Raw genomic sequence first — 72,089 nt, 5'->3', positions numbered from 1 at the left:
GCAGCATATTCACATCTTCTTTACTACTTGCAATTTTCATATCTCAAAAAATGATACAACAGACCTGAACAATATTAGTAGTGTGATGAGATATGGAACAGCTACCATATGATGAGGCTAGGAAAGCCAGTATTCACATGCCTTGTAAAGAATATGAAATACAAAAAAAAAAAAAAAAAAAAAAAAAAAAGTAAATTAGGAAATTAGGATTATTTACTAGTTTACTAATTAGAATTATTTACCAGTCCTTTCACCATAAGCAGATTAGGTGTAATTTCTAAATTGCAAAATCCAATTGTCTAACTCAGTGCCACAAGGTGTTCTACATGCAAAAACATAAACGGGCTCAAAGTTAGATACACAAGTAAGAATATGTTTAAATATAACTATTAATACGATCATCCAGATGAAATTTCTGTCTCAGAAGTTCTCTAAATTTGGCCAGAGGCTGGGAGCTTATACGTGTGAAAACAACAAAATAAAGTTGTTTACTCCTTCACTGTGCATCAGTTTAGCAACAGATGGCCCTTTCGTCTGAGCCAGACTCACCATTCTTCTCTTCTCACTATTGTATAAATTCCCACAGCAGAACTAGTATTAGTTGCTGGTTTATTATTTTCCTAATATTTTTTTTAGCTTTCATAATCTTGTTGTCATAGTCAATTGCAAACACATCCATGGCATGGTAGAGTTAAATCACAAGTGTTCTTAATTTAAAAATTATTAGCATACTACATAATTAATTAGACTTTTACACTTCACTGAGTTTTGGTTCCCCAAAGAAAATTGAGCATACAGAATTTAATTTGATTTAACGTTTTGTCAAGGTTTAATCTACCTGAAACATAGTTATATTTCAGGGGAAGCATAAGCTGCTTAGATCTTGTCAGAATTTCCTTAGTGGGAACAGAATTTATTTATTTTAATGTTAAAATATAACAGAGTTGTTTAAAAAGACCACTTTATCCATTACCAGTGAGAAAAATGAAAACAAGCAAGGAGTACATACATGCTGTATCCATGGAATATTAATAATCTTTTCAGTATGTGAAAACTTATGACAAAAGTGGTAATCCTAGCAGACATAATTAAACACTTAAAATAAAATACAAAATTAAAAAGAATAGGTGAAAGGAGTGAAGAAAATAAATGCTTTAATAACCGCTGAGTAGGTTAAGAGGACTTAGATAACTTACTAAGGATATTTAATAGCATGGATTGTTCACTTAACACTGGACGTTTGAGGAGTCTGTGCAGCTGACAAATGATGCTTCCTATTTAAAGAGTTGGTGAAAAGAGCTAATAGCAAAAATCTCCTCCAGTCTTTGATATTACAAAGACTAAGTAGCTGTAGTGAGCTCCCCATTAACCATGATAAACGGAGACTGAGAAACCCAGATGATTCAAAAGTTCTGATCCTATTCTACTTCTAGGTTTGACATGACTGTAAAATGTTTCTCTGAATTGTCCTCTCAAGTATTCTCAGGTCCGAGCAGAATTAGTTATAGAGACAACACTGTAGATATCACAGAATCACAGAATCACTGAACTGTAGGGGTTGGAAGGGACCTCGAAAGATCATCGGGTCCAACCCCCCTGCCAAAGCAGATTCCTAAGAGCAGGCTGCCCAGGTAGGTGTCCAGGTGGGCCTTGAATATCTCCAGAGAAGGAGACTCTGCAACCTCCCCGGGCAGCCTGTTCCAGTGCTCCGTCACCCTCACCGCGAAGTTCTTTCTCATGTTAGTGCAGAACTTCCTGTGCTCCATCTTGTGGCCATTACCCCTTGTATATGGGAATATTTCAGAACCTAAAGCAATACACTTATGTTCACGTTATGCTAAGCCTGAGCTGATAAACTCTCTTAACCTAGATACACTAGGAAAAGTAATGCAGAAACACTTCCCTGCAGAGCAGTCCTGGGCTGTGAGAGCAAGTGCTGAGCCTGAGCTAATAAGGCCTACCAGACACACTTAGACTCTGTGTAGAACCGTTCTGAGTGTGCTCACATTGCTCTTCTAGTATCAGGAACACAGGACACTCTACCCTGCCCTTCTGCATGATATAGTTGAGACCTGCTACAGCTTGTCAGCCTGACTAAGCAGCTTGTTTTGTAAAACTAGGACTTGATACTTCCCTTTTCTGTAAGGAGTTTTAAGGCAAAGAGCATCCCTTAAGTGAAAGCCAAATTTTCTCATGTTCCATGGTCTACTGTAACAGATAGGCTGTCCAACCAGAGAAAATGTCTGAATGGAATAAAATTCCCATTTCATGTGCACTTAATGAGATATTATGAAGAGCAGAATTATATGTCATAGTCATACAGCAGGTGTGCTGTATGACTTCATGACTTCAATGTTGCTCTTCATGAGTGCAACTCATGAAGAGCAACAGAAATCATGCTCCTGCCCTGCTATCAAAAGTGTTGCCTATACAACTTTGGAAGAAGCGCTGATTATTCCTCTCCTCTGTTTTTGTTCCCTTCTTTTGCTTTGGTATTTACAATTTTTTTTTCAACCGCCAGAAGACTCAGAGTACTAAGGAGTGTAGCTAACAAAGACTGCTTCTAATTTAAACAGTTGAAGGGGAGGGCTGAAAATAATAAAACAATTCTTCCAGTCTTCGATGCTACAAAGACTGAGTAGCAAAATATCAGTCCCAAATGTGTTGGATGGGATAAACTATTCATTTTGTGAATGTACAAGCAATTCAGAGTCTTGATCTGGTGTGATTAAATCTGAGAAAAATTCTATAATTAATCAGTTCAACAGAAGGTATATTTTTAAATGACTGTCAAGTAAATTGTATTTTTTCACAACCTCAGCAAATGAGTAAAAATGTTCCTGTCTTATAATGTCATTTATAACCATTATGCCTCCAGAGGACCTCTCATTCCAAATGAATGGTTTGTTGTTAATTCTCAATTTTGTATCCTGCCATAAGGAGGTTTGGGAAGAGAGAATTTTACAGCCTTAAATATGTGGACAAAGCATTGTCTTAGGCCATGTCCATAACTCCCTGCAGCCCAGTTTATCTTAATCTGACTAGAATAAAAAAATATTAGAGGAGGAACCAAATATGTATCTTGAACACAGATTATTAAATGACAACAGTGATCAGAAAACACATTTTCTATCTTGGAAAATCGTATTTTTGATTCTCATATTCACTAATTTTTCAACACGAAAATCACAGAATTGGATTCCATAGCAGCAACCAGAAAAAGTGTATTTTTTTAGCTGCTAAAAGCTAGCCCTTATTTTTATTTTTATTTTTATTTTTATTTTTATTTTTATTTTTATTTTTATTTTTATTTTTATTTTTATTCCTTGATGTGCTTTTTATAGAGTGGATCAACTTTAGTAAAACAGGTGAGAGGTTCCCCACTTTTTCTGCTTCCTCTTTCCACATATGGCAGTTTGAGGATTCTTGGGATACAAGAAGTATTTGTTGTATAAAACATCTGGTGTGTAAAAAGGGGTGAGATTATGTGTGATACCTGATCTTCCAGGTGTGTGCTAGGTGTGCTCAGAACACGTCTACTAGATTCATACTCTCAAGGTAAAGAGGCAAGGAAATGCCTGGTTCTTTGAATGGATGAAGCTGAAGCATGATCTAAGTATAGATATTTTAGCCATCAAGATAAGACAGCTATACCTCTGAAAAAAAGGTCTCTAGAAAAGTGTACAGGAAAAATATCCAGAGGTGTCATGCTGGTTGGTATGGGACCAGCTGGAAGCAGATGGGTGTAACTTTATAGGAACATAAGTTTGTGGTGTGGTCTCCTAATTCCATTCAAGTCTCACTAAACATTTACTTTCTTCTTCAACTTGAACTCCTGCCGCAGTTAGCCATCAAGACATTTTTGAAAATACCACCAATACTACTTAAAGACACTTAAAAAATCCACCCTGAAAGCTTCCACCAAGCCTTTAAGAGTCGGCACCAGAGAAAAAAAAGCTTGTTCTAAGCAAGATACCTAAGTTCTGAGCTGGGTTTAGGTATCTGATAGTCCAGGTTGGCATCCAGTTTCCAGAAATCTGTCCCTAATAAAATCAGCTAAGCCTTTCTATGTCACCATTGCCCTGTTCTTTGCTGAGCCAGCCAAAAAGTTGTTAAAAAACAATCACACATTTGAACAGAAAGCTAGACAGGACTTAATTTGGCCTACTTTCAGTGACACGCTGTAACAAAGATTGTAGCTGTATTATAATGTTATTTCAGGTCATGATAGCTTTGAAATCATTTGTCATTAATAAAAACACTATGAAAAGTTGCCACTGTGTGTGCCTAGCAGCCCTTTTATAAAGTTAATGTCTTCGTTCTGTCAAAGACACTTATAAAATACAGCAAATGATATCGTCTACGTGACCGACTAGATCCTGCAAAATTTCTTCATTTTAGATTAGATGAAGCTGGTTTAAAATCAGGAAGACAGTTTATTCTTTGTCTTTATTGCAGTCAATTGTTTAGCTATTTAACTCTATTCTGAAATAAAATGAGTTTTCAGTCAGCATGTCAAACAGCATACTGAATGTCAGCAATAGTTATTATCAAGGAATTATTAAGCATACAATATGTAGGTTTATGCTGGAAACCTCATGAACCCATGTCGGATGAACTTTGCTCAAACCAGAATGCCATTACATCCAGAATGCCAGGCTTCATCTGAATGCATAGAAAAGCAAGATAATTTGTACACGTTCTCATATTCACTTTGTATTTGGTGTTATTGTTTCCCTGGTTCCAATATACTTTAGAGGAGCTACCCTTAGACTCACAGGAATTCTGAAAGGGTGATTTCCATGTGTGTTAGCAATCGGACAGCTTCTTTGAAATTAAGGGAGACAGCAGGCTTGTATACACACGGTAATTTTTATCATTTCCAAATTTTTATCTAGCAGTGTGTGAGGTCCCATGTTTTGGTGCAGCGGCCATAAGAAAGGGGAACTGGACACCTCCCATTTTCCAGATCCTAATAGATGCCCAATCCATAGGTAGCAAACAATATATCACCTTTGTTCTGTGTGACTCTGGAGTTGGGGAACCATCTGTGTTAACAGAAGACAAAAAAGCCTTAGTAGAGGCTAGCTTACTAATGATTATTCTGTACTACATCTTATCAAAAACATTTTAAGGATCAGCAGCTTAGTTACAGATCTATTAAAGAATCACAAAAAGTAGAGGTGAAAAGGCTTAGTACATCATTTAGGTTTGCTAATGCAGGAATTTCTCTCGAGCATATTTATTCTTCATTCAATTCTCAGGCCCATTTTATAATGTGCATAGATGGGGTTTTGGTAATGCAGAATTTCCTCTGGAGCTTATTTATTCTTCATTTGTTTCTCATGTCCATCTCAAAATAAAGACCTCAGTGCATTAATTTTGATGGTGCAGAAACATACATAGCAGGGGACTCTATGTCTTTTGAAATATAATTTCAGTTTTCAGGTTATTTTGCTGCACATGTTGTATCTACTTACCCTCAATGTACTTAGTTCTAACTTACACTAGTACTCAGAGTGTAAAGCCTTCATATACTACTACAAGCAATATCACTTCTCTTTTTTATTAGTAACCTTCATGTGTTTGATGATGGTTGTACAATTTTTCTCATTGAACACCTTCTTAATCAATTAATAAGACTAGAGTAAAATATTTTTTCAAAACCCTTCAGACTCCAAGTGATCAGAGATGCACAAAAATAACAACAGGAGCAGGTATGGAGTAAAGTATTATTCAGAAGTATGACTGACCAAATTCTGCCCTAAGAAGTGTCTGCTTTATTGATTATTTCAGTTTATTTCTCTTTCAGAGAAACATTAATATGTCCAACGCTTTGATAATGACAAATGAGATCAAAGATAGACTAATCAAGAAATAAGTGTTAAACCAACATGGAATAGGAAACCAGTGTGTGAACTAATTTTAATAGACACCAGTTGTCTGTTTTGGGTTATTTCTTTTCTTTCAGTTGCAAGGTTGTTCTACCAAAATGATTTTCCATGAAGCTGGTGACAGTCTCATTTTTCACTATCAAGTAAGTCTGCATTATCAATTACATTCTATCTTATTATAAAGCTGTCTGTTCCAACACTCTGCTATGATATTGTTAAGGGGAAACAGCATCATAGAAAACTTTCAGCAATGAAAGATTCACTTCTTTAATAACATTTCTATAAATATACTTTCAGAATGCAGCATGTCAAAGGCAAATAATTTTGAATAATAAAAGCTGATACACCTGGGAGTGTGGGACAGACAAAAATATAGATATAATAGGCCAGTTTTCAGCTCCTCTCTAGCTACTTTGACTGCAGAAGGCAGAAAAAGATGCAGCCTGGGGGGTTAAATGACTCCTAGGGAGCACAGGACCTCTAATTTTTGACAGTCCCCAAATAACAAAATAGACCTTGAGGCTGTTTATATCAGCTCTTAGACACACTCAGACCTTGATTTATCCCAAGGTTGAGGTCTGATGTCAGAGCCTGAGAGACTAAATACGTAAACCAAATATAATACTTAAGAATTTCACTGTTCTTAATTCAATTGTTTATATAAATCATATCTCCTTTACTTTCTGCACTATAACTAATCACGTTCTCATGCTATGATTTCCGCATTTCCAGATTCCATGTTTCCATATTTCCATGTTTCTAGATTTCTCTCCTGTGAAAATGGGCTGAAGGAGTTGAGGTTGTTCAGCTTGGAGAAGAGAAGGCTCTGGGGAGACCTTATAGCGACTTTCCAATATATAGCGACTTTTTCCCCAAAAGAGGCCTGCTGGAAAGCTGGGGAGGGACTGTCAGGGGGCTTAATGATAGGACAAGGGGGAATGGCTTTAAGCTAAAAAAGGGTAGATTTAGATTAGACATTAAAAAGAAGTCCTTTACTTAGAAGGTGGTGAGGCACTGGCACAGGTTGCACAGAGAAGCTGTGGATGCCCCATGCCTGGAAGCATTCAAAGCCAGGATGGATGCAACATTGAGCAACCTGGTCTGGTGGGAGGTGTCCCTGTCCTTGGCAGGGAACTTGGAATAAGATGGTCCTTAAGGTCCCTTCCAACACAAGCCATTATGTGATTCTATGATTTTGTTTCTTACCATTGAAATTAACTCTTAAAGGAAGAGTTATCTAGTCTCCCACATTCACCTATGTTTGGAGGTTGAGGACCTTCTAAGAATGCTGATTTTCACTTCACTATGAAGATTATATCTTCTATCTGCTTTTGTCTGGGAGCAGTTTTAGCTGGCAAACACCCAAGTGCATAATCTGAACCAGTGCTTCCAGGGTAGGAGGAGTTTACAAAGGAAAAATGGTTGCTGTTACGCAGCTGTTCATAAATCTGTCTGATTTTGTATCTCATAGAGAACCATGGCTTTTTATTTTAAAAGATCAGTTCTGGGTATCTATTCAAATGATCTTTTTGTTTGTTTGTTTGTTTGTTGTTTTTTTTTTCCCCTTAAAGTTCAAAAAGCACTGCTACCATTTAGAACTACTGACTTCTCTAGTTCTGCTGACCCACCTGTGCAGTGCAGTCTAGCTCATGCAAGACAATGTGAGTATCAAGCACCTACATCATATTTCCATGAGATTCTTTACTGTCATATCAAATCAGTTTAGATTTTGCTTTTTGACTGAAATATGTGGTTTCATTTTTTACAAGGTATTGACATTTTCGTAAGACACAACCATTTGTGTGCCTAATTTCATTTCTCCAGAAACCCAGCTTTCAACCAGCCATGTTATATCACTGTAAGTGACACATTTGGAAGATTTTCAATCTTTGAAAGATTTAATAGCATGCTGTTTTCAGAAAGGCTTCCATTTTTGTAACCATTACTCTATTGTGCTAAGAATATTTAATGTATTGTGGTCAAGTTTGATAGAAATTACAAATAATTGTTAAAAATTACTGATAGCACTAACGAAGGAATATGAATTTTATAACTCAATGTATGCTTTCATATGTATGACTCCCATTAATGTCAATGAAAACTCCTCAGGCTTGTAGCACTGAGACTTAAATTAGATTCTCACATATTTCAGTATTCCTGATTACGTATCCTATACAACATATGTTATGATGTTAATGAGGCCCATCATTGCAAACATGCTAAACGGACAGAAGAAACATAATTTATATCAAACTCACATAAGGCAAATTGCTATATATACAGTGAAGGACCTATAAAACTCATTATGCATGAAAAGACCAGTGTGCTCAACCGGTGCCCCAGAAAAGACGATAAGGATTGAAATAACCTCTTGCCAAAAGCTGCAGCGCATACATTTATCATTTAAAAATGCATATAGGTATTAACTTGACAGATCCAATTGCAAGGTAATAAAGTTATCCTTCAACTTAAAATTAGAATAAAAAGAATGAAAGGCAAGAACAATTTGTGTTTATTTGATGAAACTTTGTGTTTAAATTACCTCAGTATTATCTGTCAAAATGCATAAAACGACACTATTTGATAGGACGAATCCCTTGTACCTGATGGATCCTGCTTGAGCAAGCTGGGTGCATTATTATAACTATTCATTTGATGACACATAACTTGATGAAAGTCATCTTGAGAGATGATGACAAAGAGGCTTTTTACTAAGCCTGGTAATTCCTTAAAGCTAGTATGAAAAGCATCTTACTTTGGGGCTTCTGAATACTGAACAGTGAGTAATAATAGCTATATTATCAGCAGTGATCATTTTGTTCACTGCTTTTAAGTTTATGTGTTGAAATTAAAAAGTAAGCAATATCAGATATCTTAACAGTATTTGCACATTCTCTGGAAAACTAAAAACTTCCTAAGTACTTTCGTGCAACAAACAGAGACAATGTGGATCTCACTAGTTACCAACTATTTAACTAACATACCTCTTTATATAGTATCCACTGAGATAACCTGCATATCTGGAGAGATAATTACTAATGTGAAGAGTAATGGAATTAAAACAATGAAGAAGACAGGTTCCTGAAACAAAGTATTGGATCTGGATCTGGTAAGCATGGAGGATTAAGTATTTCAAATGCAAAGCTGTAGTTTTGTATCAAAGAATTTAGGCCATACTTAAAGGAAACGAAACTTGTCTACCCTAGGAAGCAATGATTCTGTTACGAACATAGAAAGCTGGTAATTAAAAAAACATGAGTTTGTAGTGAAACAGCAAGCACCAAGGAGATTTACAAGATCCTTAAATGTAATAAGCAAGAAAATATCAAATAGCAAGAAACAGGTCGTATTGCCTCAGTACTGTCAATTCAGTAAACCACTCTGGAATACTGTGTGTGTTTCTAGTATCTGCAGAAGTACACTGAAGAATAGGACAGGCTTCAAAGAGGAACAACAAAAATAATTAAGAGGTTATCTAAGAGAAAAGCTCTAATTACACAGCTGCTATGGGACTAAAGGCAACAATTAATTCCAGGGAATCCTAGGGCCTGTGCTATGAAGTATTGAAGACAAAAGGATTGCAACTGTCTCTCCTACTCTTGGAATTTTCCAAAAGCTGCTTTTATTTCTACATAGCAGTAGAAAAGCATCTAGTCTGGGGAAAGTGTTGGAAATCCATAATCTTCAAAAATAGTTAAAAAAAAACAAAAACACTCTGTGATCTGCAAGTAATGAAGCAGTTGATCCATACAGTTTCTAAGAGTCAAATACATGTGCAAGATGAAGACTGGATTGCTGTTGTTTCCTTTTCAGCAAAGTTAGCCAGTCTTTTCTGGAGCAGGTGCCCAAAAGGATGGTGAACTTTACCATTGAAATGAAGATACTTCTACAGTTTGTTTGAGAACATTCTGAAAAAGGTCTCTCCTATTGATTGATCTTTCCTATTACAAATTCATTGGAGTTTTTCTGGTAGTGTTACTCTAAGAAGAATCCTCAGCTAAACTGAATTATATAGAACAAATGGTTCCATTGCCTCCAGAGAGTTTCTGCTCAGAGACCTAGTGGGTTTTGTTGTTGTTGTTGTTGTGTTTGTTTGTTTGTTTGTTTTCCCCCTCAAGAAGAGTTTTGTTATTCTTTTAGGAATTCTACTGCCTAAAAAATGTTTGATTAAATAAATAAATAAATAAATAAAAGGAAAGGAAAGTTCTTCTCATTCTGAGCTTCAAAAGCAGAAAAAAAATTATTTCTGAAGTTCTCATGTATGTTCTTTGATACACAGACTTCAACAAAATTAGTGTTCTTTTGCAGATAGCAAATCTACCTACTGAGCTGCAAAGCTTGGGATTCTGCAATTTTATCTTTCCTCCAGTTCTGCATACCTTAACTTTCGGCAGTTCTCCCACATTACTGATGCTATCTGGAATCTTGCCCAGTATTCAATTGGCACCAAACTTGGAATTCAGCTCTACAATTCTTTATGCGGTCTCCCATCCCATATATAATGACCTGATTCCCAGTGTCATTGCTGTAGGAATAGAAAACACTTGTTTGTTTGTTTTCTAAATACCCTTTATCTTTTGATTTTGATCATTCAAATATACATTTTAAGCCATAGCTTGTATTCAACACATTTTGTTAATATATTTAACATATGTTTATATGTAATGATTAAAGATTTCTTTATTCTTAAGTCAATGTTTTTTATACTAATTGGTGAAATGTGATCTGAGGTTTATATATATATATATATAATCTGTACAAAAAGCAGCAAAATATGAAAAATATATCACAAGTAAATGAAATATTAACTAGAAATCAGGTTTACTATTCCTGATAAAAATCTTTCCCTTGCTAGAGAATACATGTATGTATGCAGATCTCCACATTACCTAAAATGCACAGCGTGTTTACTCTGCAAGTTTTTATTGGGAAGAAATCATGAAGATCATGGAGATAAAATAAACACAAGAAATAGATATAAAAGCCTGGTATCACTAAGGCTAGAAGAAAAACACTTTTTTGACTCCAGTGAGGTTAACTTATACATTTATTATACAATGACATTCTTACTTTCCTGCTGCCTCTGCTACCTGGAGATTTGGGAGCAAAATATTTTTCTGGAACAACTGTTTTCAGGTATATCCACTATGCAGAACAACTTTTTTATTTAATTTATATATATATATAAACATACATTATATATAAATTTATTTATTTATTTATTTATTTTAATGGTGTTACACTGGACTCTCCATACTTCTCACTACAAAGAAGAACTTTCATAGACTAATATTTCATAGACTAAACACTTTCTTTTTAAGTTACTGGCCACCACTGACTTTGCTGTTCACCTCATCTAAGAATTAACTTTCTCTCTTTAAAGTGAAAATTTGATACTGATATTTTAAATCCCACATTTTCCTGTTTGGACTGCTACTATCTTTAGCTATAAGAAACTGTTTGATATTCATTTTTTTGATTCAAAAGGTAGAATTCTCAACCTCATCTTTATTCAGGTCCCAGAAGTGATAGACCCCTTACATCTGCAAAGCGAATATGAGAGAAAGTGAATTACTGATATAGGAGAAAGTAGAAGGCTTAGAAGAAAAAAAATAAAAAAATTAAATGAGGTTCACAGACAACTTACCTTTTCTTTATATTAAGTAACATTTATCTATTCATTTTCCCTGAGCTTTACTGTATTTTGATTAGTCCCTGAAGCACTGAAAATATATGAAGGATATTGGTCCCAAAACACAAAGTCATACCCAAATAAAATAATAATAGAAAAAGAAAAAAAAAAAAAAAAAAAAAAGGAAAGAGAAAAAAACACCAGACTGGGGACTGATAAAATTATCAGAGATAACTTTAAATTATTAATTCAATAATGAACCATTAATAATGAATGCAGGAAGTATTACAAAAGCTATCACAGCATGATACCATCCAAATTTTACTTACCAAATGTGTTTTATTGATTTCCAGAATTGATAACTCAAATCTAAGGGAGGTATACTGGGGAAACCATGCATACATAAATAAATGATTGCATGTGGAATGAGCAATGCTGCTGAGGAAAGCTTTGGGCACCACAGTCATTTTATTCCCTCTTTTGAAACATGTAGACTTAGGGAGGAGTCATGCAGATAAATGGCAGAAATTGTATTGGGCTTGTTTGTATAGACACCCAGTTCTATTCCAGGCATCCATCTCAGGAGGAATAGTTTATATAGATATTCCAAGGGGCTCAGTTTACTCTTCAGTAACTTCATTAAGTATTACGCTTCTGTACTCACATAAATCCATTAAGGGATTTATCTAAGTGGCCTAACATTCAAACATAGTTTGCTTATAGATCTTGTTACAATCTAACTTGGTGCCATGAGAGGTCTACAGCCAGACATTGCAGGTCAGAATTGTGGTCAAGATTTTACCACAGTCAACCTCAGATACAATTGCAATGGTCTACTAGCATGTAGCTCAAAGCTGTAAAGTTCTTCTGGCTTGAAGACATGGAAACCATGTCAGCTGAGGATCTGTCTAATGTTGCAGGTTCCTTAACTAAAAGATGGCTCATCTGCTATTTTGTACAAATCATTTAGATATTGGAAAATAAGGTAGCATCTACTGGCAGAGGAAGAAAACTTAAAAAGATCAAAGTTTTAAAACCAGATCTTCTCAGACATTCTCTGTTACCAGCATACTTCTCAGATCTTCTCAGACATACTGTGTTACATTCTCTGTTACTCTTTTTATCTCCTCTATCCACAGCCCCAAAGAACAGCAGAATGTAACCCTTCTGTCTGAAACAGTACCCAAAATATTGTAGGTCAGATAGTGAGGGCTCCCAAAAACTACTAAAAAAAAATATGGTCTGGATCTGAATAATGTTTCATCTCATCAGTATTCAGCAATGCTGTCTTGTCATAAAGAAGACTAAAATAGAATGAAACCACGAGAACAGAAGTGAGCAGTGACAAACATTCAGAAGACATTAAGATTTTTTTTAGCCCAGAGAGCTGCAGATTTTCTCTGTAACTACTGAATCTCCTTTCCAGTTGAGGACTGTTAGAGTTCCTTCTCCAAACAGAAGTGTGACTGTTATGTGTGACATATGAGAAAGGCTTCCACATGAGAGTTAGGCAGCTATCAGGCACACTCACTATATGCACATATATTTTAAAAAGAAGGGCAGCTGTTACACAGCAAATGAGAGAGGTGTAAATAATCCCTGGCACTAGCCATAGTAATGCTTCTTCACAACCAACTCAGTGATTCAGACTCACATCACTCCTTTGTTTCTCCCTCTCAACTGCCAAATACTGCATTTGTATTTTTCTTCATTAATGGAAAGTAGATTGTTTGGAACTGAATAATGCTGGAAGAATAGCAACATCTGCTGTGATGTTTACTATTGTTATTATTCTTTACACAAGTGCTACAGGAGCAATTATATTTGCCTTCTGTAGCCAGTTCATTAAATCAAGCAGGAATAAAGGGCTACAGATACTCATCCTATTGATAAGAGGGAGAGGCCAGGAACTGGAGAAGTGAAGCAGAAATACAAAGGCACTGGAATAACATACTTCATAGGAATTTCAGATTCATGGCTCAAGCTCATGCTTAGTTCTTGACTACTCGGAGACTGTATGTTCTGGAGGGAAAACTGAAAGGTGTTTCTCCGAGGCAATAGACTCAAGTTGTGCCATGGGAGGTTCAGATTAAAAATCAGGAAGAATTTTTTCATGGAAAGGATGGTTAAGCATTGGAACAGGCTGCCCAGGGAGGTGGTAGACTCCCCATCTCTGGAGGTATTTAAGAGATGTGTGGATGTTGTGTTTAGGGACATGGTTTAGTGGTGGACTTGTAATGTTACATGGATGGATGGCCAGACTTGATGACCTTAAATTTTTTTTCCAAACTTAATGATTCTATGATTCCTTTGGTTGACTCTGAATTTCTCTTTTGCAGACTGCTTTGGAAGCATGAAGCATTTCATTCATACTATGATGTCTTTAGGTGGGATAAAAAGAGCTATGACAGGATTCCTAGACCTCCACTACTCTCCCTTCTGCCCCCTAAAAAGATCAAAGAAAGCAGGGTTTAAATGCATCTCTCCTATGTCCTTTCCCTTTGTATTAGGTGATAAGCCACTTAATAATCAACTGGCAAAAGCTGGAGGGCACTAACTTTTCTGCCTCATGAAAAATCTATTATTAAAAAAAAATTAAATGTAACACAGCTGCATCGCCTAGAGAGTCAGAAATTCCATGGTAGTGGGACACTGTCTCAACCCAGGAGTTTTTAAAAGTGTGTTGGTGAGGGTACATGATCAGTGCAGCTATGTGAAGAATAGTCTAATAATGCGACCTTTTGCCACCTTTTTCTATTCAGCAGCTCTGTTCACTTTCCAATCATATTGAAGTAAATATAACCTCCCTCCCTCCCCTTTCTTTCATTTACAGTGGTTCCATAACCCCATGTTGAGGGCATTCAAATATTTCTGATCCACGTCAGTGTATCTTTCCATAGGATGGCTTTGTACAGCTATTAGTTCATTAGCAGAGTGAGCATTAGCCCATGAGTGTGAAAGAAGTAATATATTAGTACTCTTTTTTTTTTTTTTTTTTTTTCCACTGGGACTTACTCGTCGAGAGAATCTGAGGAGGAAAAGGTTAGATATTTCCCTCTGTTGCACCGCTAAGTAAAGAAGGGAAAATATGACTGGGAATCAATATCCATCTTTAAACATAAATAAGATAGAAGGACCAGTTATGGAAGGAATTCAACTGCAGCAACTCAAAAGGAATATGCTCCCCTTCCTCGAGGGGGCGGAGGGATAGTTATGCCTACAAACTAGCTAGGGAACATATGTGTCAGTATCAGTAATATTTACAGTTGAAACTTCATGAACAGCGAGAAAGGGCACAGACATACACATTCTTACAGATTGTGTTAAAGTGGCTTAAAGAGATGCTTTCAGTTTAGACTAACATGTTCTAATTTGTATTGAAAGAGACTGGAAGTGTCAACAAGGTCATTTACCACATCCCAGCAATTGAGAAGGGAAGCTCCACTTTTGTAGAAGGATGCTTACAGTCACAGTCATTCTTGAATATTTCCTACCCAGTTTGCAAGCGCCTGTCTTTGTCCAGACTGCATAATACTAACACCTATCATGGCTAGCACAAGTCTGAAACATTAACCAATTTCAACAATTTCCTGCTTTCATCTGCATTTATAACACAGGTTGGGCAGAACAGGCTTCCAAGGAACTGTCCCGTTAAGGATATATCTGAGGCTTTACAAAGTGGGAAAAACGCTATGTGGAAGGGACATGAAATTAAGGCAGATTCTCTGTACCTTTTTACTGTATGGTGACCAGGGCATGGTGTCCAGATAAGTGCAGCAATTATTCTGTAATCTCAGAAGCGCTCTCCAAAGCTACACAGATTCCACTAAGGACAAATGGCTTTGGTGGCCCGTGTCATTGTTCCTGGCAGTTCCTAATGCCACTGGATTGATATGAACTAATCCTGTATTCTAGGACCAAAGCCATTTTTGATCCAGACTGCAAACATTGCAAATCTCTTGCATTTGCCTGAAGGCTGAGAAGGCAACCCCGAGGTGATCCACTTGCGCTGGCAGTGATAAATCTTTGGGCAATTTTTCCCAAGCTAATGCAGAAAGCTTTGGAAAACAACTGTGGAAATGCTTCTCTCTTGTCTTTCTGAGGAAAGTCAGAAATGGTGACACATGGACTCTCGGCAGAACAATTGCAGACACTTTCCTGCCTATTTATATACATGTCAGGTCCTGTCGTGTGTTTGTTGTGTAGAAACAGAAAGCACACACAAAGGACTGGAACAGTTTGAAACCCAGAAAAATAATGTAGCTTTTTGTGTCTGCCTTTTATTGGTCAGCACTGCTTCACTCTTCTGGGGACAGACATTGTCCTTCTTGCTAACCTGTTTTCTTAAGTCACAGTCAAACTCTGCTATTTATTTTCAAAAAAAAATCACTTTTAAGGCAGAGAAAACAGGCTAATGCTCAGAGCAGAAAAACCAAGATAGTAAACCCACTGAACTGTTGTTTTAGAACAATCTTCCTATCTATTCCAATGTTTTGCCAAAATTGGGAAGTCTTATGGCATTATTTGCTTATGTAGTATTGTTCAGAGAGAGAAAACATTGGAATTAGTGTATACTGTTTTAGGAAAACATACAAGAAAGAAGATGGTTGATGGATAAATGGAAACAGATAGATGTATCCCTAAGTCATTTTTGCCATTTTACTATCTCAGCTACAAAGAGATGGGGTGGAACAAGATATGGAGTGAGCTTTAAAAATATCCTTCAGTTACAGATTGTTCACTTGCACTGTGGCATACCTGCCACAACTTTACCATAAATATCTTAACAATTATTTCAAGAGACATTTTTCTTCCATTTAAGTACATGTTATACATGAATGATGTTATCTGTAAAGGCAATAAATTCAGTCACAGCAGTAAAATGTAATTAGAGTATTTTTCTGTGACAGAATTGATTTTGGGTAGGTACATTAAACTCATTTGTAAGAAAAAGACACTGATGTTGCACAGCCAAAATTCTTACAGTTGAAGTTTGCAAATAAAGATTTCTCCTCATTTATGGTAGATTAAATTATTTAATATTATTCTGAGACGTATAGGAACCAATGAATAGCAGAGCAAAGTGATGAGAACATTTTTAATTGGTGGAAAGAGAGGAGAGAGGCAAAGATTTGCAGGCTGCCTGTCACCAGTCAGCATTAATTTCCCACCATGACCATGAATCTACTTCAGTCAAGGATGGCAGAGCAATAGCAGAGATGAGTGAGTCAAGAACCATGCTTATAATTTTAGTGACCTACTTTGCAACTTTATTTGATGTACAAGGCCTTGCAGAGATCATCATTTATTTTACATCGTAGAGTATAACTAATAGTCATGTTTCAGTGTCTTCTCTGAGAGTGTAATATAACTCCATATAACTGCATTATACATATACATATAACTCAATATAACTGCATTGAAATCTGCATCTGAGGGGGCATGGGCACTTCTTATTGCACAGGCTATCAACACCTTTTCAAACGAATTCCACAAGAGGAGGCCCTCAATTACACAGCATCCATAATTGCAGCAGGTTGCCAGAAAATATTTGCTTCTACTTACATGTATAAATAAGGATCTGTTACTAAAAAATACTTCTGAAATTCTAATATTTTATTTGAAATATTTTAGTACGCTTTTACTGTGTTTTTGCCCACTGACACACTTCAAAACTAAAAACAAAAAAAAAGCCTCAATATAGGAACACATGAATTTAGATTTATTTTTTTTTCCTTTGAAAAATAGCATCTTAGCACACAAAAAAATAAATGGTTTGGAAGAAGTTTGAAAATAAGTGATTAAATTTAAAAAGAAGCCTTTTCAGGAATTATTGTACAATTGATTACTTACCCCATTAATTTTTTACAACAGTAGAAACCACAGAACTTTCAGAATTTAACTGGAGAGGAAAATAACAACTAGTTTCTTCACTTCTTCAACACTAATCTGGTACCATTTTGCCTACACAGGACAATTGTGCCATGTAAAATAAGAGTCCTCTAGCATCATTTCCCAAAATCTATCTGTTCTATTCTGCTCCCTTTAGATTTTTGAACTGTGTTAATTCCTGCTGTATTGTCCAATAGCACGTTAAGCAATGTGACTAACATCTGTTGATGCATTGTTTATTTTCTCATATTTTCTCTAGGGAGAAAAGTGCTGTTTGTTTTAGTTGTGGTTTTCTTTGTTTTCCTTTGCTTGCCTTTTTTTTTTTTTTTTTTTTAATAAGTAATTGTAGTATTTCCAACCTGGAGAAGGCAAGGTCACTAAAACGTCCCCGGTATACAGAGCTGTTGGTGGAGAAATGGCACTGATCTTTGGCTTCTGGGGGCATTTATTCCACATGACTCCTGAACAGGTAAGACTTAACCCTTTAGAAATTTCCACAGGACAGAAACATGAAACTTTCTGCCAGAGACTTTGTTTTTAAAAATTTAGGATGAATATCATAATCATATCATGATTGCATATCATGATGAATATCATGAATAGCATAATGGAAGAAAGGACTGGAATACAGCACTTAATTCAATTTTGTGACTACGTGGCCAGCCAGCATAGGAAAAAAAAAAAAAAAAGGAGAGATTTCAAGTAATAAGATAGTCACCTTTTGCTGAAGAGGTATATCAGATTTTTTTTTTTTTTAATTACATATTTTCCTAAGCACAGTAAGATTCACACCCTGCTAGCTCTTAGTGCATATTGTAGAGAAGAGGTGACAAATGCATGGGTAACTGAGTCACACCATTGTTATTCTGGTGTATAGGTCTTTGAAGACAACAAAAAACAATTGAATTAAATACTATAGATACTGCTATGCCATAGGTGTTCAACCACAGAAACAGAGCTTTGGAAAACTAGAATTAGTAGTCTGGTCTGAAGACAAGCAGAAAACAAACTGAGATAAGTCAGACAGTGCCTGAAGCTTGATAAACTCTAGCATTAATGTTCTTGGTTTTGTAAGCTGAAGAGCTGGCCCATATATCATAATGGTAGTTAAACCTTAAAATTACTCTGTTCTGGGTTTTTGCACCCTAATCAAAGTTAAGTAGAGGGAGTAGTTTGGTTAGTCAATAATACAGTATAGCACAGAAACTGACTTGTGACAGGTGGGTGAAGTAAAAGCGTGAGGAAGCAAAGGAAGCTGGCTCCAAAGAGAGATTAAGCATAGGCCTGCTAAACATGTGCAAAGAGAAGCAAAAAGATGTGACCTTTTCATAAAATACATGGGCTAAACAGAAAGTAAAGGGTTAGGCAGCTTGTTGGAGAGCACTTGTGCAGTCAGCCAGCATTACTGCAAAAGCTACAGAGACTCATTGAAGCCAGTTTTTTGGATAGTGCTGCCTTCCTTTGACATAACCCTTTCTAGGTGTCTCTGAAAGAGACCTTGATGGAAAGGAATGGTCTAATGCAAATTAGCTACATTGTTCAATACACCATGCTGAGACACTTCAGGGAGAGTGATGAGAGAGCTGACACACATTCTTGCATAAAGTATATATACAGGTATATAACTGCATCTATCTGCTTCTCTGCAGTTTATTCCCCTTATCCAAAGATCCCCTTTTCCTCCTTTTACCGTGCAATAGCAACCCTGAGTCTGGTTCAGGAAAACCGGATTTTTTATTTTTTTAAGAGATCCCTATTAATAGAGATTGAGTATTATTATAGCTAAACCCAAACCTCATGATACAAAGGATCAGTTTGTTAGCAGACCTGAGGAAAAACAATGGCTAAGATATTCAGTACTACTCAGGATTCTTAAAGCCAACATATCCAATTCCCTAAGGATTCCTATCTTCAAAACCTGCTGCATTACCCTTTTCTCTTCCTAAATAGAGGGCTTGACCAGGGCTGGCCTTCTAGTCACTGGTGTGCACGAGAATAGCCTTGACTGACATTGTGTGTTAGTGAAGACTTTAATCAAGAGTGTTGAAAACTGGCTGGAAGCTGCTCAGCAAAACTAGCTGATCTGAATAAGCGTAACTAAGGTCACAATTAAAGCACACTTTTAAAAAATATCATGGTTACATTATGAATGATTTTGCTGTACAAAAGCATATGCTTTCTGAAAATCTATTAATGTATGGGATTATGCTGGCTAGTTTGCCTAGTCATGAGTTTAATTTTATATTAATCAAACCAAGCTTTCAGAATTTCAGGAATATGAGTTTGGTTCAAACAATGTCGTAGAGTACAGTTAGTAAACTTCAATATTTTGCATAACTTCTAATATAAAATTGCTTTTAAATCTGTACAGTCCCTCTTCCTCTTGTTCGAGAGACTTGCTGGACAATTTTTCAGATATTTTAGATGTGTAGTTACTGTGATTACACAGACAATTGTGCAATAAGTTATTGTAAGCTGGCATTTCAATGTTTACTTACCCAGCTGGTAAACATAAAGGAAGTAATTATAGTCACACATTAGTCCCACAATCACATGCTTAAAGAGTTCTATAATTTGGTTCTGACTGTCCAAGTGTGATAACTTGTTTCTAAGAAAAAAAAAAAAAAAAAGATTCAGGTTGTTGGTTTTGTGCCTTTATTTTCAAGTCAGCAAAAGCAATGAAAATCTTCACCTGGATTTTCAGGTAGACTCCGACCACTTTGCAGAGCTCCAGTAGCAGAAAGAGGCCTAAAATGTAAGCTAAGAATAGTTGAGGTCCCTCTCAGGACAGAAGCAATACAGAACAACTGCAACATTTTGTCTAACCTGCTAAGCTTCAGAGTTTGCTGCCCTGATCCATGGCACTGATATATTATTCACATGAAACATTAAGGGCCTGATTCTTCACTCAGAGCCATTCAGCTGAGAACTAAAGCTAGTGAAATTGCTGTGGTTTAAAACCAGTGCAACTTTTTAAAAAGAGATTTGAGCTCTTAGAGTCCAAACAGAACAGTGGAGTGATGAATTATACAACATTAAAGATTCTCATAACTCTTTGGTAAATGTGAATTTGATGACAAAGCCTCAATAGGCTTGGCAACTCATATAAGTGCCACAAAGTCAGCTTGTTTATCTGCAGATTATCTGAATTATTCAGGCCTCTTGGGTTTTCAAAATTGAGCTGGAAGTCTTGCACTGACAGACTTTGCCAATTGTGCGTATAGTAATGAGGAAAAAAAATATTCCCAGGGAAATTTCCCATGACAAAATATCCTTGGTAACAACAACATTTTTTTTTTTCACTGCATGAAGTGATCTTGTCAATCCACTAGGACTGTGGTGAAAGCGGTCCTGAAATAGTAGTAGAAGAGCTCCTGATGATAGTCCAGGAAGCAACCAATGGTGCTTCCTCACACGTGACAAAAAGGTTCTTACAATTAGAAAATTTAGAAGACAACTATTTTTCGCAATACAGATTTACAACAAACCATCTTGATCTCAAGAGGACTAGGACTGCATAGGCAGAAACACTGAAAAGCTACAGTCCTTGTCTCCACCCGCATGTTTACAGCCTGACCCAAAGCTCACTGACATAACTGACAGCCTATTTTTCCATTAGATCTCATTAGATTTTGAAGTTCGTGTTAATTACAGGACTACATAGTTGATGCATAAATAATCTGCTGCATCCTGCTTAAAGCAGTTAATTTTGATGGCTAACACATATGGTCAACTAAAACAGTTTTTTACTCTAGGATTTCAAGAATATGAAGAAGATTGCAGCCAGCAAAGGAGATTTTATGATGTCTAGGAGTGAAACAAAATTTCCCCCAAAAGCCTATTCCTGCATTTTCTACCACTTTGAATCTAAAGTACCTTTAATAAGAAGAATAATCAGCGTAAGGTACGAAATCTTGCATGAAATTACTTTTTTCTTCCTCTTGTCAAGCTGATACGATAGCAATTGCTTTCCTTTGCACCCTTTGTGTTTAGTAATCCAGAGTCACTTACTTAAAAACTGGTATTCTCCTCATCTTCAATTCACAAACCCACAAACCCTTTGCAATGAGATATTGGAAAAAAAAAAAAAAAAAAAAAAGATGCTTCCAGAGTTCTTTACAAGTAGACAGAAGTGTGTGTGTGGGAAGGGACATCAACCTGCACTGATGATTACGGACATGTCCTTTGGGAGAAGGGAAGTGCATTAAGACAACAATAACAGTTCCAAATTTCAAATCCTTTTAACAACAAAAACAAATCTGATTAAAAGTAAAAATGGGATTCACAGTGCAAAGATCTCAGAAGTCAGTTGTTTCTCTATGTATGCACAGTAACTTGCTTCCTTCTCCCCTCTTTTGAAGAATAACTGTGTTCTTTCTCCTTCATAACTGTACAATGGAATGGCATTGTTTTTAACCTGTGACCATTGTACTGAGGAATGATGCATATTTAAATTTTAACTTCTCCATTCCTAAAAATATTCTTTTAGATTAGCCTTGGAGAAGCTGCTGCAGGTGGGAAGCAGCCAGACAGGCTGCTGAGGTTGAAGGAACTACTTGGGGATCAGAGGTTGGTGGAATACAATGTCAGTGAGTTAACTTAATTTGAACCTCAACGTAGGGGACTATGTGCGAAAACATGGAAGAAAAAGGTCTTTCTAAACCGCTTTCATTTTCTATCTTGCTTAGTAGTTTTAAATTTTTAAATACAGATTATCCTGTTCCAATTTTCTTTGTGGAGCTCCTAGTAAGACATCTGGGCACAGTCACCTCAAAGCTCTGGCAAACTCGCATTACTCGTACTCCTTTACCTGGACCAGCCCTTCCTCTTATCCTTCAAATTCTGTTTAACAGAGCCTGAAAAAGCAAGACTTCCAAGGCCAGAGTGTAAAAGAGGTAGAGTCTATGCACAAATAGAAATTATCAGTTGTTCAACTTGTTTCAGCTAAAATCAATAATCTAACTGCCCTTAGAAAATTTATTGGGAAGATGTTGAGTTTCTTTACAAGGACACTAGAAATAATAATGAAATGGACTGTAAGCAGGAAAAAAAAAAAAAAAAGTTTAAGAACACAAGCTCTGCACAATGTTTTTTTTCACACATATTTTACAGACTAAAACAGAGTAGGTTTTTTGTTTGTTTTAAAAGCAAATAGGACTGCAGGTGATGGAATTGTAATTGATTTGAATATATGCTTACCTGAAAAGCTGAAGTCTGATAATACCAATATACTTCTCATTATAGACAAATCACTGAAAATACTTTGCTAGTAAAGGGAAACTGTTACTGGTTAAGAACTAAAAGAGATTAACTTTCCTGCTTTAGGTCATAAATCAAAACTTTTTTCTGACACCCAATTCTGAGTTAGGTTTTGGGTTATATGACTGAGAGGTCTGACCTGTGATAGTCACTTTTTTTGATTTCAGGAGTTCCTGGATTTGAGCAATTGTTGTGCTCCATTTTAAAATGAAGCCTAGAGAGAATAATGGAGGCTGAATGCAGAAAACATTCTGAAAGGAATAATAACTGTCATTCTTTTTTCAAGAAGGTAAATATTAAAGGTAATAAACAATTCTAGGAAGTTCTCATTTCTTTCCAGTAAACTAAAATTTCATTTTCCACATTTCTTAAAGTGGTAAGTTTATTTAATTTTGAATTACTTATATGAGTGGAAAAATAAAACTATGAATCTAATTCTTTGTGTTGTATAGAGGGTCTATCAGTGACCTCCATATACACAGAATCAAGACTAAGTAATTGATGGATCATGGTGCATTTCAATTTTCAATAAAATCATAGAACTAGGTCACTGAAGTACAGGGTCAAAAGAATTTTTAGACGTACTAAAACCAAGAAGGATTGTTTTCATAAAAGAAGAGTTTCTCAAGCAATAAGATTTGTGCCAAAAAAATAATACTAATCAATGTGTTGTATCCAAAGGGATCCAATAATGAATTTCAGTTACATTTAAACTACAACATTGTTTGTTTATTGTTCAGCATGAACTACAGCTTACGAACCCACTGATTCAATAGAAATAATCAAGTGTCTTCAATAAAACAAGATGAATGGTGTCCCAGGGCTTTACAAAACTTCACTAATGCAACATGCATGCTTATTTTCTGACAGTTGGTTCATATTATTGCCAAATTTTAAATACCTTCTCATTGTACAAAGGCAAATTATAATGGAATTAAAATGCTTTCCATTACTTAGAGACTCTACAGAGGGGAACTTATCACAAATACTTCTCAATTCTTAAAGGATTTGTGAATGGTACTCTTACAACACTAGGACACTAAGTTTACCTCATCTGCAAGTAGTTGTTAAATTCATATATCTTTAGATTTACACTTATTAAAAAGCCCTATGTCAGACATTTTATATTGAAATGAGTAAAAAAATTCACTTTCTAGTCCTTGCTACTTACACTGCAGAATACTCTCATAGCATTTTTTTTTCTTTTTAATTAACATTATAAAATCCTAAACATGCTAAAGTGTATAGGAAAATGTCTGTTGACAGTAACATCAGTGCCAGCATGGAATCAGTTATACCAGTGCTGTCATCAGCATTGGGATTTTACTCTTAATTCAAGTAGTAGGTAGTTGGCTACTTGTGAGACATATGTTGCTCATGGGCACTTAGCCCTGGTACTCCACCTAGGTATGATGTGTGACTTATTTGTGACATGTTTATGTGAACTTTCTATAATTTCATAGCTGTATAATAAGAAGCAGTCTCAACGTGAAAATATATATATTATTGAAGAGTGAATAGAGCTTCCAAGAATATCATAAGAGGTGAGTCACAGAACTAATGAGCTGTGCTATTAAGCTTGAGAAAACATTTATGAAAACAAGATTTAGCAAATGCTTTTCATTTCTACTTTATTCCTTTGAGTAAAGAATCTCCCCCATCCCCCAATATTGGAATGTTGATGTAAAGGATTTATATCATAATGAATCATCTCCTAAAATATTTGTATACCATCTCAAGTTTCAAAAACATACTGTGAGCTGTAAAACATCCAATATGATGTCTTTATGCTAATGGCATCAAGAGATGATATTAAGTGCATCACAAAACTGTAATGGAATAAGCATTTGATTATTTGTAGTCAGCACTAATATATTCAATAATGCATGGCAAAAATATTACATAAAATGCATTATTCATATACTTTTCTCCCAAATGCACCTTAAAATGGAATGGTTCACTCTGCCTTAGGAATTTTTGTCATGGTATTTTCTTCTGTTCTTAACTTTCTTAACCACAATGTTTTCTTTCTTAATCATATATTCAGTCAATTGCATAGCACCTTCTCTTGGTGGATAACTCATTTTCTTTAACTATGGCTTTTTTTTTTTTTTTCTCCTGGATCCTTGAATAAATTAGAGGCTTCTAGAATTTCTACCACACACAATTTCTCTGTGGATTATTCTTTTCAGATAGTTTTGGGTTTTACAACAGTTATACAAATAAAGGAAGTTTGATGTTCCATGTTACTGTAAATAGATGCATATATGTCTGATAACATAGTCAGTTTGGGCATAATTCTCTCTCTGTTAGTTAAGCCTAGTAGGGATTATGGAGCATGCAGGAGAGTCCAGGTATAAAATGAATACTTACAGAACTAAAACTGAGGTTCATTATCAACTCAAATTGTGTTGTCTTACAAGTATTACTTGTTTTGTTTGAATGAATACTTAAAAATAAAGCAGTGAATTATTCCTCTTTCTGCATCAAACTCAACAATGTTTTCATTAATGGATGGGGCCACATACATTTTAAATTTCTAGACACTTCCTGGAAAACATAGTCTTGACTAGCAACTATTTCTATGTTCAGCCTGGATCTTGCAAATAATTTTAAGCAAGCAAGCAAGCTCAAAAGAAAGAAAAGTAGCGTACCAAATATTTCTGTATAGCAGAAATATTATTTTGGACACACAACAATCCATTGTTCCTACAGCTTTAGTCATGGTCCTTGAGGAAGCCTATCATCCTGGAAAAGCTACATGTAGGATATTGCATTTGTATAGTCTTTATACACCATGCAGTGTGCAGGTTCTTGTAATGGAAGAGCTATCAGGGCTTTATTGTTTCCACTCCAACTGGGAAAAGAATGAATTGTGAAGTGGTGACCAGGTCAGATCTGTCAATATTCTTGTCAGAATAATCTTTTTTTTTTTTTTTGATGAATCCCATAATCTAAAATGGCTATCTTTTTGAAATTACATTTTTCAGACATTGTTTATTGTATTATTACAACCAAATGTTTTTAGTCTTCTGTTGCATGAAAGTAAAGACAAATATTACTGAGGATTACAAGACCAGAGGCTTACAGAAATGTGTGCCTGTTTTCTTCCACCACTCCCTGACACTAAGCCAAACTACTCCAAAATGGACTGGGTGCAACTTTTCCAAGTGAACATTTTTAGCTAACTCAGTAAAATTAACAGATCTAGAAAAGGAATTAGTCTAAAATTAATAAAACACCAAAGAATATACACATCTTTTCTTTTCTTTTTTTTTTTTTATTTTTATTTTTATTTTCCCCTGAACCATTAGTTAAATGCCATAGCACTGTATTCCCAACCACTGCAAGAATTTCTTCTTAAAAGACAGGATAGTAGTCACAGCTCTAAAATACTTTAATTCAAAAGAACAAGTTGAACAAAATGCTGTGCTTTAGCAACTGTCAAGATACAGGGAATGGGAGTAAATCAGAAGCCACTAGTGTCAGATGCATCAAGCTGATGTGGGAACAGAGCTTTTAAATGCAATGGCTCTGCCTTGCAGTTGTCCTTGTGAGGTCATTTTGTATAGCATGTAAGCAAATGAAATCACAACTGGAAAACAGTAAGTTACACTGCCAGGACAAAAAAGGCTACATAGCAGATCAGGCAGCAAGCAGCAGTATGTATTAACAGGAATCTACTAGCAGTTTCAGTGTAGAGGATTTGCCTCAGACTCTTTGTAAATCAGGAGGTGATTTGTCACGGCTTTCTGTGGGTTAGACCCCTTGTGCCATTCTTCACAAAAGGAAGACATTTTTTATTAGATCATATGGCATCACCTAGGCTTGTCTCATCATTTAATAACTGTTAGCCTCACCAGGGATAAAACTCTTTCCACCACCTACTTTTTCTCATTCAGTGTAAAGTGTCTTTTATAGCAACATCAATAATGAACATTAGGATGGGATAAAGGTATGTAGCTCATCACTAGTTCTTGAATGAATCCAGACAGGATGATAATCAGTTTGGGTGATTGATTCTTCATCAGAGTTTTTTGCTGTAAGACTAGAACAAAGACAATAGGCACAAACTTCGCTATTCTAATAACACATAAAAGCAAATATGAAAGAGCTCACTGAGTTTGTGCTGAGTTTGCCTCTCAGCATCACATGCCTTTCTTAGCCATGGTGACAGATCAAGCTATAGCAATACCAGTTCTGTGGACAAAACAACGATAAACTCAACAAACAACAACAAAGATACTAATTAAAAATAATCAACAACCAAACCTGCAGTGATGGAGGAACATGGGAAGAAAAATTGCATTGAACGAGCTACCTAGCTGAGGTATGCTATTAGTATTTGAGTATGACAGACAAAGTAAATGTCAGCTACCAATTTATGATGAAAAGAGACTTAGATGATTATTTAGCTCCTAATGTAAAATGTGAAATCACACATTTACATTATCTTACACATATAAGATGGCTTAATTACATAGTTAACGTGAGTTCTGATATCAATTTTAAAAGTTGCTGGAGCAAGTCTGCACTATGCCCTTGGAGCACAATCTAGCCCACCCTTGGTACTATTTACAGGCCACATTTGCACTAGGCCAGCTCTGTTTTTTGCTGCACTTCACTGACCGTTTGTACTAAGCTTGAGCTATGGCACCTACTGGTTCAGTCTGCTGCATGAGAGTGAAACACGTGAAAGCGTCCAAGATGAATGACATTTAAACAGGAGAGAATTACATTACAAAGAGACTAAAAAAACACAAACACAATAGATGGCTTTCTATTCTTTTCAAGACATTAATCTATTTCCATCATCATTATGAAAATGATGAGATTTAAACAAACAAACTCTAAAAAAATCTGGTTAATAAAATGAGTCACTTCCTTACTTTAGGTAACAGTCCCTCTGTATGACCTTGCAGCCTTGCTGAGCAAGACAGACAATCTGTTTTATCTGAGCAGCTTTTTCTTTCTGCTAACTTCCCTCTGTTTCCACCCACATAATTTATTTTTTAACAGAAGAAAATAATTTCCATTTTTAAATTATCATACTTGCTTTTCATATGACCCATTTTTCATACGTAAGAGTTTCTAAATCAGAACAACAGCCCTCTGCATCTCAGAAAATAACTGATTCCTTTCTCTTTCTCTCAGGTAAGATTTTGATTCCCTTTTTCCTTTTCTCACAGATTATTTAACCATTTTGCTGGCCCTATGGTGGCTTCTTCAGTAATTCAACATCATTACTCTAGCTCCTTCCAGTGGTAAATCATAATGTTCAAAAAGAAAAGAATAGAGCTTGTAATATACCTTTAATCATTTTGCTCTACAGAAGCCAAATAATTACTGTTTTAAAAACAAGTCTTTCTGCTTGTTCGAGTTTTGCATCAAAGGTAAAGGGTAAATGAAGCTCAAAGGTATAGCTCAGTTTCACTCATAATTCTAACACGTTTTATTTAGGTAGCTAACATTGCCATTTTACCTCTACTACGGAGTACCTCAAGACTTTTTTTTTTTTTTTAATCTGCTATAATGTAATGAGGGTAATAGCAAATTTACATATCTGGCTAATTATAATTTCAGCCTAACTCAAAGCAGGAGGTGGTAGGGGCCAGGACAGTAACTTGAAATAAATTCAACTGTTGATTGTTTTGCGAATTTTATGTGCTTTTTGAAATAGTGTTACCAAGTTAAGGAATAGAAAAAAAAGCAATCAATATTTATAGAAACATTTTAAAAGATATTTTAATATTTATTCATTTAGATTACAATATATTTGAGAAATTCTACATGGGTTAATTGAAGGATAAGCTTTGAATTCACCTTTGATGATCCAAAAAAAAAAGTAAATACCTCCCCTCCCTCCCCCCCCCCCATCCCCAAGTAAAAATTCCCAAATATAACATACGAGCTACAAATGTTAAGAACAAGCTTACCAAGGGATGTCTGTGCTGCAACATTATGGAGGAAATTTGGAGTTCCATTAGTTAAAGTGCTGAAAAATAAGAAAGTAAAACAAACTTGTTAAAGAAGTTAAAACAAAGTGACGAAACGATTCATTACAGAGCTGTAGGCACGTTAACAATATTCAGCAATTCTGCAATGACAGACATAAATTGTCAGCAGAGAATATACATGATCATATATTTGATTATAAAGTACCTAAGAGTGTTCAGCGGGTCAGATTTTTCAACTGGCTGAGCTTCCTAATAGCTCTTCTCAATCAAGGGATTGTGCTGCACAGTGGAACACTGAGCACAGATATGAGGATGATGGAGGTCACTGACCCATCTATTTAAATAAAAAAGGACTGTCCAGAACAGCTCTACAAACGCTCCTTCCTGCAAGTTTCTGTTCCAAATCTTTGCTTTTGCTATTAACATATGAATTTAGGCTCTTGTCGTTAGATACCATGGTGTAATAAGCTGGAGTTGAACAAATACATGGGGAATCATTACTCTGAACAGTAATGTGACCTCTACACAAGATTTAGACCTCAATCCTTTGTAAGATTATTCACGTGCTTAAATCTGTCTACTTGTAAAATGCTATTACAATTAATCACTGGGGGCAAGTTGGTTGAGAGAATCAGTGAAAGAACATTTACTCCATGTCTTATAATTAGTTGAATCTGTTTCTTATTAATCAAACTCCACTTGGTACGTTACTACTAGTTAAGCTTATATTAAAAACTGGCTGCCCATTTTCCTTCACAATTCACATTTCGCTTTCACAAGAAAAAAATTTCTCAGTCAACTTCGTCCCTCCAAGGTAAAGTTATAATCAAAATGAACAGTATCACCCAAGGAATTGAAAATCAGTTGTTGTACTTACAGGCCTTAGGGACAGATTCAAAGAAAGATGTAAACTCATAAAATGGGACTCAAGCACCTAAATTCCCAATGAGTCCAGAATTATGATCTTGAGAACTCACTCAACTGATCCTAAAGAAGGCTGAGCTCCAAAATGCACACTTCTTCATGTTAAACTTAAGTCCTTATCTTGGCCAAGTTTGGACATAGCAGAATAAAACATTTACCTCAAAACCACGTCTGAATACAACTTGGAAACAGGAAGACTATGAAACCCTGATTAATAGATATTCTTGTAGGGAACATTATATTATGCTGTCTACTCAAACCTGCAAATGTCCACCTCCGAGGAGACAGGCCTACTGAGGATGTATTTTTCTACATTCCTTATCAAAATTAAGTAATTCTGCCAAGAAATAACTTTATGTTGAAAAAGAAAGGAAGGCCCTAGCTCTAGGGCCTCAGAATATATTCCTTAGGGAAAAACAAACAAACAAACAAACAAACAACAAAAAAACTCTGGCTACTCGTTTACGCACGACAGCTGCTAGATTAATCACAGAAACTCCACATAGGTGTGACTCCTCAACCCCTCTACTCACCTCCCTCCCTGCTGTATTTGTGCTTTCTGATGCTGTTAAGGGGTCACCTTCCTGTCCTGTGGCACAGTTTTGATAAGTGTAATACTGCCCTACAGATCATACTGCTTCTGAGGGACTGCCACAGGGTGCTACCTCAGCCTGCAGCCTCTCCCACACAACACAGTTGCCGCCATTTTGTGAGAAGAACGGGGAACGTTCCTTTGAGGAAAGGCCTCACTCCAGGAGAATTTCTGGTTTTCCTTCTAAAGAAAGCCTGACAGAGATGCTTAGAAAGGTGAGGTTTTTGACTGTGGTACTTGGCTGAATTGTTTAAATGTGTTGTCCGTTAACTGTCTAGATCCTTTATTCCTGTGGTTTGCTGAGGAGGGCACGCGTGGTAGGAAGATAGGAAGGCTCCAGTTCAGGCCTGTTGTGAAATGGCGGCTTGGGGGGGGGGGGGTTGCTGGCTTTTGGCAGGCAGCCAGCAAGCGGCGTACCTGGGGCTGTTGTTGGCAGCAGTGGGCAGCCCCAACGGTAAATTTCAGAGGGAAGGAAAGAGACAAGGAAGGCAAACAGGAGGGCTGCGTGTCCAGGTGCCCTACGGGTACTGGCTGCCCCATCCTGGATGCTATTCCAAAGCACCGTCTCAAACAGATCACTGTATGAGCGCACAGGTAAGGGTTTATTTTTTGAGCTCTCTGCTTAATGGCTCAACCAGTAGCTTTGGCTTTTCATTTTTGTTTGTTTGTTTCCAACTTTACTTATATGATTCTAACAAGACTTGACTGTAGAGAGATGACGTCAGATATATAGGCCTTTCAGGAAAGGTGCATCTTGGGAAGACTCAAGTTCCCAATTCCTGCTTTGATTAGTGCAAAGCAGCACCACTACTCATCATAACCGCAATTTTCTATAGAATGAAAAATTGCCAGACTCTATGCCAAGTGGAGACAACAAAAATAAATGCTGCCTCATGTAAGTTACTCAATTCAACTCTCAGGGCAGAGAGCTTAACGTTTAATATATCAAGGCCTAATAAACTGAGCCTACTGAAGGTGGTCTTTATGTACAAGCATGGAGAAGTGTGATTGCCATCTTTGACAGCTTAAGAACAGTTGAGATAAAATCACTGAGTAGTGAAATATCAGGAACCACCAGGTTCTATCTGGTTACTTATCCTTCGCTCTGCTGAAGTATCTGGATGTAATATGTGAGGAGAGGGTGCTGAACAGCTTGAAAGGTTAGAGTGTGATTAATGGAATGATGTGTGGCTACCATGTGGTAATCCCCCTACACTCTATCCAATTCAATTTGGCCTATATCGTGTCATAGAAAAGATTTAAATAGCCTTTCAAAGCCAGAAGAATAACATTATCACAATCCTCTATGTCTTATTAATGTGATTCTCTCACAAGTAGATTTAGTATGGAGAAATAGTTTCAATAACAAATAGAAATCAGTTAAAATAAAAAAATCCTCCTCATCCTCCAATTCAGTACTCAATTGGAGAATTACTTACTTGTGAGTTAAACTATTGTTTCAGGCAGAAATTTCCAGTAGGGGAAACTGAAATCTTGGAACTACATGTATGTGAATGTAAAATGCAAGGTATTAACAGTTGTTTTCCTTACTAAATTCCAAACTTGCAGGGGAAATGGCAAAGAGAATTCTACACTTATAATATAGTCAAAAACCTATACTAATTAGTATTTTTAGAATAAGTTGGTCATGCAAAAAGGGATTGGAAAAGCTTAAAGAGGAGCAAGTTAATGTTTCCAAGTGACAAAAGTATATTTATTTATTTATTTAAGCCAGAATCTGTTTTTCTTCTGACCTTGTTTTGTGCATGAACTGTTTTAATTAGAATGCCAGTAGCGGATGGAGCCTTGTGTATATATTTTCAAGAAAAGAGCAAGAGTATTTGGGGGCACTGAATAATCATATTTTACATTAGAATTAATTTACTTGAAGAAGCATCCTGTCCATCTAAGGCCATGAATATCAGACTTACATAGCAGTGCTATACTTTGATTTATCTTTGTCTCTGAAATCATTCACAAAAGTTTCAAGGACTTACCTTGAAGTAAGCCAAGAACACAGTACTTAAGGTGCATGATGCTTCTCTTAGGAGATGGTGAATATTGGCAAATTCAATGCAAAAAGAGCCATATATTCCAGCAATCCGTATGGAAGGAACAGAAGGCTAAGTAGAAAGAGACTTTAAAAAAAAAAAAAAAAAAAAAGTCCTCCTAGTCTTAGGTTTTCATTCCTTTGTGTTTTGTTTGTTTGTTGTTTTTGGTTTGTTTGTTTGTTTTTGTTTAAAAAACCCCAGTGAAGTTGAGATGCCTTCTCAGAGTTGAGCTTACAGAGGTGGTTAAATGCTGTTTGTTTGTTTGTATTATTTTTTTTTTTTGGTTAATTCAGATTTCAGATCTGAAGAATTTCTTTATTATCAACAAACCTAATTGCTGCTGTACATTAAACTGGCACATCTTTCCTTCTACTGCAAAATGTCAATTTCCCAGTCCCTCTAAAGTCCAATCATCCTTGTTTCTTTTTATTTTTTTTTTTCTTTCCTCTTTATTCAATCACCTTTCTATTCATGGCCAATAGAGAATGTTGGAAAAACTTTCTGGTGTTCAGCTGTGTGGTTAATGAACCTTCATGAGATGTGGAGCTCTGTCATTTTAGTGTTTGATCCCTTCAGTCAATTGTACTTCACCACTTTGTACTCCCTATGTGTTCTTTACATTGATACTTCTTTTAAAACTTAATCTTTGGCATTTAAAATGCTCTTAAACGATAGTAAATCCAGATGTCATTGCTGAAAACCCTCACCCTCACCTCTGTCATTCTGTTTTGCAAGAGTTGGACCTGACAGTGGCAAATGGCACACGATGTATTCTAAGAAACGCTGAACAAATCTATTTCCTTTAGATGTTTAAAAAATGTAAATCTATTTGTCTTCTTGGGATTGTTGGTGTAAGCATTCTAGGGAGTGTTCCAGTAAATATACCAGTGTCTTTTAAATAGCTGTAGTATTACTTTTCCTGTGAAGCTAGATGTAGAGGTTTTCGGAATCGTTTCATTTTGTATATCTGCAAGTTCTTCATTGTTTTGCCAAAATGCAAGTGTGCATTATGTATTTGCATTACCTATCCACATGGGTCAGTTCTCTACCTGGATTTGTTAGTGGTCTTATAAATACAATGTACGTATATATATAAAGGTTAAATATCAGAGCCAAACCATGGAATGGTGAATTTCTGCATGTGAGTCACAACTCTGAGTTAGAGAACTGGTATATACTTGCCCAATTTCTGTGAGCACTGTTTGTGTATAATGAGGATTGAATTTACAAGCAATATTCTCTCCTTTTTCATTTTCTGCAAGAGAAGCAGTTAGAAACAAAGAGAAGAAAAGGTACTTGAGAAATGATATGGGGAAACAGGAAACTAGATGGTATTTTTGAGATCACACAGCCTTGCTGTTGAATGTGTGCCTCAGAAGCATCACGAGATAAAGAGATGTATACCCACTAGAAGGACAAGTTTTCCTAAATATTTATGAGCCAGAATCAGTAATCTAATTTGTGGGTATGAAATACAAGGAAGGGTGATAGGCCTTTGTCTGAAGTGTTCTGTACTCTGATCAGTGAGTCTTTACCTCAGTGCTGCTGAATTTAATATCTTTTAATTATTACCACTGGTAAGGAAACTGTAAGCACTTCTCTGCAGAGAGGACAGCTTGAGCTGACATGTACTCCTGCTCTTGCAAAATAAGTTTATCTGAACTACTCAGAATATGATGTTATGACTATAGCAAAGCTTTTGTTAAAGCAGGAAGAAAATGCATGTCCCCTTGATTGAAAGGTGAAGACATACAGTCAGTGCTGAAATCCTTGTACAGGTTCTGTGCATTTTTAAGGGTTAAGCTTCTACAGGAAGTAGGCCTCACTGTCACAAGCAGTTAGCAAGCCAGCATCTGTTTTACCAGTGCTTCTGGGCTGAAGTAGAGAGGATTTATATAAATCTAATTGGTACATATCATGCTTCTCTTAGTAAGTTGCTTAATATTTCTACAATGCCTCTAAGGTTATGTTCATGGCACCTATAGATTCCTGATCTTTATTGTGAACCATTGGTATAAATATCATGGAACATTGTTCTGTGGAATCTGCTTGTGAAAATCACTAGATTAGAATTTTCTGTTCTGAAAAAGAACATTGTTTCCAGTATTTACCAAATGAAACAATGCAACGTTGCACTGAACAAAATGTTAAATTTTGTTATGATGAAAATATTAAAACTTTAGTGCTTTTAATTGTAAAAATAAAAATCAGGTGTAGTAAATATCATTATTAGTAATTAAAAAAAAAAAAAGAAAAAACATTAAAATTAGCTAACATATCTGGGAAAAGAACACTTAAAGAACAAGTTAACTGGACTACAATAACTTGATTTTTTCAAGGGCAGTTTATGAATCAACCTTCTAAAGGACATCTGGTTACATGCAACTCAGTGATTTTTTTTAGCCATGCTAATGGAAAGTAAATACTTTATGGAGGTTCTGTTGTGCTACGTTTTTTTCTTTGGTTTGTTGGAGTCTGGAGTTAGATAAAGTTATTTTCTTACAAGCAGGTATAGGAGAAACCCGGCGTGATAAAATAATGTGTGCTTAACAGTATGTCTGCTTTTCATCATTTAGACATCTAAATTACTGAACAATAATTTCCAATTCCATTTAAAAATAATCGATTTGATTTAGGAACGTATAGAATTATATCTTTACAATAGAACAGTTGGGATTAATTCTGTATGAATATTGCAAAGAAGTCAATGATGGTGAATTGGCTTTATTGTTTGCATTTTGACATAAAGTTTTATAAACTGACTGATATTATCCTGCAGATGGTAACTAATGGAGGGAGTAAAAATATTTGTGCAATAAACAGATGGTGAAAAATAATTTGCATTGGAGTATACCTCCCTTGACATGTTAAGTTGCTGTCACATGATTAGAAGTGATCAATTGCATGGTTTGGCAAGGTATTGCTTAATAGCTGAGCCATAGTTGACCATGTGTGCAGTCTTAACCCAGTCCCAGCATCAGAACTAACAAACAGAGTTTTAAATCGTAACTGTTGGTTTATACTATATGACTACAACCTCATTTGCAGCCCTCAGATTTCCTGGTTGCAGATAGTTCCCTTTCTTGGCTGCATAGTTGAGATGCTTTTCTTTCCTCAAGTTCTCTCCCAGAATCACTACCCCACAGCAGTTCTGGGAAGTGGTTGCAGCGTTAAATGAAAGCTCAGTTTCAGAAGTGTATCTATCAAAACCAATGCAATGTGAATATGAAGAACAGTAACCAAGTTAACTGGGTAGTGAGCCATTATCTACACTCTTAAATGTCCTGTATTCAATAGATCATTCGTTGCTATGTTTAGGCATGTTGGGAAAGCAGTATAAGAACTTGATTTGCACAAGACATGCAGCATTGTTTTTTGGGGGTCTTGTTTAAGTGTCAGAAGTTGGTTAAATAATGCAAGGCATCACAAACAGTGTTTCAACAAAAATCTATGCAAAGCAATTCATTTTAATATGAGCATAAGAACGTTAAATCCTTACATACTTTTGACTAAGCCCTACTACCACCAGCGGCAGGTGGAATCAAGTGGTGCCAGGAGCTTCTGGAATTTTCCTGGGAAATGGGAAGGGTGCTTTAGTTCAGCTCCATGCTCCAAACTAAGTCTTTTTTTTTTTTTTCTTCTTCTTCTTCCAGACCCCTCTCTAGACTTAATACCTACTCAATAAGGTATTTCATGAAAGTATTTATTTGGTGTTATAGAGGTTAGGTGAAAAAATAATACAGAGGTATTGGCCCTAAAAGTCAATTGGTGTTTAAAAACTGCAAAAGCCATTAGCCCATCTTTTTGGCAGTCTTGATAAAGAAAAAACAAGTTAATAGTCATTCATTTCCGCAGGATAACAAAAACATTTTGTGTTTGATATAATTCATACATTTTTTTTTTTTTAATAGGTGACTGGATTGTATCACATCTAGTATTTTTCATTATGTTTCACTGCTTGTAACTTGCTCATTGGTTATAAACTAACTGAACTTTACATAAAAACTATCAGCATAGTAGTAAGGGTTTATTTTATTCCTTCTAGATATCATTTAATGAGCTTTGCTAGATACAATTTTCTGATTAAAATAAAGCTGATTAAAAAGTAAATTAAAAGTAAACTCTCAATGATTGTTTTGTACTGTAATGTTTTTAATCACAGAAGTCCTATCAGTCGGATACATGTTTGCATTACACTATCATGCCTGCCATGATGCTCGTGAATTTCTGGTTGCATGCCCCACTGAGGACCTCAGTTGGTCTGTAGAACTGCTGAAGTTGGATTATGATAATGGAAATTGCATATGAGCATTATAACAAACAGTCTGATTCAAATTACACCTCTTAGTTTTTGTTCTGGGAAATCACTGTTCTTAATCAGCAGGGTTCCAGGTTCTCTACATTGGTTTTTGGTTTCAGAGAATGATATCAAAGCTGTTTAACATTTTTGTAAAACCCAAGGTTTGAGGAAGGTGAATTACCTTTAATCTCCATAGATTGTCAGTTAAGGCATGTAACTGTTTGGCTTTTTTTTCCATTAAAAAAAAAAAGGCACCTGAAGCAGCTGTACTTGTATGGCTCTGTATTCTCTATATCACTATCAATAATTTAAAAGAGCCAACATACTGTGAGAGAACCTTGCATGTCAGAATTAATTGTTCCTTTGTCAGTTACTGTGTGTTAGAGAGCTGCTTGTTATACAGCAGGACACGTTTCTCTATAACATACAGCTGTGTGCACTGAAATTAAGTGAACCATTGTTCTGACCAAGCTAAGCTTGTGTCAGAAAGCGTGCAAATGTACGCATGCAGTTATGTGGAGTCAGTGGGAATCCATACGTTTTAAACAGGTAGTCATTGTTTGTCTTCCTATAATGTAATGATAGCTCCATGTGTGCAGTCAGCTCCTCAGCTGGTGTCTTAAACCATTACAGTTCTCTTAACTTTCCTGAAGAGATGCATTTACACCAGCTATGTACCTGGTTTTACTTGTTAGAATAAGAAAACAGAGCTGAACTAAGCTATGTGTATTTATTTATTCAATGAGTTTTATAGGAACATTTCTTTTACTAAGCAGTTGAATTTCCCTCAGGGTTACCATAGCAAGCAAACAAAAAATGCCACACAGTCTAGCATGAAAATAAAAATCAAACTGGTTTTAGGTCTACCAGCTAGCAGGTCAGCGTAACATGACAGCACCTGATACAGTTACCCTATGCTCCTCATCTGTATCTTTCTCTTTGACTACTCTAGCACATTAGCTTCTTCCAGGTCTGTTCCCATGTAAAATGGTGTTATTGCAATGTCTCTGTCTGTGTTGGGATGAACACTGAGGCCACACGGATCTCGAAGCAACATTGAGGAAATATGGAGGTTCTTCTGAAAAACTGCTTTTGAATTCTTGTTTTACAATTACCAGAAGGCTGGTCTTTCATTCTCCCTTCTAGCAGAAGCTAAGTCTGGATGGAAAATATCCTCTTATGTTCTTGCTGTCCCTGCCAGGCTATGGTAGGACTGCAGGGAAAGCTCACCAAACTGCTGAAGTTGATACAGCAGAAAAAATCTTTTTTGGAGTTGTTAGAATCTTGCTTTATCATCAAAGCAAATATTAAGGTAGGTATCACCTTTGATATTTACATGTATGTCATTAATATGACAAGTATGAAGACCCTGACCCTCATCTTCAGTGGTTTATATTCAGTGTAATCCTTAAATTAAAATGAGAAAGTATTCTCTCATCAGTCCTCTAGATGTTTTAACATACTGTTAAGTTCTTTAAAAACAATAGTTTTGTGGTGTGTGTGTTTGTTTTTTTTTTTGTTTCTTTTTTTAAACTAAAAGTCATTAGCAAGTGTTTTGTGGTGCAGGTTAAGAAAAACAGGCATTGTTCAAAATTGAACTGATATATATTGATAGCCAGCTCCTATGCTAAGTTCTTGTGAAGAAGCAGAAGGAAGAGAGGGGAAGGGGAAGAATTTGATGGATGTTTTTTTTTCCCCCCTGTGGTAACATAGCACAGAGCATCAACACTGGTGTGGGTGGTAGCGGTAAGCTTGCATATTCAGCTCAGGCACTGACCCAGGAGCCAGCGATTGAGGCTCAGAGGAGCTCTGAGACCAGCTTAATCTGTGGTGATTTCCATTTTTCATTGTGTTTGGCATTTTGAGGCTGAGGTTTGTTACAGTCTAGAAGTTTATAGCACAGGGCTGGAGAGATTAAATCTTACAGCAATATTGAAAAGACATTCTGAAGGAAATGAGTGAGAAATTGAACCAGCCAGATTTGGGAGCTTTTTGTTAGGTAGTTGCAATAAATTATTCTTCTCTGATACAGTCAAATGAAATACGTACACAGAATTCTTAGAACTTCCAAATATAAACAAATAATTATACTTTCTGTTAACTTAGTATGAAAAAACTGTCAGGATAGCTTTTGATGAGTACAGTTGCACAATGCAACTACTAGACAATACTGAAGCTTCATATACATTTTTTCCTTATTTTACTCATTCCAAGTTTTGATTCATCTGTCACTTCATGACAAATGAAAGTATTAAAAATAGGCTGTGGTTTTCTTGTAGCTTTTCGTTTTATTTTTTGTAAGGGAGCTGTTCTATCTTTCTGAATAACGTTCATAGTATAGGAAATACTCTCAATGTTCAGAGGTAACAAAAAGTGTCATTTTGGTAATTATGTACTGTTTGATACAATTACAGCCCTCAACCTGTAATTCAATCTGTGTGGGCAGACCATACGTCCATGTGAAACTCCATTGACTTAATGGGTTTTACATTGGTATAAAGACCAATTTGCATGTCTTAGATTATAAAGCCAGGCTAATGTGCATATCCCATAAGCATTTAAGGACACATTCCTAAACTGTGACAAGCATAGAAATTACACTAAAATGAGTAATAAGTCCATGTTTATCAGCTGTATGTTTGCTCAGCATTACTGCAATTGTGGAACTCATTGCCACAGGATGTTGTGGAGGCAGAGTAGAAACAAGGTCTAAAAAGGATTAGAGAAATTTATAGAAGAAAAATTAATCAGGGCTATAATGATCAGGTTTTATAGGGAGCTAATTAACTACTGATAATTGGAGACTTGGAGGATATATCTAGATGTGATTAGTTTGTATTTGCCATCTTAGTGAAATCTACAGTGGGCTTTCCTCGATACCACAAAGCTTCAGCTGTTCTGAAAGGAAAAGTATCAACTTCCCTGGAAGATGATGGGGATATAGAAACTGAAAACAACTGAAGTAAGAGAGGGAACAAGACCTGAAAAAAGGAAGATGGATGAAGGTCAAAGGATCTACAATTCTAAATGGATAACAGAAAGGGAGTGTACTAGAAACACAATATTGGAATTGATGGGTGGTGATTTTTTTTCTTTAATTGAAAGAATGCCAAACCAAGATACGTGGAAGAAGCTTACGTTGTTAATTGTATACTTTATTTTGGGAGAAAGAGAATATATTTCAAAATCACTTATTTTTATTTTTTCAGAGGCTTTACAAGCTATATATATATTATATATATATACATATATATTTTCTTTTTTTTTTTTTTTTTTAAATACTGCTGGAAACATATGAACTGAAAAGAAAATAAGAGCCTATAACGTTGTAAGCAACTAAGTTGTCTGTTTTGGCAACTATTTGTAATCAAAAGACATCCTATGTATTATTTCTGGTAGTATTTGTACTTTAACATCTGCTTGGATGCTTTAATCACAAATACATGGTAGATAACGGAATTTTTGTACCTGCATTGTATATCCCACAAAGCCAAGGTACGTCTGCAGTAATGGAATAAATGTTTAAAGTGGAAAGGAGAAGTTACTACCTTTTATTTGTACTTGTATAATAACGTGCTCTAGAGTACAATCTGGATACCATCAGACAAAACAGTTATTACACAGCATACAGGCACAGTTACATATAGTTGGGGAATTGTATATACCCATCAATAGCTTACTGGAGGCTCACTGCAGAGTCTATAATTATCTGAGGCTGAAATTCTACATCTATCATTCTTTATTGTTAATCATTTGTTATCGCACAAAATGGGTGTCTTCTACATTGCTTGTTTAAACAATGGAATTACTGTAGTAATGCACTGGTTATATATATCTAGGTTAGCCCAACAAATTAAAAACTGAAATGTATAAATACATCTCAATACCATAAGTACTGTAAGTTACTGGTCATATTTTTATGTTCTAAGATGCTTTGTGAGCTGGCAGAGCTTTATTAGTAAGAACAGGAAGGGAAATTAAGGGAAATGCATATTTCCATTGAAATGGAAGTATTGTGTTTAGAACTGCAGAGCTAAGTAGTAACAGGGCTAAAAATAGAATCTCAGAAGATCCTGTAAGGAATTGAACATACTTTCATCCAAACCCTAAGACAAAGTTGGAATTGGAAAGGATTGCAATTTATTTCAATAAATTAGTGCTTAAATATCTGTTAAATTCCTTTTTAACCAATTGTTCCTTTTTTTCCCTCTATTCGGACATTCTCAAAATGTAATATTTTTTTTCAGAGAAATCTACAAGCTTTCATAATCATGTTCTGTTTTTAACAAAAGTAAAGAATGTCCCAATTATCTACTTTTTCAAGATTAATAACTACTTTCTTTTGATTATATTTAAAGAATTATCTCTGAAACTTCATGGAAATGCTAGAGGCAAACAAAAAGATGAGTATAGAATGGCTTAGGTGAGAGTCTTCCACTTTCCATCACATACTGTTGATGCTGATAGTAATGTTTTTGGAAACACTGGAAGAGGAAATACTTATGCTAGCATGAAAAAAAATAAAAATAAAATGTTCTTAAGCAGTAGATTTTTGCTAGTCTTACTATAATTAGTTTTGTTAAACGTACCAGAAATGTTTGTTCCTTTGCCTGGTATCATGAAACTGTTTGATTTCCCTCTACTAATTTTTTACCTCACTTCAGGAAAATAGGTTAGCTGTCAGAGGCTTATATTGAAGTTCATAAGTGACATTTTTCAGTCATGGAATCTTAATTTTTGTGTTAAAATCAGTAGCTAGTATACTAGACTAGACAATGAAGAAAATAATTTTTTTTGTTAATTTAAACTTTATTTTTCTTAACATAGTCTACTTTTCAGAATATTATTTTATGATGCCAAGAGTCCTATTATGTGCAGGTCGTTAAAACCTTTACACCTTACCTAAACCTTCTCATATTGAAGTAATCATTTTGTTAGAATATAAGCAGTTTCCATTGCAATAGTTTGGCAAGAACTGTGCTCACTTACCTTAATTTTATATGGTATATAAACCCCTTTGGAATGAAATCAATCTCAGTTATTGGACAAGTCAAAAAAATTTGTTCAATTAATACTTGAAAGTAACATTCAGATTGCAGTCATAATTCTTCACTTTCAGTCACTGTAAAGAGATGATGTCCTAAAACAGGACCAGGGACAAAAGCACAGAGTGGAGTAGTTTTCTACAGTCGCTCAGCAGAGAGAAGCACAAGTACAACCCAGGCTCAGAGGCTCTCACATGGGTAAGCAATCTCACAGCCATTCCTTCTGTAGCAAGCCCTAGCAAGACTGATGAAACAGTAAGCTAATGAAAAAGGCTATTTCATTGTAGTTTATTTAAAAAATAAAATATAAAAAACAGGATTGTACAGTTGTATCTGTCAGCAGCTGATTTTGAGCTCCACTGGGGCTAAAGAAGGAACAAAGCTGTTTCCAACGGCTGCTTTTCAAACGACTAAATTCATTTCCTGATCAGGGCTGAATTTTAAAGCTCTTAAAACATCAACTTCCATCTCAAAATGAGGGTAGGAACAGCCAAGAAATTAAATGATTTACTACCAGCCCATTTTTATTAGCAGTATGCCTCCCCACTGGCAATGCAACTTATGAGCCTGGAGCTACTCACTTTTATTCTGTAATGGGTTCCTTCCATGGCCTTCACTTAGAACAGCCAAGAGCAACAGAAGGAGCTTGTGCCTGACCTTTACTCCTAATAGGAAAGAGATAAAGCTATAGCAGTGGTTTCTTGCAGCAGTTTTACAACATACTGCAACAGCTCATTACATATGGCAGGCTGACCTATATATCGAATAGGTCAGCATTTCAGGCTACCTGTCTTCAGCCTTCCAGAATGTCCCTCTCCTTGTCATCTCTTGTTCTGCTTTGTTTCTCACGTTGTTGCTGTGTGTTTTGCTGCAGACATACTGTGGCATTCTCTTGTGAACAGCTGTGTCTTTTATATCTCCTGTGCAGTCTTGTCACTGGCAAATTGTCCCCATGCTGTAGTTTCACTTTCAGCACCGATTAGGTAACGTATTCTTCTTCATTCTCAAAGATGCAGGACCACTTCCACGGAATATGTACAGATAAGGTAATGGCTGCCAGTCCATCCTAGAGAGAAGTGACAGGATTTACACATGAGGCAAAGGTCATACATTCATTTGTCTGGTTGGTTTATGGGTAGTATACAGGGGGACGAGAAACAAAAGAGGAGAGAGGATGTGTTTTTTTTAAGTATCAGATTGAAACAATTTTTTTCTCAAAATTATCATATGACTTGGTGGTACTCTTATTTCACTAAGCAGAGATGTGGTAAAATTGTTATGCTTATTTTCCACCGAAGTACAATGGAAGTACAAAGTCTGCTAGTTAAGCATGGTGAAACCCAGGTAGAGCCAGCAAATTAACAAGGTCAGTTCTAGACCTCTCTGCCTATAGATTGAATAAGGAAGCTACTGTGCTTTCTCAGCTATGTTGCTCAGGTCTCAGGCCTACATAATAATGCAGAAACTTTCAGAATGTGAAATATTTGGTATTTCTTCATAAAGGCAAAGGACAAGAATTATGGAGAAAATAAGTCATCAATTCATATAGCTGGAGCATGTATGTGGGAGTGAAGCAGGAAAGAGAAGAAAGTCTGTTTAGTTTCACGGGGAACTTTTTCTTTTCTCTCCTCCAGGACACCTCAGAGCTACATTCCTTGGAATGCTTTGAATTTATTTAGTAAATAATTGCAATGGAACTTGAGTATCCCAACTTTCATCACCAAGGCCTTCCTACTTGTCTGGGGAGGGGGGGGGGGGGGGCGAGCGGGAGTGGATTACAGTATAGGTTATATTATATTGGTGTGACTGAAATTATTTTTTGAGATATAGTAGCTACTGAACTTACATTTAGACACATGCTAGCAGAGAGTAATCATGCTACACTGCTCTCCTAAACAGGTCTAGTAGAAAATTGTCTCTAGCCAGCAAATACAAGTTCAGCACAGATGGGAACTTGGCCTGCAGCCATTTTATTGACCTGAAAGGAAGGAGCTTTTCAAAGTTAAACTGAAACTGTTTAAACAGTAACACTGTTCACAGAAAGCAACCTCCCTCCATCCCCCTACTCCACTTAAGAATCAAGGCTGTCAGATATCCAAATGTATTAATGATAAGGTAACGGGCAAAATACAGAAGTCTAGAGCCTTAAGAGTATGGATGTGAACAAAAGTTTGAACATACAGCATTTCCCATCACCATTTTTCTGATCAAATACATAAACAAAAAAACAAAGATGCTGAAAATCAGACCTTTAGCAAGTCTGAACAGAAGTTTTAGAACAAATAATACAGAAAGACTAAAATACAAAATGTTAGGAAGACTAGAAATACAGTGACTTGCTTTACTCTGAAAAAGAAGTTTCTTAGCTGGACCTGCAGTAAGATAATGCACAACAAATACAATGACAGTATTTCCGCTTAGTTATGTCCCTAAATATAGCATATAAGAAGCACAAGATGATTTAATAGTTTTATTTCTTATCTGGTCCCTGGTAACCCAGTTAAGAGCACTACACATGAGCTATGCAGATTCAGGAAAAGAGTTAGTCTGAAGCACCATAAGCTGCATATAGTCTGACTACAAGGCACTTTCTCTTGGCAAAACCATTCAATTGGAAGTACTAACATTGTCTGGCTTTTATTTTTATATTTTCATTCATGTATTTGATATTTATTTCTAATAACTTTAAAGGGAAGGATGATCATCAAAGCAGATGATCCATATAAATAAGAGAAGGTATTTTGGCTCAGTAATTCCTTGCTAGAGCTGGTACATGAAAGCAAACAGCTCTCTGGCTTCATACAATCATGAGACTATGGCCTACAGAGCTATTTCTTGAAAGTACAAAAAAGCAGCAAATCCCACAATTATGGCAGTTGGAAAGAAGCAGGACTTTTGCTAGAGTACAAAAAGGCAATTTTGACTATACAAGCAGACTTTGGGGGTTGATATACTGAATATAGATTTGGTAGTCTCCATTTTGTCAACCCTGTGAATTATAAATTCTGTCCAACATCTGAGAAAACTTGTAATTATTTGAAGTGCATCCATTTTTCACTGCCATTGCAGGACACCTTCAAGAAATAAGAACTCTGACAGTACTTGCCTTCACAAAGAGATCTCAGTTTAGATATCTGGAAGGCTTATCACTCTTTAAAAGTCTTCAGGATTCCTTTTAATTGTGCAAGACCACTTTTTGTGAGCATGGCATAATGTAATCTGTGTAATCTTATAGTTTTTACGTCATTCATCTTTAAATAATAGCAAAAATAATGTTACAGTGTAACTAAGCACTACAGTCTGGAAATAAGCCCTCATTTTAAATGCACTATTACTGGAAAGCTATTTACACAACAGATGTTGTGAAGATATCCGCTGCTTTTCTGTTTTGTTGGCTAAGCTACTCTGATAGTACTTCTGGTTTGCAGACATACAGATGTAAGTTCTCCCTAAGCGATTTCTAATGCTAACAGTGAAACTATAAATTGCAGCTAATGCAAGGAGATCTGAAATATTGAAACACCTTCTGGAAATGTTGCTTTTTTCTTTGCATTTAAATAGATCTTTACTGATGTCACTGCCTCCAATCCCTAGCCAAAAATATTTGTTGTGCTTGACTCTATTGGTTTATTCAGCTCAGGAGTAGTAATCAAGTGTTTCAGTTATACTTAGTGAATAGAGTAAATAGTCCCCGTAGTTGTTCATTAAAACCTCCATGATGTATGCATCAATTACCAAACAGCTTGAACAAAACAGAGGTAAATTAACTTTCTGAAACACATTGTCATAGCCAAAAGGAGTGTAAAGCATTAAAAGTGATTTCATGGCGTAAAGTTCATCCAAAGTACTATTAGCTTTAAGTCTAATTTTCAACTGTCAAGGGGAATATTTACAATCGTAATTTCAGATCATTATCTTAGCATTTCAATGCAAATAGCCACAATTTAATTCATTATTACTCACATTACATCTTTATTTTGCCACCAACTGGTGGCTGACATTTCCCAAGCTACTAGTAAGAAATGCTAATTAGACTGGTATGCACTCTTACCCTTTCTTAATTTCATCATGTTTGTTCTTCTTCAGTGACATGAACCATTTCCCTCCTTCTGGTCAACCATTGCCTTTTATCCTCTGCAGCTCCTTAGTGGACCAGTTGGCAAAATGAAATAGTGATAGGGCAAGTAAAATAATTGCTTGTTTTCTGCCTTTCTGGTAAAGTATCTGAGAGTATCTGTGGTAGTATGATAAAAATGACCCCTTTCCTTCAGCCCACCCACCCAACTTAATTTAGAAAATCTGAAGTGATCTCTGGAGGGGAATACTATGTGCATTAATATGCAAATGAACTGCCAAGAAAGTTCAGATTTGCATTTAGACTGGACAAAAGGGAAGGAAATGGCTTTCTCATGCTGCTCCCTTGCATCACCACAATTTCACAAATTACTAATCCCAGAAATGATGCCAGAAGGGACTTTCTCACTACATTTCATTCATGCTTGGATGAGTTTGATTCATCTCAATATGCCTGGCATTCTACAGTAAACCTGTGAATTTAAAGTGCAAACAGAACCTCAGCAGCTTTGCTAAGAATTAGATGTATTTGAAATAAACACAATTAGTAAACATCAAAAAAAAAAAAAAAAAAATCCCTTCCTGCTAGGGGCTAGAATAGTAATAGGTGGGGGGGTGAGGTAATCTTATGAAAGTTTCCCTAAAAATTAACAATTCTAGCAGTGAGAACATCTTACGTCCACTAGGAATGATATTATTCTAGCCTGCATATATGCCACAGATAAAAGATTTAGCCAGTGAGTGCCAAAATTATTGAGGAGGAAGGAAAAAGGAACCTTTAAGGCAGCATAATAATCTAGTTTGTAGATGGATAGAATTTAAGCCTCCTCCTGATTTTCAATCTACAGTTTAGAGAGTTTATAAAATGAGGAATCATTCCTGGGGTTAAAATTCAGGTCCTTTTTAAATACATTCAGTTTCCCTCCATCTTGTATAAAGTCCCTCAAAATTAAATAGTCTTCAGGAAAACATTTATTGAAAAAAATACTTTCTGTATGTCTAATACATGCATTAATCATGGGAGTGTTGGTTAATTTCACTTTTTGCGAAGTGAGTCAGTGTTTCTGTGTCTTAAAACAGAACAGGTTTCAGTAGTATAGGTGCCCCAATGGGCAGGTACTTCTCAAAAATAGGTGTAATGTTGAAAAAGTACCTGCCCTGGGGCATCAACAAATAGGAATTTCAAGATCAGTTTTATGTTTGCTTCTTAATCTTTCCAGGGGATTTTTTTCTCCTCCCAGCTACTGTGGCAAAGCAAATACTGTAAGTCATCACATTCCTGTTTGCCAACATTTGTTTGCCCTTTGGTTTAAATGTGTACAGTGCGAGGGTAATAGGGCAATGTCTTTACTGCTGGGGATACATTTGGCTGTCTGCTTTTTGGATGGCTAGAAATGAAGTATTAATATTTGTTCATTGGAGAAATGAAACAAAGTTTTTCCCTGTCAAAAAGATTTTCCCCTCCTCTCATCCTGCCATCCAACTCTGAACTTTCCCCTGTGGTGGTTGCCTTTTGATTGAATAAAGGGACATTTATTAGGAGAATAATCCATCTATTCTAAAACCTTTCCTGTTTATACTTGAGAAGGCAGACCATTGCTGCCTGTTCTTTTAAAATCATATTGCATTTGCAGCGCAGCTGTTGAAATGTTGCAGCACTGCTTTTCCTGCTATGCCTTCTGAAGTCTGTGTGCAAAAGTCCTCATTTCAACCTCCTGCCTCGAAGTAGCACAAGTTGAAATAGAGACTTGCTTTTAGGACTCTGATTAAGTCCCATGGTTGTCTGATGCTTAAATTTTCATGTTTTCTGAAATGCAAATAGACAAAGGAAATATCCTCAAATACTTTGTTGAAATGAGGACATAACTTCACCTCTGGCTGCTTCTATTGGGACCCTGATCATCTGAGTCAGGCTATCATTGCTTCCCCAAACTGGCAATATTAGGTTGGTGTTGCAGGTTTAACTTAACAAATGCCCAGAGGTAGCAAACAAAGGAGCACCATGATCCTGATTTTTCCATTTGTTTGCACCTTCAGTTGTTATATTAAAGCCATACCCACGTGGTGCCCAGAAAGATGGCAGTATTCACTCCTGTAACTTTTTACTTCCATTTTCCATAGGTATACAGTGCAAGGGAGGATAAGGAATTCATCTGCCCTATCTGCTTAAGGGATTTTTACAGTTTACAATGTCATATATTTTTTCCCATGCTATTATTTCATTTCTTGATATTCCTCTGATTTCCATCATGCGTATCTGTTTTTTGGTCCTCTGCAGATTGCACACTAAGATTCCCTGTCATTGTGTGCTGTTCTTAACGTTATAAATGTTTTTCCATGTTTTTAGATTGAGTGATATTTTTATTCAGAGGACTATTTTTGTTAGTTTTCTTTAGTCTTCTGCTGAAGAACAGAGTTCTTGTGTTTTCAGTGCTAATTCTGGAAGACAGCTGAACCACAAGACAGCCAATAACTGGTCATAAGTGTTTATTTAGTTTAAAAACTACTCAGGGTCACTGAGATGATGAAAAAGAAGCTATTAAAGGTACACAATGCTTTCAGCAGTTTGAATAAGGGCAGAAGAAATAAAAAATAAATAAATAAAACTGCTCCTGAGCTCTTTCATGCATCTATCTTGTTAGCATTCCATGAGTACTAGCTTGTTTAATGAACCCAATTGATGAACCTTTTCTGTCTTTATTTGGAGTGGAGCTTTGGCAGTTTCTGGGTTACAAGCTTATTCACACTGTTAAGGTGAATTAAGTAAAATACAAATGTTAGGCATGTTAATCAGAGTATGTTTGGAAAAAAAAAAAAAAAAAAAGTGCTCTTGATTTCTTTATTTACATCAGAAGTTTGTGGATTTGAGTAAGAGATCTAGAAATCTTAAAACCTCAACAGCCTGGTACAGATTTATGGCTTGTGAAGCAATCCACAGGATGCTGTATGTATGTGTGACTTCCTTTCTCCAGTTCACGCAGGCATTTAATGCATCTTGACATTTGTCAGTAACTTAACTTGAGCAACTATTCAGAGAGCAATGTCATGGTGATTATTAATGATATTCTTCATGGAGACCACAGAAACAAAACGATTTGTCAGCACCTGCCTTTTATCAAATTGTTTTGTTTTTAAATAGATGGCAAAATCTCAAGGGAAGTTTTAGGCACATGTTCAAAGACTAGTATCATCCTTAACTAGTTCTGTTGACTAGTCCCCTCATGTATTATGTCACAGAGGACAAGGATTTCGCTTCAATGTTCTGATTGCCTTTCTGATTGTTTTACCAAGATTTTTAAGTTTCAGGAACCAACAATTAAAAAACACCTGAGTCATGGCCTGGACGCTTCCATTAAATCTCCTCTATGTTTAGAAAAACTGGCATTATTATAGGAATCTACAACCTTAATCCGATCTAATTCCTGGAACTGCTGAATGTGGTATATAAATTAGTGCTGGACCAAGTTAACCATACCCCAGCGACAGGCTAAAAGTGCTTTAGAAGTGATGGGTAGGAGCAACTTTCTCTGAGGAGTGAAAGCACTGCCAGTAGAGCAAAGGGTAGCGTTGTCCTGCATCTGCATTTCTGCTGTAGCCCTAGGGAGGAGGCGGGGGGAAGGGAATGGGGGAGAACAGCTCAAAGTGGTCTGATTCATGACTAAATCAAATAAAGCATGTTTGTTTGCTTTAGAAAAGTTACCTGAATGGCTTAGATAGTACAAACAAACAAACTGTAGATGATGGGTCTTAAGAGATGTAAAAGTCTAGGTGCACTTGCAATAGTGTGATGGCAGGTAGGCCAGATCTTTGAATAAGTGTGGTACCATCCTGCATGGCAGAATGCTTGTTACAATTAACGACACTAAAAAAAAGTAAGTATCTGTCTCTCAAACTGTCAAAATGAGTGACCACCTCAGAATCATCTTTGATGCCCTGCCATCAAAACACGAAATATAAGTCCTTGCACCTGACCCAGATACCTCACAGCTCTCTGTCTGCATGTCGGGGGAATGTCTCTTTGGGTCAGGGTTAGTTCTGTGGCTTTAATTGCCTGTCTCCCCTTCCTAAGTCCCTCTGGACCACCAAGGTAAAGAATACTTCATGTTTTCAATCTGTTTTTATTCATACCTGTCATCCCTTTTTGGTTTTAATTCTTACTCTCCAGTATTGTTGTGTTTGTTCCTCTGCTCTTTTCCTGCTCTCCCAACTCAAAGAACCCGCTGTTCTGATTCCAGTCCCAGCACATTGTTCTGTTTCTGTTGGATGCCACCAGACATAGGCTGCTCATGATTGTTGGCTCTATCTCTGACAGAGAGATAGACAGAACTTGCTCCTCAGTTCTGGTGCAGCTAAGAAACTGCAGCAGTCCCATGAGCTCAGAAAACCTGTCACAATTAGGAGGTCTAGTAAACAATAATGTTGGTGCTAAATGAATTCCATGTTCTGGTAGAAGGCTTCTGTGAAAGCATGTAAAGGCGAAGACAGAGAAAGAGTGTGAAGTGTGATCATTTCTCAAACTGCTCATTATTAATAAAAGGGGAGAAGGAAAATGAAAGTGAATGTGAGAAAATGCTTTTTTTTCTTTCAAGTCCCAGAGCGTCATGCAGGGAGCCTGAGTTAAAAAGCCCTCCACCTTTTCTAGATAAGCTTTTTTTTTTAAAAAAAAAAAAATAAATAAAAAAAAAATTTTGCAAGCCCTGCCTTTCCAGTGCATTCACCATTAATTGTGTACTAAAACTGTCCTTTTGGAAAGGCCACATAAGTAGTATGGCAAACTAGATTTAGTCATTAGGAAGAATTATTTCCGGGGGGGTTGTTTGGCTTCTCACTTGATCTGGACTTCTTACCCTGTCTTTTTCTCTCTGGTCTTCTGCATATTTTAAGCTAAAAATAATTTGTATCCTGTAACTGCTGCAATAGCTTTCTCTCTTGGTTTCCTTACTTAACACTTAGAGGGATGTTCTTATTTTGCACTTAGAATGCCCTTTATTTAATCTGCTTTGCAAATGGATTGAGCTCAGCCTACAAAAAGACATTCTCATAACAAGCTACAGGTATTGACTCACTATTAGCTCCAGCCAAAAATGATAAGCCTTGTGGAGTCACTAGGCCCACTTCCTTGTGATGGACTTGGCTCCGTTGTTTCTATACCACAGCAAAGCACAGAGTGACTTTAAAGAGTTTTCCAAACTTGCTGTCAGATATGTTAGTAGCATGCCAGTCTGCAGCAAGGAGCTCTTCTGTGGACTATTAAACTTCATTGGTTTTGACAAGGCCTTTGGAGGGGGCTGAAGCAAACTGTAGGAGGGGATAATTTTGTCAGCAGTCCTAATGTACTTTGTGGCCTCTGTTAAATCAAAACCCTTAGTATTCCCACCTTGTAAATCTGTGAGAAATTGCTGGTGTACTTCATGTCCTCATTTATGTTCAGTAACTTCCCTGCATAGTCAATCTCTTGAAGTCTATCTCTGCATGCTTTTCAAAAAGCTTTGTCTGAAGCTTTCTGTGCTGCATGAGCAAGGCTGATTTAAGCTTATTCGTGGCTTTCCTTTTGGCCTAGGCCTTTTTAAGCAGTTTGAGGACAACAATCCTGTTAAGCAGCAGATTAGCATTAAACAACTTTCCTAAGAGAATGGTTGTTAAATCATCATGATTTGTCATGATTAATTCCTGAAAATAGTGAATCTGTCTTTGGACTAAGCAATCCCCCCAGTGTGAGGAATCATTGACATCTTCTTTATTGTGGCAGCCTGAATGATCTTGGGTCTCTCTGTCCTGAGGTGATGCTGTGATTCTTTTTTCCAAGTGTATTTTTCCTTCTCTTTGCAGAGTACCAAACTGAACAGTGAAGTGCTTAGTCTCTGTTATCTGTTCTGAATGGAGGATACTTGTGTCTGAGGTTATAACAGGTCCCTCTCTGTTTTGAGCTCTTGTGGGGCTAGTGCTTTCCTGTATTATATGGTGCTGTAGCTGCTGGACCAACTTCTGCTGGCTCAAAGGCCTGCTGGGCCTGTTCTGACATCCTTCCAGTTTAGGGACAATAATATCAACATTGGCACTAGTTTAAAGGAACCTGTATGTAACCTTTCCAGTTGTCTCAAGTCAAGCTCCCGGGGAAAAAATGTGAAGAATTCCTCATGTACCTACTCTGTCCATCCACTTACATATTTTTACTCTATCACTTGCCTATAGCGATTAATGCAATAAGTTGTTTTTTTAATTGAATGACTCATCAGTTGAATGAGTTTGTTCATCTATTTTTCATTTTTGTTAGGCTTCTGTTTTAAATATTGGAATTCTTTCTGTGTATAGGGTAACAGTACAATGCTTAATAACAGAAAATTGTTGAGTTTTTGATGGTATCTAATACCTGCATTGTGGTTTTTATTGTTGTTTTGTTGTTTTATTTTGTTTTATTTTATTTTATTTAGACTCAGCTCTCTCAAGAACCTCCAGATTTACAGAAAGCAGCGTTAGTTTCACTGAGTTAGACTTCCAGCTTGCTACTTGTAAGACTGTCTGTACTCACCTTGTGCTTTAGTCATGGTATCTGATTGTCTTTCTCTGGATACTTCTGACTGTGATGAAATGTGATTCAATGACCTTCTCTTATGTAAGAAAAATCATCTGAACTAGGAGTTGCTGAGGAAACTGGTGAAACTCCTTGTATTCTTCATGAGTTTCTTTAACAGCACAACAGGGAGTGGAGGGTCTCTGGACATCAGTGAGACGAGCAAATATATTTATTCCTGCTTAGGACAGGTGTACTTTAAAACCTAGAATTCTAAGGTAACTTCTTCCAAAGAGAGAACTCCTCTGCAGGACATCAGAGCACTTCTCAGCGATCACTGGGTTACTTGCTTTTGCTTAAAACCTCCTGAAAAGGAGAAACATTCAGCACAGAATGTCAGTGACAGAAGAAGTTGTTTCATCTCTCTATTAGAAAAAGGGCCACTTGGCAAGTACATTGCAAGGTATCCTTGCAATAGTCATTTTAATATTAATAAAGGTAGCGTACAAGTGCACTTTCTATCTCAGTACTGCCAATTAGAGAACGATACTCCTACACATTCTTTCTGCTCTCTGCTTTTTTTTGCAGTGCTTTCACCTATGCCATCTGTGATGTTTTTATTTCCTGATGACCTTTTTAACAGTTTGTTGTTCTCATTCTTCTGTCCATGCGAGAAAGATGGAATTCTCCAAGGAAAGCTACTTGAACATATGGCAAGGTACAATATTGTAGTGTGCAAACTGGCGTTCATTACTGCCTCTGTGTACTGTTGACTTAATTTTTTTCTTCTAGATTTTTGTTTGGCAAAAGGTTTTGTTATTAATAACAGTTCTAACTTGGGGAAAGAGCCTCAGTGGGTGAGAACTAGATTGAAGTGTGAAGCCAGTTTATACCAACTAAGAGTCTGGACCAGGCAGTGGGTGGAGTCTTCAGGTACACAGAAAGATGGCTGTGGGAAAAAGTCGTTTTTATAACAACATGAGCTAGACACACTGAAGAGCTTAACTTGCTTATTTTTTTCTACCAAGCATGGGAATAAGAAGCATATTTGAGTGCTGGGGCAAAAGTATTTGTGAGTCGGTGGATTCATACTCAGAGCTATTAAGGCCAAAACTGAATGGAAGAATAAGTCATTAGGTGGGAAGGATGCCATTAATTAGAGAATAGCGGTGTAAATGTCAGGCTACTTCTCAAAAAAAGGAGTGTTACAGTGTAGGCAGGAAAAAGCTATGCATATCATGAAGGTAATAAATTCAGCTTGATATGATGTGCCACAGGTCTAGCGAGGGGGCTGAAAGGCAGGCCTAGTATGGGTTAAATGATGGGGCTATTTTTTGTAGCTTGTATTTCCTGATGACCTTTTCAACAGCTGCCTGCTTTTGTTCTTCTGGCCATATGAGAGAATTAGAATTCTCCCAGGGAGTCTACTTGAATGCCTGCCATATCTATCCATTTGTTTGAATTAAAAGGGTATTGTGTGGGCATCATAAAAATCAAAAAGAAGATGGGGGCTACTGAATTAAGATAGAAAACAAGGAAAGCATTATCAAGTATTTTTGTGGTCAGAGTGAAAAGGAAGTAATGGATAATTTACAAGTCTGTGGATGAACAAATGATGAAACTTCAGAACGTTTTACATATGTTAGTAGAAAGATGAATAGACAATAATCTGATTGACAGGAAGAATAGTGAGAAATCCCCAGGGCAGTGAAGAATAATTTAAAATATATATATATATATTTTTTTTTTGCTTTAGTGGAAGGCAAGTAATCTGAAGTTTGTCTAAAGATTTGAAGGTAAAAGAAATGTTGGTATATCATGTGGCAGAGATGTGGGAGGATTTACTGGAAGAGGTGAACCAGCAATGTAAGTGGTTGATAGGTGGGGTGAGGATTAAGAAGAAGGGAGAGTGGGGGAGAATAAGACATTAATGCTGCTGCTGAAAATAGCTTGAGAGCTAGAGTTTTTACAAGATCAAGAAAAATCCACAGATGCAGTTTAGTGAGGATTTCTTTCAAGAAAGTACTTATTAGCAGTGATATTTATGCTAACATAAAAAGTGTAACTGATACTTTCAAATCTGGAGCCCAAATGCTAGTTATTGAAAGCCTATGCAACAGGAAAAGCACCTCATTTTCTACATAGTCTTTCTCTGTAATACATCTATTTCTTATATCCTACCATTGAAAGAAATTCTAAATTATCAGGCTGATGACTATAGAGACTGAGGTTTGCTATTTAACCCACAAAAAGTTGTTACACAAATCAATGGTGATAAAATAAGATGTCACACTGCCTGGTCACAGAAGCTGTAGATGGCACTGTGGAGCATTCACTGAGTGGCGGCATGTTTGGTGATGTTGCAGCTGCCCTTAGTATGGTTGCCAACAGACATGATTCTGGGGAGTTAGAGGGAGGTTGCAGATGATCTAGAACTGGAGAGAGTTCCATCGTTAGTTTTCAGGCAACATATTGCACTGTTGAATTACATGAACAACAAATACTCTGAATTGGAGAGGATCCTCACTGACAAAGTTATGGTAAAAGGTTCAGTTGAATGTTGCAGTTCTGAATAATTCCCTTCCCTTTAAAATACTTGTTTTTCTGTCTGTTTGCCATTCAGGAAGCCATGTTTAAGCTTTAATCTTTGGAAGAAATTCCATTTTCCTTATGTTCAAAACTGGTACATTTTTAATCAAGTACTGTGAATAGCACATCAAATGAATTGGTTAACCCTCAGATCAGTGTAGCAGATAATCTGTTTATTATGTTTGAGAGAATAAGTGCTCCTATCAACTTTTGATAAAGAACAAAAACAGTAATCTCTGGAAACATCTGTGGCAGGTTTCAGATGTTTCACTCCTGTTGGCATCAGTGGAAGTGCTAACACTTCTGTAATTCCAAATACTTTAAAAAAGGGAGTGGGGAGCATGTGCCTGAGGAAAGCACGCACAAAACCAATTCTCTTATTCTGTGTTTACTTACTTCGCAGAGTTGTCTCAAAGCACCAACTACAATCTGCAAAAACAAGATTGCTTCCCTATGGACCCAACTTGCATTAATATTTCAGTGGATAGATACATAAATTTAAAAAAAAAAAAAAAAAGTTGTGGTAAACAGAAAGGAGGAAAAACAAATCTAAGATGCACTGATTTGTAAACCAATAAATATTACATCACCTTTACACAATCAAATTCCATAAAGGACATCAGATTATCAAAGTTATGAGAAAAGCTTGCTAGATACAGAAGAAGAAAATTCTCTGGGTCCTAAACAGCTTGTAATTCAATTATTGATTTTATTTGGTGGTAGTCTTTTAATAGCCAGCTGGCTGGCATTGGCCATTTGATATTTTATTATTTTGTTATTTTCTATTATATCCTGTTATCTCTGTCATAATCATTCCTAAGCAATTATTCAACTTAAAAAGACTTTGCACTGAGCATTGCTAATGTCCTTTGGTTTCTTTGCCCATCTGAGCTGTCATATGGTGCTCTTTCCAAAACCACATTTGTAGAGCACAGCTTTGGAACTGTTTAATTTTCTGGAGTAGAGTTTATCATTAAACACTAGACTGTCATGAAAACAATTCAATATGCATGACCTAAATCTATTTGTGGTTAAATAGTAAGGCCTGGAGGTTAATAAAAAGAACTGCAGCAAGCTGCTCACAAGATAATTCAAGAAACTTAGAAAAGATCACAGAACTCCAGCCATTTTCCCATTAGGCTTAAAATAAAAAATAAATTTAGAAGTAAGTTAATACTTGTATATTACTACATCGTTAGGAATATTGAAAGAGATTTCATTGTTTCAAAGGATAAGTGAAAGAAAGGAGAACTATATGCAGTTGGCAAAAACCTACCTTTTTTAAATGTACCAGAATGTTTTTTTTTTTGTTTTTTTTTTTTTAAGCTCTCCTTAGCTTTGTGACTGTGAATTGCTGGAGTGGGAAGGAGAAGAGACCTAAATCAGCTTCCAATTCAGCATTTAGGCAAGCACAGTCACTTCTCGAGTGCTGCTGAGTGTCACAGCAAGACTGGGAAGGGAAGTGGCACTAAACGACTCCTGAAAAGTCAGTAGGCTTATTAAGTCTTACTTAAAAAGTTGATTGGGGAGCTAATTTAGAGCTCCCCTGTCCTGCCTTTTAAGTATGATGAAAACCCTTAAAAGACTCTTGCTGGTGCTAACAGATTCAGAGTGGCATTGAGTGTAGACGTGAAGTAGGAACAGGGAAACACAAAGTTAGAAGAATTGGCTACCTTTGGAGTCTGTGCCTGTGCCTTGCTTCTAAAGGGAAAGTGAGAGTTAAAGGATATATTACTATCATCCGTTGACATTAATTTTTTGTTACTGTATTTTGAATCTACTGGGCCAGAGTCCTGCCATCAGAAGCCTCTTTTTCATCCACTTTGTCAGTATACAGAAGCCAAAATTAGGTCTAAATGTCATGCATACACGTTCTGATTTCCTAAGCAGTATAAAGGAACTGTGGGGTAAATAACAAACCCTGATGTGTACATATGGTGTTTTGTTGGTGTAATGGAATTCCCTTATTGTTCATGTGGCAAATGTGATACCACACAAAGAGCCAACCAAGCAATCAAAAGATGGCATTGGAAACTGTTATACATGCTCTAAATTGCTTCTAAGATGAGCCTTTAAAACTGAATGGCATTTCATAGCAAACTGCCTGCCCTTTTAATGGAAATGTCAGTCCTTTAGGAAGTTCTCGCTTAGAGGAACCATGTGGTAGACAATACTGCTAATGAAGATCTTCTTCTTTTGTCTCTGCACTTGCCCTCTCTTTTATTTCATTGCATAGAGAGACCAGCCAGGACTCTTCAATTATGGGAACAGCTTTTCATTTTAACAACTGTTTTGTAGACATTCTTGCTAATGCATTTTGTCCGCCTTTGTTTTCCAGCCTCCCATTCCCATTGTCATCTTCTAAAATGACAGGAGACAGAGCTTTTTCATTAGGAGAAGAGCTAAGAGGAGACAGTACAGTTCAGGCAGTGCTTGGAAGAAAGAACAAAGGCTTGACTATTTAATTTTAAACTCACATTCATATTCAACAAGATATTTTTTATCTTATGGCCATTAATGGTGTACTAATTGGAAATATTTTGAGAGAATGAATTTTTAAAATATGACACCAATAATGTGACCCACAACAGGGTCTGAAAGTATTTTCATTCTCCATCGATTGTGTACCTGCTTACTTTTATCCTCTCCCAGTCAATAGGTAAAATACATTATTATTTTAAACCGGTGAAAGAGGATTAAGATTAAATTTAAACATGTTTCTCCTTCCAAGGGGAGAAAGCTGAACAGTATGTGTATAGGCAGTTACAGCACCTCTTGACTTCATAAACAGACACAGGTAATGAACATCCTACTGTGTTTCCCAGTTCTGTGTCAACAGGAGTGTTGGTGCTGGAGCTGATTCTGCTATTAAAGTATATGCCCAATATTCCTTTTATGTTAAACATTCACTATGGACCATGAAAAGATGACAGGATCTCTGTCTGCACATCTTCCTGAAGATTCCTCTTTCTGATTTCAGATGTATTACATATAATGTATCTTGTGTGGATATTTGTAGGCATTCTTGTAAAGTTCCTTCCTCTACAGCACTTCTTCCTTTTTATCAGAAGGTTCTCATATGTCTTTCAGGCAGCTAAAAGAAGTGTTATGGCTCTTACTCTAGATAGATAAAATAATCCAGCTTTGGACCATCCAGCTTTAAATCCATACCTACCAGCTGTAGAACAAGGAAATAGTTTAGTTTCGAAGAGACCGTAAAGGCCATCTAGTTCCAAGCCCTGCCATTGGCAGGGACATCTCCCACTAGAGAAGGTTGCTCAAAGCCTCATCCAACCTGGCCTTGAACAATTCCAGGGATAGGGCTTCCACAGCTTCTCTGGGTCAGCCTCTTCCAGGGCTTCACCACTTTCCGAGTAAATAATTTCTTCCTTATATCTAATCTAAACTCATCCTCTTTTAATTTGAAGCCATTATCCTTGTCCTATCACTACACACCCTGACAAAGAGTCCCTCCCTAGCTTTCCTGCAGGCCCCCTTTTGGCCCCCCATACAGGCTGCACTGAGGTCTTCCTGGAGCCTTCTCTTCTCTAGGCTGAACAACCCCAGCTCTCTCAGCCTCTTCACAAGAGAGGTGCTCCAGCCCTCTCATCGTCCTCATGGCCCTCCACTATCAGAAAACAAAGGTCATTTGTATGTATGCCTCAACTTTTTGTAATGTCCCTTGCTACTATTAAAACAGAAAAACAATCCATAAAAAGATATTTCCAAGCAATATAGAAATGATTACTAATCAGTCTGTAAACCATCTGAAAATTTATTTAAAGAATATTTATATCTTTGTATTTGTTTTGGAGGCCCCTGAGATTATATTGTCTGTCTATAGATCAATAACGTGTGACAGGGCACATATATGGGGAGATTTACATGGATAGGTATTTAACAAACCCACTAACTTCTGTATTAACTAAATATAAGGCACAAATGGAGTGTGGCACTAAGTGTGATATTTTTGTCCACCGAGGGACATCTTAGACATTATTTCTAAAATGCAGACCATTTTAAATACGTATAGATAGTAAATGTGGCATTCAATCTCTGGGATACCAGTAAGGGAAATAACAGGCTGAACCCCTGTATCACAAAACACAGACCTTTCGTAAATAAGCGTGTTATTAACATTACCACTATGTTATCAGAGTCTTTCATCATTCCAAATTGCGTGTTGAATTCACTTTCTGCATGTCATTTCTGTACTATTATTATTATAATCAGGAAGTTGAATGGATTTAATTGCTCCAGTTAGAGCTTACTCTAAATTTGCAATATATTATGGAACCTGCCTTAAAAGGGAGACAAACTAATTTTATTATTAATGATAGGCTGAAATAGATGAAAGAAGCATTATTCTTTCTGTGCTTCTACTTAAACACTCAGCAAACTATGCTGGATATGCAAGACAATCCTCTAACATTGAAAAAGTGGCTTCCAGCTGAGACCAGTTTAGCATACACTTAACACCTGCTGGCTTACCCAGAGGGAGGCTCCCTTTTGGCTCCTCAGGCAGAGCTGCTGCCAGGGCACCACATGAATCGCATTTTGAGTGTCAGATGCAGTAGTGTGTAGGACAAACACACAGCGTGACACTCTGCCAGATGAGGACTCCACTAATTGGTCAGTCTCCCCTAGTTTCTGACCACCCGTTGACAGACACAATAACAACATCCCAAAAGGAGGAGTGGTTGTGCCAGGATGAAACAAACGCTGATGGCTTATCCCAGTTTTTGCTGGCATTGTGTTTCATGTTTGTGCAAAATAATGATGGTTTATGGGCCTGAGCCTATAAAGAGCTGTTTAAGCACCTATATTACTGCTGATTCTGTCTTGAATACAGGTTCTGCCACTGATCTCAGAAAAGTTCTTGCTTCCACATTGCTTCCTTTCTAAAAGCACTGTCGTGTTTTAGAATCTGACACAGTCTAGGCACAGTTACTTTGTTATCAGTGCCTCACAGACCATGGCAGCTTATGATGGAAGTGTGCTAGGCAAATGCATAGGATGCTTCCCCCAGCAGACCCACTGAATTCTTTATTTCCCTAATTACTTGCTCTTCTCTTAGTCCTTCAACTTTTTCAACAGCATTGCTTCAAGGTGGGTGACTGTGCACTATCAATGAATAACAACAAAAGGTGTTGTACTGTTCAGTTCAAACAGATGCACCTCTGTAGTGAACAACAACAAAAAGAAATGATGGTCAGCTGGATAAAGGCAGAAAAGAACATAAGGGTGTGTACATGTTAGAGTTAGCATGGGGGAATGACAAAGGACAGTCAAGAAAGCACAGATGTGTAAGTCTGTAGGAGCTTGAATATGAAGGGACTTGTAGGAAGGCAGGAAGAGAAAGAGGGACTAGGGAGAGAAAAGAGTAACTGGAGAACCTAACTGTGGACTCTAAGCCATCACAAAGGGCAGATTAGTTTGCAAGATGAATTCTCCCTTGCAGATGTATTCATCTGCGTGATACCTGGAGATATTGGGCTAGGGCGTAGCCTATGGTAAAGGTTTGGAGAGAGACGAAGCATGGCAGTGAAGATGTAATGGGGCTGCAGAAAGATGCTGAAGAAAGGAGTAAACTGTGCAAAGAATTATCTACTGAGATTGTCTTAATCAGTTTCTGCATCCTGACTTCCTGCCATTGCCTTCTGCACTGGAATGCACTTTTTGAAATCGTCTAACAAAGTCACATCATCCAGAGCTAAATATAAGTGAGATGATGGAATCCAAAATGCCGATATGAAACCAAAAACATTCCCAAATAAAGTTCTTTGTTTTATTCCCTGACCCATACAATGGTGGCAGTGACTCTGTACTGCAGAGTTACAGGTGAATCCAAGCAGAATCCATTCTCTCTTCACTGGAGTATGTAAGATACGTATTCAATTGCATATGTTTAGGGACTGAGAGACCTGCGAACAGTGGATTGCTCTTGTTCATGTAAACTTGAGGCCAGACAGTGAGAAAGAACAGTAGAGCAGTTATCTTACTGGAGGAAATATTTTCAAAATTTTTAAAAGCTGTGAGAGCAAATTAAACCTTCCTCAGTCTTCATTGGAGATTCCATGAGCATTACTTAAATACTAGCCTGATTGCCACAGGGTAGAGTGATAATCCCATAATCTAGTACCCATTTATAAAGAAGAATGAAATAGAGAGTAAAAGAGATTGCTTAATATTCAGCATATTCACCAAAAATGTTTTATCACCGAACATCTGTTACACAAGTAAAGTGACTGTGTCACTTAGCATTAAGATACACTCAGAATTAGGGTACAATTGCTTCCTTCCAAGGTGGATTGGAATCATACAGGTAACTGTTGGGCTGTTTTGAATGTCCTCTCATAGATAGCCAAAGGAAATTTTCCTGTTGAAATGACAGGAATTCTCTGACATAACTTGTTCTGTTAGAGCGTATGTTGAGATGTCTTTATCATTTCAATGATGAGCTTCCTCTCTGGCACCTATAAATGTATGTTCATGGTAATCACAAGCAGTATCTTGTCAACAGCTATCTACCATAAGTGATCCCTAATCCACTTTGCAATCATTTTTAAAGCCTCTTCATTTTCACTGAAAGGATTGTTTTGTTTAGAAGAATTCTTACTAATGTGCAAAATTGCCATTAGTTAAATCCATTGTAGAAGCTGAAAAGGAATACAAGTATAAACCTTCACAGCTGGAGTACAGATAGATGCTGTGGATGTAGCTTACAGTTCTCATTTTTCACATGCAGCATATGCTTGGAGAGTGCAGAACAGATGCAACTTGCTTAATGGGGCAAATCGTGTGCATTTTATCTTCCTGATTCCATGTTTGGACAGTGCAGTCCCTCTTTACCTGTGCTTATTACAACTCCTGGTACACATGAATAGCAGTGGCAAAATATTGACGTGGCTTAGTTTGAGCTAGAAAGTAGAGGTTGCATGGTTTTCCTGTTTGAAGTCTGCTAAAATGTGTGTTATGCAGTGTACAGGTGGCAGCAAAAATGCAGCCTTAAGTGTTTTGACTGGGCTTAGACTGCTGTTGCAGGGGCAGGGCTTGGCATCTGAAGGAGCTCTGTGTTATTATCTACCAGGGCTGGAGGCCATGGCAACACCTGCTGGTCTGGTCCCCTGCCAGACCTGATCTGGCAGCAGTAAAAGGACTTCTCTATGCTCCTTTCTCCACTGCTTGAGTTGCTGTGGGCAGATGAAGGCAATCCTGTAGAGCTTCACCAGTTTGGAGATGGAATAAGCATCCATACTGGACATGATTCCTCCTATTTTCAGCATTTTATATGTGAAATTCTCTCCAAGTAACTTGGCATGTGCCCACTTTCAGTGAAGTCATGCTTTCACTTCACTTTCAGTGAAGTCATGCCTCTTCTTTGTTGTTCATCTGAAGTGCTGGAGAATAAGCAGATTCGGTTTCATAACCTTGCTGCCCTTTTTCATGTGGTTTAGACTTCATACTATTTCTGCTTGTGCAAAGATTGAAAATCTGCCTTTTCCTGACCCTGTTTGAAATATAGGGGAGCCACACAAGTCTGTAGTTTACCTTCACACACTAATTGGAATTAACAGCAAAAAAGTATTTGTACAAGATAACATAGGGCAAATTCAGCCTCCTGTTCCTGTGGGGTTGTGGGCTGATTTAACTGTTCCTTCTCTAGAGTCTTTGTAACAATAGCTGACAACTGAATCTGATCTCTGTATCCTCCTCCTAAATCAAGATCTATACTTTCATATGTGGAGAAGGTAATGGATACGGATATGTTTACTAAAGGCATGTGTAAGAGATGCTAAGGCTTGAGGAATATGAGAAAAACAGATAATTGGAATAATTTTTTAGGTAATTACTGGTCTGAACAATCACACATTTATTGGGGGGGGTGTTTTGGCTTTAGGTTATCTTTTGTTTTGTTTTTGCTGAAGAGCTGATAACAGTGGGTTACTTGAATGCAAAAATATTTTCTTGGCAGAAGTCAAACATACATCTCTAAAAAGTTATATTTTCTCTCTCTCATTTTGTCTTCTTTGCCTTCCCTGTTATTGATGCACATAATAAAACACTAGGAAAAAAAGACAAATCCACCCAAAAGGTCAAAATCAATGATCCTTTTACAGATGGCACCTTTGGGAATTCTGGGTACTTTACCATCAGCTTGTGTTTGAGACTGTTACTTGAATACTTGTTTTTTGATGACGAAAATCAATGACTTCTTTAAAGAAGACACCCTTGGGGCTAGAGGGATGCAGACTTTCAAATGTTTACTAGTCTGTGACTGTCTCTGAAAGACTAATAAACATATTTATAAGTTTATGAGCTACTATTTAATTTTATGGATTGGAAATGGTGTATGGTTTTAACAAGAATATTTAGGCTAATGTGCCCCAATGAGGCACATTCTGTATTACTTTGCAAATTTGCATAGAAGTTCTGATCCAAAACTGATTGAAACCAGCAGATACATTTGCATTAGGTTTAAATTTATCCCTGTGAAAAAGTTACTGAAGTTAGTGGAGTTATCTTATTAATTAATTTGATCCAGTAGCCAAATAATAAATAAATTCTCAAAATAAAAATATAGAAAGTACATTTCCATGAAGATGAGAATTCTATTCCTCTCAGCAAACTTTGTTTCCTGTATATTTATATACAAATGTGTTTATTGTTACACTGAGCTGCAAAAGACATTTGCCTTTTAAAAAACAGATGTCCTTCACCTTATTTCTTTGCTACTAATTTATGATTACATTTATTAATGGCAGCATAATTTACTTCAACACCAAGGCATATCTTCCTTGATTTTCTTGAGCAAGCGGGGTTATAACAGGCTCTTGTAACTTAATAGGACACTTGATCTGGCTATCCCGTGATGTGGCATTGAGGCTTCGGTGCTGGAGTCTGGAGAATCAGTTTTCTCACCAGCTGTGCAGACATAGATTTTGCCAAGAAAATTCTTCCCTTTCTTGTTTTCTTTCCCAATGAAAGATTTAGAGCTGTTTTAGTCCTGTGTTTTGTATGTTGGTTTTCAGAGAATCAGCCACAGAAATGAGTTTTTAAATAGACTGGTAATGGACAGTAGCCTTGCAGTAATTAGAACAAACTAATTTGTATTCATTCTCCTTTGACTCTAGATCTAATCAGTAAATACAGCGATATAAAATGTCAACCCTAACCAACCAAGTGCATTGAAAGGATAATGGTAGATATCATTTATGAATTAAAACATGGGAGATCATGTATGACATTGAAAGACTTGCTGTATTATACAGTCCTTCCCAGTACTTACTGAGCTTGCTTGAAGTTTACTGATTTCAGCCTTGAAAATCACTATTATTCTGTCATGTTGAATGTCATCCTGTTTCTAAGACAGCAAAAATGCTTTGCTTTTGGGGACTGCAGGGAGAACTGCTGGATAATTGCTTCTGTTCCCCAACACTGTGCAAAAAGACAGAGTAAGGCTTGGAATGCCTCTGGAAATACTCAGTTGCAGTAGAGGTAGCTGGTGCATGGGATCCTTTCGCCTCTCTGCAGAACGGTGCATAATGAATAGTGCAGACACAAAGCTAGATGCTGTTCTTAAGGGAATAGTCTGTGCATCCATGCAGAATGAGGACTGCTCTTGTGCCCACTGTCAAATCGTCCTGACCCGCTGTAGGTTGACAGCAGTGGACAAGCTCTCACTTTTGTCCCTGAGCAAAATGGAATCTATTCTTCCCTGACTTCAAAAAATAGTTTTGAACAAAACCATGCTTATATCATTCACAACTGTTCTTGTGGCCATTTATTTTTTCAGTCTGTTCTCTTTGACAGGACAAGTTCTCAATCTCATTGTGTTTCATTTTCCCAACTATGTATTGCAAATGGTAAATCTTCTATCAAATTTTGGCAATTTAAAGGTTATATTCTTTAATTCTCAGACATAGTAGAGAGGTTGACTGGAGATTGTATATATAATTGTGGGTGAGGCTGAGCCCAGAAGAGGTGAAAAAAACCTGCCGCTAGAACTCAACAGTGTTGTCTGGTTGCTGGTTGGACTATGCAGCGGGAATATGTGAGATAGCTATACTTACTCTCATCTAAGTGTCTGATGATGGTCACAGCTAGTGAGAGAATGCTGGGCTCAAGGGAATTTCTGATTCTTGGCTGCTTTTATGATACTAAGCTCCTGACTTCACATCATTCCCCAGGTTTCCAACACAGACTGGATGGGCTGCCTTGTGCTGCCTGAATTCCGTCATGGCTCAGAGTTTTCATATGTGGATGAGGGTACACAAGGTAATTATATCACTAATTTTTAGTTCTTGAACATGCTGGAAGGTTTTGACATTCTGATGATAGGATTCATTTCATTATAGGTATGATGTTGCCTCTGTGAATTAACTCTTTCTTGAAATGGAGACGGGGTGCAAATGTATTGTTGTACTTCCACTAAAATTCGCTGTGTCCTTTGGATGATGGGGGGCATTAACTTTTAAGAACCCTGCTGATGTTCAATTGCAGTTTGATGCAAGGAAGAAAGTGAGAGCTTGTCTTCAAACTCTTGTTTGACTTAAAGGCCATTGGTATTAAGTTTTATTTTCACACATATTAAGAAGTAAAAGTCTAATTTTCTTCAGAGACTTTGCTAAAAGTCTTAGCTTAAGGATTTTGCAATTGAGGCGGTAATATGATGTTTTGTTTTTTTGTTTTGTTTTGTTATGTTTTTGTATACCTAAGTAAAAATACACTGACACTGCTTGAACAGCTTGCAGCTCTGATGCTATTTCACTTTAAGAGGAACAATTGGCGGAACTTGTTTAATGTTGGCAAGAGAGTCATGAATCCCAATAAGGCCATGAATACATTTATTATTAATTTTCTTCTCATTCATTTTTAATTTTCTGTCAGATAGAATCAAAGGCTGAATTGGTGACTTCAGTGTTTTCTACCTTGCTCTATTGGCTTCAGAAGTCCTTTAATAAGGCCATTATTTATTCTGGTCATCACTGGGAAATCAAAGGTGAGGAAATCAGGTCTATCTAAACCCTGTAGTGCATTAATTCAAACAGCACTCACATTGTTGGATAGAGTTCATATCTCTGGTTCTTTAATGTTGCCTGGTTTGGTACCTTTTTCACTTTAAAATTAGTTAAAATGGAGAGTTAAGGGAAACCACACGAGGATTTAGTTTATAGGAGCAAGAATTACTAGAATCAGCAGGCATTCTGGCTTCTGGATTCAGAGCAGTCTGGCTCATTTTATCAGGAGGAGGCAAGTAGAGAATCTTTGAGAAGGATTTAACTAGTGCCCACAAGACTTCTGTTAGGAAGCTGTGGTATAGTACTGGCTGTAAATGTCTAGTATCCCCTAAAAACAGGGAGCAGACCTGACTTCACTGCAATTCTCTCATCTAAGGCAAAAAAACTCACAAAAGTCAGTGAAGCAACTTGCATACACTTTAGTGCATCAGGTTTTCAAATAGAATATAAAATGTTTATCTGACTCCAGCACATAGTATTTCTATTTGTATTTTTTCAGCAAGTGAACAGAAGATAGGGAAAACAAGGCACTGGTGTAGTGATGTATGTGTGTGTAATTGAGGAGGAGGAGTTATCTGCAAAGACAGCCACTGAGTAGAAAAGTTAAATTTGTTTTCATTTAACAAACCTCCATTTTACCTGCACAGACTTCTGAGTCTGGTACGTTAGTGAAGTATTTCTTCAGCTCCATTTATTGCTTTGTGTATGTTATTGATAGGATTCCACCACAAGTAGGAGGTAGCATTTATTCCATTTATAGGAAGTATATGAAAATCTCTGTTATTCACACAGCTTAGCTATCAAGATGTTACTGCAGTCTCTTTCTAGTTTGTTTTTGTTCATTCTTCAGAATTCTGGCCTTCTATGAAGTTGACTGAACAAGAACTGAAAAGGAGAGAACATATCAAACCTGACATTTAAAGGTTCAAACCTTCAATGTACTGAGCACATAGTCTAAAGAAAACAATTATGGAATTTTCTTGTCTTGTATCCTGAATTCTCCTGCAGAACTCCTTGACACTAAGCTGCCTTACTGTAACATGATGTAGTTCAAAAGTGATTTAATATTCCTCACAGAGCAGGTAACACTTTGCTCTAATGCTCTGCATTGAGCAAAGCAACAAAAGGCTATGGGAAAACATTTAGCCATGTGCTCCTGAGGAAAAAAAAAAATGCCTCTGTTCCTCCCTGTCTAATCTTTCTGCAGATCAGAATGCTATTTTAAGAAAGAGGAATATTGTACAAGTTTCCGTAAGTTTTATGAGCCAATTATTACAGATATAATTGTCAAAGGTTATAGAGGTCTATAGATGTCTTATTTTCCATAGGCCAATGCCCTTTTATGCTCCTCTTTTATAGTTAATGCAATGCCTCATTTAATAATTTAAAAATAATTTATTTGAGTTAAATTGCTTTTTTAGAAGGCATAATCTTATCATTCTCATTTTTATAAGAAACTCATTTTAATTTGTTTGCTGTGCCATTCTCACATGAATTTAGGAATTTAATGGAGTGAAAATTGAATGCTGATGGCATCAATGAAATTATTAATTTGGTAACCGAAAGATTTATTTGGTTGATTTAGATGGAATTTTCAATACCCAGTTATCTTTGGACTCTATTAAAGAATGAAGTTTCACCAAATAACAGTTCTCACTCAGAGTTCCCCAGGATGAATTGAAAAGGACATCTTCATTATTGCTATTGATGTTAATGTGGAAATCACTTACTATTAATAAACCTGAAGGACAGATAAAGGCTTATTTTTACTCTCAGAAAGCTAGGTACCAAACCCTAAAAATGTTATCTTAGTGAATGAATAATACCTGCAGATAGCAGACTTAGCCATGCAGAATATTTTAACAGTTTACTTTTATCTTTACCAAGTCCCATTAGAATAATTTAGTGGGATAAAAATATATTTCAGGCATGAAAATAAGTTTGATTTTTTTTTTTTTTTTTTTTAATAAAGGTAGCAATATATATAAAGAGACTATCTGCAAACTTAGGTATTAGCATAGAAAAGAAGTGTTTACTTTCTCTTATATTCCATAAGCCTTTATGTTTAGGGTTATGAAGAACCCTTCCATAAGAAATGTGATTTCATGGGTTCTGATTTTTTTTAGAGTTATTTTAATAACTGTTTGCTACTGTAAACCTTTATATGTTTATATATGAACACTTATATATTCAACACCTGTTGCTTCCAGAAGAGTAGTAAACAGCAATAGGATAGCATACCCTAGTGAAAGAGTTGCAGTCTATTTTGTTGTTTAAAACTGTCCTAGCTGATACATCTATAATCTAGAGTAATTTGCAGTGTTTCTACATTTGATAAATGTAAATGGTGGAGAAGGAACTGCAAATTAAGCATTAATTGTCTTGAAGTTGGAGTCAGGTGTTGAAGGAAATCTTAGTGCTTTTAGAAGTCAAAATGGAACATATTCTTAAACAAACGCTAAAAATATGGAGTATGAAACTAATTGTACAGCAACTAGAAATAGTCAAATACTAATACTGTGTCATGGATATAAATGATCATTTTCAGTTCATGGATATGTTATGTCACTGTAGCACCTGGAAGTATGTTGGGTATTAAATGATTCCTTGGCAATATAAGAATGGAAACTTATTTTGCTGTCATATATATATATTTTGCTGTTTTATATATATATATATATATATATATATATATATATATGCACACATACATACACACACACACACACACATACATACATACATATATATATATTTATATACATGTATATTATTTTTAATGAAAGTTACATAGTTTGAGAAAGTCAATTCCTTTCAGAAGTTATGTTCCCAGAGTGCCGGATATTAATTGCTTGATTCTTCCACTTCTGATCCTCACATACTGAGGCAGCATATGCTCTTCTAGCCAGATAATATTCATCATGTGCCAGTTATGTGATTTTATTTATACGTTCATTGTTTCTCCATTCAGATTTGGTTTTGAAAAAAGGAAATGAAAGATTTAATAATTTAAAATAGGCTGGAAAACAGTTAAATTACCCCTTGCAAAAGGACATAAATACTTAAAGAGAAACAAAACGTATCAAGGTCTCTGCATTGGTTTACCAGACTTGGAAGTGTTCAAATGTAGCAAACTAACAGTAAGCAATGCAGTGGATGGGTAACCCACAGGCAGTCTAGAGCCTTGAATCTCAGTGCCTATTTACTCTTTATTCACTCTCTAGCCAAAAGAGTTATCCTATAGTTCATCTTTTCCTTCCAGGGCTCTTCTTTCCCCAAACCTCTTTTCGTTCAGTGAAGGCTCTTTTTTCTTTTATACCCAGAATTTGTCTTCGTGCCATAGTGTAGGCTGTCATGAGCAAGTTCTGCCTATGATCAGAAATTTCTCTGGCAATTTATACCTAGTTTGCTCTACATCCCATTGATATCAGTATGTATTTTCCCATCACTATCAAGAAGCTTTGATTCTAGCCTTATAGACAGACAAGAAATTACACAGATGCTGTGATTAGTACACAGTGAGGTGTCAACATTAAAATTAATCTCCCTCTGTCCACAACATTAGTAATGCCAACAAGGGTGATTGAAGTAAAAAAAAAAAAAAAAAAAAAAAAGTTTTGTTTAGTGGCCTAAAAGAGAATGCATGATACATATATAATATATACATGTATATATATATGTGTGTGTGTGTGTGTGTATACATTTACACATACATTTAATTAAATGTTTAGCATTTTGCTGTTGAGTTCCAGGTCAGAGTCAGGGAGTAGTGCTCTGTGAAGGTCACATGTTTTAGAGGTTATAGCTTAATTCCTGATACAGAGCCCTCTACCCTTCTGTACTGTATGCAATTTGTGCAACTGGGTACAGGTGATATTCTCTGCTTAGGAGACACTTGGAACAGAAATAGCATGAAGACTAAAGCACTGTTTTATTGTAACAGACAATATCTCTCTCAGATCAAGGAGGGCATCATTTCTAGAGCAAGGAGAAGAAGTGCTGTCTACAGTATATCTGACCTTTGTATAAAAGTTTCAGCTTCTTGTAGTTCTGCTGTCAAGCTTCACGAAGAAAAATATGTCCAGGACTTGATGAGCGAAGTTAAAGAAAAAAATATGTGTTTTAGACATGGGATAATTGAGAAGGGCATTCACATATCATTCTCCTCCTTATTGTCATGTGAATTTTGATGGGTTCTCTAACTCCTGTAAGATCATTTAGGGACAAGTAGAAGGGTTACAATTCCTCTTTCTTTTCCCTTCCTTTCACCCTTAGTAACTTAAATCAATTTACAAAACCTTTTGCACCAGAGCTGAAAAGCTGCCTCCATTCTGTGATCAACAAAACATCACTTTTAATTATTTTTACCACTTCATACCATGTACAATGAAGAAAAATGCTTTAGAACTGTATCCCGGACCAAAAATCAAGCTCAATCCATTTAATTATCAGCAATGACAGAAAGAGATTCCTGCCTCAGAAAGAGCTATGATACAGGCATAATTAGCTCATTTAACCACAAAGAAATAATTAGCCAACATGAGAAGAAAAGAAAAAGAAGTTAAAATGCCACAGCAGTACATTATCCCCTTTTATTTCTGGCAAAACTATTATCACATGGAAAGGAGGGCTATATGATACTGACGTGCCAAGTGTTTTAGCATAATGAAGTACTAAGGTACAAACAGAAGAGTTCCTGAATTTCATCACCCATCTGAAGAGCATCAGGCTCAGACACTTGTGAATTCTGAGATTATTTTCTCCATCTTTAGGGGCTGATATGCATTTGTAAATCTGACCCCCCAGTTAGCTATTCTACTAACAATGTAAAACATTTATCGCACTGCAAGAGACACCAACACAAAAATCCAGGTGATGTAAAATTAATTTTCTCATCATAAGGATGACATATTTTTAGCAGAAACAATTAGAAAGATTTCAGTTGGAATTAGTTCCCTTTAGTTTAGGAAGTTTGAGGCAAATAGAAAGAGTTTGAATAGCTTTTTTTAATTTTCTGAGGTCCTGCAAACCTATCTCAACTTGACTCTAGTAGACCCCAGCAGTGTCACTTCATGGAGGAGTCTGGAGGAGTTCTTTCTTTCCCTACTTTCTCCTTATTCTTCAGAGCATCTGAATTGCTGCATTACTGCTGCTAGTGGAAGATATTGAAGATTCTTGCTGAGACTTGGAAATCTATTGATTCTACAGTGCAAGAGGCATTTTCACTTACTGTGGAAGCAGCTTGGCCCTTTTAAAATTTTATCGGTAGTTTACTAGTTAATTACATTTGACTTGAGACTGCACAGTTACTAATCTGATTAACCAGGAAAACTTATTACCAGAAAGACTGGAAGAATTAATATGTTCTTAAAATCATATTTTATAAACACATAACAGAACAGTATAATTAAAAGTGGTCTAAATGGGCAAAATATGTTCAGGTATTAACAATGAAAATTTTATGTCATGTACCACAGCACAGATATTTTTTATTTTTTTCACTGTCTACAGCAATTAGATCAAAGGCAGTCTATTTTTGTTTTGTTTGTAATGAACATTCTGAAAGATTTTGGATTACTATTGATTCTTGACAGGTTAAAAAGGATGCTTTCATTGTCTGAAACTTCAGGTTAAAACTGGATTCCCAACTGCATATACCATGTTCTTCTTTCCAAGGTCAGTGTCTCATAGTATGGTGAGATTCTTCCTTTCTTTGTTCATTTAGGTAGGATGTAGGAGAAGAAAGTTAACAGAGATCTCAGATAAGCCAGATTCAACTAAAGGGGATAGGTTAGGGTAGCACAGAATATGAATTGTGAAATGTGTTTTTGATTACCCAGGATAAAGATGTGCTAGACTGATAGAAGAAGCCCTGTGGGGATGCTAACTTTTGTACAGTGTTCTGGTCTTAAGTACAGCTGAAGGAGTTACCTTACATTAAGTGGTGCATTTGGGCTGTCTGTATTATGCTAACTATTTGTTGTACTGCAATTTCATTAAATATGTCCCCTTTCTCCCCATCTGGAAACTCTGTCTTAGAGATTTGAGGATATTTGTACATCTGCCCAGGAGGTCTAGAAACCTCACTGAATCTGAGTAGGTTGCAAAACATCTGAAAGTAACAGCCCTTTTGCCTGCAGAGGTGAGCTCTAGAATAAATATGCTGTGAGTCAGGCACTGAAGGTTTGCAGAACAATACTGTCTAGTTTGTATTGTTTGCAGACGGGAGGCTTTCTGTGCGCCTTGAAAGTGCACTACCTGTGCACTTGTATTCATATGTATATTTGTATTTTTTTATAATATATGTATATGATTGTATGCATATGTTTATTTCAGTCTGGGAAACAT

Source organism: Netta rufina (assembly GCF_964035555.1).
Source record: "Netta rufina genome assembly, chromosome: 13".
NCBI lineage: Eukaryota > Metazoa > Chordata > Aves > Anseriformes > Anatidae > Netta > Netta rufina.
The sequence above is the reverse complement of the archived record's forward strand: the minus strand, read 5'-3'. Positions refer to the sequence as shown.